At 36.1% G+C, this 72089-nt stretch overlaps 2 protein-coding genes across 2 annotated transcripts; one reads left to right on the forward strand and one right to left on the reverse strand.

The window, feature by feature from the left end:
* The first annotated feature begins 16047 nt into the window (after nucleotides 1-16047).
* LOC114180529 (uncharacterized) lies at nucleotides 16048-16724 on the forward strand. The gene is made up of 2 exons (XM_028066842.1): nucleotides 16048-16239; nucleotides 16332-16724. Exons 1-2 carry the CDS (start codon nucleotides 16048-16050, stop codon nucleotides 16722-16724), a joined length of 585 nt encoding a protein of 194 aa, XP_027922643.1.
* A 5998-nt stretch (nucleotides 16725-22722) lies between these two features.
* Nucleotides 22723-32928, reverse strand: AUG6 (HAUS augmin-like complex subunit). Its single transcript, XM_028069088.2, has 13 exons — nucleotides 32487-32928; nucleotides 32343-32399; nucleotides 32163-32257; nucleotides 31295-31445; nucleotides 30778-30903; nucleotides 30473-30629; nucleotides 29994-30054; nucleotides 29650-29911; nucleotides 25534-25659; nucleotides 24572-24730; nucleotides 24223-24469; nucleotides 23398-23871; nucleotides 22723-23007 (listed from the first exon to the last, which is right to left on the reverse strand). Exons 1-13 carry the CDS (start codon nucleotides 32700-32702, stop codon nucleotides 22967-22969), a joined length of 2172 nt encoding a protein of 723 aa, XP_027924889.1. The 5' UTR covers nucleotides 32703-32928; the 3' UTR covers nucleotides 22723-22966.
* Between the last annotated feature and the right edge of the window lie 39161 nt (nucleotides 32929-72089).

Consider the following 72089-nt stretch of genomic DNA (forward strand, 5'->3'; position numbering starts at 1 on the left):
ACTATAAATGAGAACCGCCTACACTTGTATCTGGTTACTCTTGAATGGTAATTGCATTGATGTTGAGAGCACTCCACACAATTGCCTTGAGAGTCATGCTAGCTAGGAATCTCCTTAGAACTCCTCCAGCCTCCTTCCTCTAGGATAGGTTCTCCTTCCTAGAACTTCCTTTCCACCAAGTTATATCATTGCTCAAGGGCCTTCAACCTTGTTCCATTACTATTTCGCTGCCACATGGAGCTTATCATCTCACAAGCTGTGAAAGGAGCTTCATCACCTAAACTGCAAGATCCCACTAGTCGGCCTAGAATAAGAAAAGGAAACACTTAGAAGCACAAGAACAACCAAATTTGAGTGATGGCTTTTCCTAGCCAACCAATAATATGTTCTTCAAGCTTCAACACAAGCAAAACTTGGCTCCAAGATTCATAGATCTTCAATCATGAGTTGTTGATAATTGGCATTATTATGTTTTTCTTTTAGTTTATTTATATGTTTATTATTATTTAGTTTTTGGGTTGTATTTGATATTTCATGTTTTATTCAATAAAAGTACAAAAGATAAATGTGTTGATTATGTTTTACAAATTAGTGGAAATCTTAGAGATTTGGGAAGATTATCAACAGAATGAATAGAATATTGAATAGTCAAAGATTATTAATAGTACCAGATATCCACAAAGTTGGTTATTCAAATTACAAGTCAGTATAATTCAAGAATAATTCAAAGATATGGAATCTCCAAAGATTAAAAGATGTATATCAAGGATTATCTCTTACAATTTATTCAAGAACCAAATCAAGTCCAAATTTTAGGCCTAGTCCAATTATGAAAGTTTATAAATTGAGGGTCTAGCATAAGTCAAAAACACACACTCGGAGAGCAAGAAACTTGATATCTCTACACTTAAAGGTGAAAAGGCATTCTAAAGGCTATAAGCATTCATTTTCAACATTAGTCTTGTATTTTGTATGTCTAGGAGTAGCTAACTCCCTCTTTCACGGGGGTAGGTGTAATGCATTCTTAGTTCTATGTGAATTCCCTATTCAATATATTTTTTTTCGTTACTCTTGTGTTCTATTCTTGTTTTAACTACATGATAATTATTGATTGCATATTTGTTGATTTCTACCTATTGGACACAATATTAGAACCTAGACTAGAGTAGACAACTAATTGATTGTGTATCTAAACATAGAGTACATCATTGGTCATTCATAACATTAGAATTTTTATCATTAATGTGAAGTCTTAGTAAATAAAGGTCTAAGACATTAGGGTTCTTATTAAAGTTTAGACTTGTTGCTAAGACATTAGGGCTTGTTACAAAAGGTGTGAATGCTAGAGTAAGAATTAGAACAATATTGTTTGGTGTTTTTGCTTTGAATTGGATCATGAAACCCAATCTCGGTAAAGATTTTATCTTATATTTTTCTCAATCAAGTTATTTGTTTCCATTGTGTCAAAATTTTTTTATATTTTACATCTTAATTCTTCATTTATTTTCCTTTAAACCACAATTTTTTTGGTACTCTCATCCTTTATCAATAACAAATCAATTAATTTAAACATTAGTTCTTGTGGGATACGGTATATAGACTTGTCCACTATATTACTTATATGATTTCGTACACTTGCCAAACACATAACAGATGAACATTGTGTAATTAGAGAAAGAGAGAGAGGGAGTTTTTCATATTCATTTCATTGTTTTTCGCGCTCAAAAATCCCAAATCTTTCTCCACTCTCTAAAAACCAGCTAAAATATAGCTTAGTCATAAATGAATTCAACAAGCTGATGCGTTTGTACAATTTGTTGATTTCACTTGATTTAAGTGAAATCAATCAATTGAATAACAATTCAACTGATTAAATACATTTATACGAGAATTATATGCAACAAGCCTTTTAACATGTTAAAAACCTTTTTAACATATTGAAAATGGCACACACAAGACAAATGGACATTTATACTATGTCATATAGTCTACGAATACAATTCAAACTTCAAGCTTTGTGGATCTCCAAGTCAATTGCATTTTTAACGGACCCCTAACCTGATCATCAATGAAACTCATGAATTCTTCATCATCACACATGATCTCATGCAATTGGTTCATCAAATTCATGCACCAAGGTCACTTGTGCTAACAAGAGTTTGTAATTTTGGATGTTTTTCATGACATGGACATATATGATTCAAGTATATTTTCTTCATAATAAAGTTTTGGATATTTAAACTTTGATTTTATCATAGTTTGATCTTACTAAGGTTTAAGGAGAACCTAATGGAATTAGGCATGTTAAGATCACATTACATGAAAATTTCATACTACACATTTAAATCATGATTTATGTTATTCATTTGTGTCAACATATGTAACTATTGATGGATTTAGCTATGACAAATGAAGCAAAGACCACTTTGATCCTGTGTTGATATGATAATTAGACTAAATTGACGAAAAATACATTTGGTAAAATATATAATTATAAGGTTACAGATATAGTCCAAGTGGGAGATCTTGGGATCTTTAATCCAACATTACTATTAAAGATTTTAAGAAGACCGATTATTACTATTGTACTAAATTAAAATTACTATTGTGACAAATTAAAAGTAATCAAATGGTGTTAAAGTATTTTGGCAGTTATATATATATATATATATATATATATATATATATATATATATATATATATATATATATATATATATATATATACACATATATACATGTATATATATACACATATATATACATATATATATACATATATATACATATATATATATACATATATATATATAAAGGTTATGGAATCTTTAATTTGTGGTAATTAAAGTACAATTCTACTTTGCAATAGAGAAATAGAAATATCAAATGGAAATCTCATATGTCCATAAATAAGTTAGGTCTCTATGTCACATTATGCTATTTTTTATTCTGACATTCCATTATTAGTAAGAAACATAGAGATAGTTAAAGGCTTCTCTCTGAAGAGTATGTGTTGATCTAGAAGGCCAAACCACTTCGGTCTCTATTATCATTATGAATTCAAGTATGATTCCACTTTTAATTCTAATGATTAAGATGATAGATTAAGTTTTCTATAAATGAAAGTTTTCCATCAAAGGTTTAAGTTTAGTTCTAACATGATGATGATAGTTGAGGCAATAAGAAGCAAACAATGTTTTAGTAGTCGTGAATAACCAAGAGAGAAGAGTCCATGCAGAGAAGGTGAGATAGGAAGAGCGACAACTAACCGTAACAACCACAAACAAGCAACGAAAAACCACAAATAGCAAAAATGACATTAGATAAAGAATTACAACATTCAAAGAGTAAGATGACAACAAGAGAAGAATTTGGTGAAATGTTATGATAATAGTCAATTACATGAAAGCACAAAAATAAATCCTAAAATAGTGAGGCTTAAATAATAGAACAAGCTTTGGATGAAATTGAAAAGGAAGTGAAAAAAAAATATGTTTTTGATGAATGAAAATGAAAATTAGAGGTTTCAATTTGACCTATCCCAAAGGACTTGGCACTGACCAACGTGAGTTAGAGCAAAAAAAAAAGCCCACAATGCCAAAAAGGCCCACATTAACAAAGCCCACAAGGCCAAAATGCCAACAAATGTCTTGTCGGTTAGGGCCAGCATTAGGGCCTTCAGCTCAAGTCGACGTATCTCGACCTTTTGTTGGGGTTGACACCTCTCGACCTTTTTCTAGGGCAGACTTGTCTCAACCTTCAACTCAAACCCATTTGTCTCAACCTTCAGCTTAAACCCATTTGTCTCAACCCTTGGCCTAGACTGGCCAATATCAACCCATGGCCTAGACTGGCTTGTCTCAACCTTCACTCAAATTGGTAAATCTTAACCTTCAGTCCACGAAGCTCTAGGAAGGTCCCTCTCAAACTTTGGACTAAGTCAACTCATCTCGACATTCAATCTGAATCACATGTCTTAACCTTTAGACCATAACAAACTATCTTGACTTTCAACCCAGGACGAGTCTCTCAACTTTCAATAAGGGTGGACCCATCTCGACCTTCGGCTTAGGTCAATATGTCTCTACCTTAGGCTTATCTCGACCTTTGACCCATCTCAACCATCAACTTAGGTTTGATCGTCCAAACCTTTGAACTTAACTGGCACATCTCGACATTCGGCCTAGGTCAGCCCAAGGTGACCCATCTTTACTTACATTTATAGAAGTTAATTTTGAAGATGGAAGTGATTTTTTGATTTTATGTATTTTGGGAGTTAATTTTTTTTTTCTTTTGGAAAAAATTATATTCAAAGTGTCTAACCTAAAATGTATTTTTGATTATGCAATTTGAATATGACTTCTACATTTTAAATTCTTTATATTACACAATCCAAAAATTATTCTAAAAATTTATTCCAAAATACACAATTTGAAAGTTGTTTTCTTTAAAAAAATAACTTTCAAATTATGTAATCCAGAATAGTCTTCTAAATTTGGGAGTCTATTCTAAATTGCAAAATCCAAAAGAAATGCTTTTTTTAAAAAACACATTTTCAAATTCTACAATATGAATAATTTCCAAATCACATAATCTAGAAGAAATAACAGCCGATGTTCAAGATTAAATTTTTCTTTTACACACTCAAAGGAGTGGGGAATAGTTTTTTCTACCAACACCTTCATACTTTCTAAAATTGTAATTATACCCATGTTGAAATTAATAGAAAAGGATGATGTAAGATTTTTTTTTTCGTTTTAATTAAAGTTTCAGATTGTATAATGTGTACATATTTTAGATTGTATAATTTGTAATGCAAATTTAAATTTTGGATTATGTAATTCGTAATGCAAATTTGTAAGACAATCTAGAATGCAAATGACATTCAAGATTGTAAAATCATTGATGCCAATTTACATTTCAGATTGTACAATTGGTAATGCAAAATTGGAAGACAATCTAGAATACAAATTAGATTCCAGATTGTACAATACATAATGCAAATTTACATTCCTGATTGTACAATCCATAATATAAATTTGAAAAACAATCAGAAATATAAATTATATTTCAGATTATACAATCCATTATACACGTTTAGAAGATAAGCTAGAATGTAGATTATATTATGGATTGTTCCGTAATGTTAATTTACATTGTAGATTTTCCAATCCGTAATGCAAATTTGGAAGACAATCTAGAATGAAAAATACATTCCGAATTGTATAATCCGTAATGAAAATTTGTATTCTGGATTACACAATTCGTAATAAAAATTTGAAAGTCAATCCAAAATCCAAACGAATTGTACAATGCATAATGAAAATTTACATTCTGAATTGTACAATCTGGAACGTAGATTACATTATGGATTGTACATTTTTTTAATCTAATTATATATTCTGAATTGTACAATCTGTAATGCAAATTTGGAAGGTAATCCAAAATGAAACATATATTTCGAATTGTACAATTTGTAATGAAAATATACATTTTGGATTACACAATATGTAATATAAATTTGAAAGGCAATCCAGAATGCAAAATACATTTTGGATTATACAATGCATAATGCAAATTTACATTCTAAATTGTACAATATGTAATGCAAATTTTAAAAAATAACATAGGATGTAAATTTTTTAATAAAAGATAATATGTGGGTGTATGAAGAAATTTAGTATGTGATGGTGATTTTTTCGATGTAGGTGTTGTGCTCACACTCTTGATTTGATAGTTCAAGATGGTTTATAGGTGATTGCTAAAGAAGTTAATAGTATTAGAGAGTGTGTTGAGTATGTTAAATCATCAGATGGAAGAACTATCAAATTCAAAGAATGTCTTAGTGATGTTGGCATAAATATGAGCATAGGTTTGAGATTAGATGGGACTACAAGATGGAATTCGACTTGAAAGTGCAATCAAATATAGGAAAGCTTTTGGAATTCTCAAAGTGGTTGATAGAAATTAAAAAAAAAAATGTCCATCTTCTAAGGAATGGAATAAGGGAGAGAAAATTTGTCAATTCTTAAAACCATTTTATGAGATTACAAACATGATTTCTGGTTCATCTTATCCCACTTCAAACTTGTATTTTGTGCAAATTTGGAAATTTTAACTTATCATTGAAGAGAATTTGTTGAATGAAGATGTCACCTTAAAGGAAATGGCTTGGAATATGAAAGAGAAGTTTCAAAAGTATTGGAAAAAGTATAGTATTGGGTAGCTTTTGGAGCTATTCTTGACCCACAACTAAAGGTTGATTTTATAATGTATGTAAGAAATTGGGTCCTCTAACCTATGGAGAGAAAACAAAGAAACGGTTAGAGAAGTTCAAGAGGCTTTTTAAAGAATATGTAAAGAACTTGTTTATCCCTAGTGTTTCTCTTTCCTAGTCACCTACTAAATTCATCTCGATATCTCAATCTAGTGTGGAAGGGAGAAAGTTGAAGAGACGAAGGATTATTTCGGTAAGAATTTTATACATAGTGTTCATTATTTTCATTTTCTTTTCTTATTTTCTAGTTTGTTTGATAACTAATATGCAATGGATTGTAGGATTTTAAAATATATCAGAATGAATCAAAATCTATTGTTGGCAAGAACAAGATAGGTGCTTACTTATATGAATCAACAATAGATGATGATGAAGATAGCGAAATTTTTATGTGCTCAAATATTGGAAGACTAATGAGAAAATTTTTCTTATATTGTCTATAATGGCTTGAGATGTGCCTAGTATTCTCATTACTATAGTGACATTATAGTCATCTTTTAGCAAAGGTGGACATGTACTTTCTAAAATTAAAAGCTCTATTCTTCTCCATAATGTGCAAATGTTGATTTTTACTCAAAATTGGTTACATGAATTTTCTGAAAATCCTAGTGGTAAGTTTATTTGTTAGTTTTAAAATTACTATACATTAAATAACTAACTGATGAAGGATTATCTTGTTTCTTTTTAGATTATTGAATATGGTGTGAGTTGATTAAGAAAGCTAAGTGAAATCCCCACTGGACATTAAGATAACAAGCTATCTAGATGTGAAGGTTCCTTTCACAAAGCTCAAGAGAAGAAGATGATGGATTGATTCAAAACAAAAAGGAAATGGAAATCACATAAACCATAGAAAACCAAGAACAATTAAAGGAAGAAGAAAACATAAAATGGAAAGGAAAGAAATGGTAAAAATGTGAGAAGCACGCCACTACAAGGCTAGGCTAGAAGCCATGGCAACCTTGGAGATGAGTGGATGTGTGCCGCCACTTGCTATGCAAGATAAGGCTTAAAATTATTCACTCCCAATGGAGGAAACTCTCATAAATGGTTGAGACACAAGAGTGTTTTTACTTCAAAATGTTCAACCCTTTTACAAGTCTAGGAGCACCCCTTATATAGAGGAGTTTAGGGGCCTCTAAGCAAATAAAAGATACCTAAGGATGTCTCTACAAAAACCTAACCCTAGATTCTAGAAACTAGGCCAAATAAGGTTACAAAAATGAGAGACAAAAGAGCCAACTATGGTGTGTGCAAGGCTAATTTCGTTCTAGCACAAAAGGAGACAAAGAATGTGTCTCATATGTCTCCAAAAAGTGGCCAAAGTGTGCTAAAAACAAAGGAGACCAAAGGTACATAGGTACACTTGTTTTATGCCTTTTACTTTATGCTTTATGCCTTTGCTTTACTCTCTCGTCCACATCATTTATGCTCCCCAATCACCATGCGCCACCTAGCATTGCTTTCTTACTCCTAATTAACCTACAAATCAAATAAACATAGATTAGCATGTTGGCTTAAGTCAAGTCAACTATAGTCAACAAGTCAAGCCTAGTCAAAGGTCAACAAGTCAACTAAAGTTGATTCAACTAAGTCAACTTAGGGAATCAAAAATAACAAACACAAATGAAAGGGATGAAGGTTTAGTGAACTTCCTTTCTAAACATGCTTAGTCTTCTTAAGCATGTGCCTTCATCCTTGGTTGGGGTCAATCCTTCATCATCCTCCCCTTCTTTGAGAGAATTTGACCACAAATTCTTTAAGCCTTTGTAGATGGAGCTTGACTTGATTTGGGGAAGGATTTGTGCCTCCCTTTTATGAGCTCTTGTTCCATCCTTTCTAAGGATATTTCCCCTAGCTTTGGTTAGGCCATCCCTCTTTTCTAGACCACTCTTCCTCTCATGCTTGCGCATTGGGTCTTCCTTTTTAGCCTTGCAAGAGAAGGAAGAAGGTGATGTCCATCTTGCTTTGGAAATCTTCTTTTGGAGGCAAGTAACACTTTGGAGGTAACTTGCTCTTTTTCTTTTTCATTTTTATCTTTTCTTATTATATTTCTATCCTTATTAACTTCTTGAGGTGATAGAGGTTGTAAAGTGATCTTTTTCCCATTTATGAAGAAAATGTATTGGTTGGTATGACCATCATGTAAAGTTTGTTTATCAAATTGCCATGGCCTACCTAGTAAGATATGTAAGACTTCCATGGGAACAACATCACATAACACCTCATCTTTGTAGCTTCCTATAGAGAAGTTAATTAGGACTTGTTTATTTACATCTATTTCTCCCTCTTTACTTATCCAAGCAAGCTTGTAGGGCTTAGCATGAGGAATGGTCTCTAAGCTAAGCTTTTCCACCAACCTTGTGCTAGCTACATTGGAACTACTTCCTCCATCAATAATTAGAGAGCAAACCCATTTGTTAATTTTGCATCTAGATTGAAAAAGTTTTCTCTTTGAGTTGGTTCAAGCTCACTTTGATCTGACCTATCATACACCTTAATAACATAGGGTCTTTCTCAAAAATTTTATTTTTACTAGAGGAAGAAGATTCTTTTGAAAGAGAATGGGTAGATGAGTGTTCACTTTCAACATCATTACTCTTCTTTAAGATCATGGTCCTTTTGGTTGGGCAATTTAAAGCAATGTGATTATAACCCAAACATTTAAAACATTTAATGGAACTTGATCTTGGAGAAGTGGAATGGTGAATGTGATCACTTGGTGACATACTTTTACTTGGTGGTTCTTGATGAGAGTTAGAAGGGAACTTATCATGTTTCTTTTTATCCTTTCCCTTCCATGAGTGACTAAAGTAGTGGTTGGGTGAGTAACTCTTATTTGCCCTTATTTTTTTTTTCAATTGAATTTCAATCCCAAGGGCAAGTGTGAAAACATTTTCAAGAGTGGAGTACTCATACAACTCTACTTGGTCTTGTATGTCTCTCCTAAGACCACTCACAAATCTTTTTATTTTCTCTTTGTTAGTTTCTTTTATTTCAACCCTACGCATTTGAGACTCTAATTCTTTAAAGTACTCACTCACACTCATAGAACCTTGGTGAAGCCTTTGGAGCTTCAAAAGAAGTTCCTTCCTATAGGAGGGAGGAACAAATCTAGCGCGCATAAGAGTTTTAATGTCCATCCAAGAAGCTGCGGGTGGCCCTTGGTCATAATTCTTACAAACTTTATGCCACCAAGTATTGGCATACTCCAAAAATCCTAAAACAACTGGATCAACTTGTGCTTGATCCTTTACATGATTTTCAATGAAAATTTGATCAACTTTAGCTTCCCAATCAAGGAAGACTTTGGGATCACTTCCACCATAGAACTTAGGAATCTTTGGAGTTTGCTGCTCTTGTGATGGGTTGCGCCTAGAATGCCCTCTTTTCCTAGCCTCTCTTTCTTGCTCTTTAGCTTCAAGCCTTTCAATGTGCTCTTGGATTCTTAGGTCACTTTGCTTCTTGTCTTTTCTCAATTGTTCAAAGGCCTCCTTCCTAGACAACTCCAAATCCCGAAGTAATCTCATCAATGTATTGTTTTTGTTTGGTGTAGGTGCATTTGATGAACTTGCCATGATTCCAACAACAAAAACACTCAAATCCGAGACAAAATAAATGGATTAGAGGTTAGACAACATGAAAACCGAGACCAAATTCAACCCAAAATGTAACCCAAGTGTTTAGATCACTCTCCCAAAGTAACAAGGCAAGGCTAGCACTCAAAATCCATCAAAGGAGTGAATCAAACACTTTTAAAAACTTGTTCAAAACCTTTCAAATGAAATACAAGTGATTCGGCCACAACATCCCAAGAGTTTCAAGAAAAGAAAACTACTAAGACAAAACAAAGAACACCTAGTGACAAGCAAGAAAAGCTCAAAAAAACAAGAAAGTTTAACTTCTAAGGAAACTTGTTTTTAAAGACAAAACTTGAACAAGACTAAAGCAATGAAAAGCACTTTCAAAGACTCTATGCAAAGCATTTGAACAAGCCAAGATTATACCTCAAATTATGCATACACCAAGAAAAATCATAACCAAGTTAAAGCATGGAACTAATTTGCCAATATCACCCAAAATCCAAGTATAAAATTTGGTAGCATAACACCTAGTAAAAATGGCCAAATGGATTCACCAAGCAACACATTAGCTCTCGGCCAAACTGTTTTTGGTCATGAAAATAATTTTTCTTTTCAAAACTAGGTACTTAAGATGATGAGAAGGATATTTTAGGGTGTCTTGAACACTTAGTTCCCAAAAAAATTAGGTCAAAATCAATTTCAAGGAGCATACAACAACATAAGGCATACATCTCATGCAATAGCTCAAATACTTAGAAACAAGAACAAGAAAACTCAAAGAAGCATATGACAAGAGACTCAAGCAAAAGTTAGACACATTTAAAGACTCAACATGACATACACAAAGACACAAACATGTAGCTATCATGCATTTAAACTCATGGATTTGAGTGTCAAAGACTAAGCATCCAACCACATTTAGGAGTAAGAAGAGTAACAAAAACAGTAGCCAAAACTGCCCAACATAACCTGAAAAACGTTGATTCGCGGTGATCTCGGCAGTTCTGACCTTTGCTCACTATTTCAATCATAACTCTCCCCACAAAACTCCAAATGCATTGGTTCTTTTTTTGTTAAAAACTAGACTAACAGAGCTTTCTTTTAACATCAAGAACGTAATTTTTGGACCACTGAGCAGGTGCAGTTTAAACTTTTAAAATAGTGAACAGTTTCTGCCAGCATTGTTTTTATGTGGACCATTCAAAGATAGCTACACAAGACAAGGTTAGAACATGAAAACACCATATTCAAGATAACCTAGGCTCTAGATACCAAATGATGAAGGATTAGCTTGTTTCTTTTTAGATTATTGAATATGGTGTGAGTTGATTAAGAAAGTTAAGTGAAATTCCCACTGGACATTAAGATAGCAAGCTATCTAGATGTGAAGGTTCCTTTCACAAAGCTCAAGAGAAGAAGATGATGGATTGATTCAAAACAAAAAGGAAATGGAAATCACATAAACCATAGAAAACCAAGAACAATTAAAGGAAGAAGAAAACATAAAATAGAAAGGAAAGAGATGGTAAAAATGTGAGAAGCACGCCACTACAAGGCTAGGCTATAAGCCATGGCAACCTTGAAGATGAGTGGATGTGTGCCGCCACTTGCTATGCAAGATAAGGCTTAAAAGTATTCACTCCCAAGGGAGGAAACTCTCACAAATGGTTGAGACACAAGAGTGTTTTTACTTCAAAATGTTCAACCCTTTTACAAGTCTAGGAGCACCCCTTATATAGAGGAGTTTAGGGGCCTCTAAGCAAATAAAAGATACCTAAGGATGTCTCTACAAAAACCTAACCCTAGATTCTAGAAACTAGGCCAAATAAGGTTACAAAAATGAGAGACAAAAGAGCCAACTATGGTGTGTGCAAGGCTAATTTCGTTCTAGCACAAAAGGAGACAAAGAATGTGTCTCATATGTCTCCAAAAGGTGGCCAAAGTGTGCTAAAAACAAAGGAGACCAAAGGTACATAGGTACACTTGTTTTGTGCCTTTTACTTTATGCTTTATGCCTTTGCTTTACTCTCTCATCCACATCATTTATGCTCCCCAATCACCATGCGCCACCTAGCATTGCTTTCTTACTCCTAATTAACCTACAAAGCAAATAAACATAGATTAGCATGTTGGCTTAAGTCAAGTCAACTATAGTCAACAAGTCAAGCCTAGTCAAAGGTCAACAAGTCAACTAAAGTTGATTCAACTAAGTCAACTTAGGGAATCAAAAATAACAAACATAAATGAAATGGATGAAGGATTAGTGAACTTCCTTTCTAAACATGCTTAGTCTTCTTAAGCATGTGCCTTCATTCTTGGTTGGGATCAATCCTTCATCACTAACTCTAAACCAGTGGTTTGATGATATTTCAATTAGTTATGTGTAGATGAAATTGTTGAAGATATTTTTAGCCATAAAGGAATCATTGATGAGTCTAAACTTCTTGCAGATGTTACAAGTCACCAACAATGACACTTCTTATGGTTTTGTTATAAGCTTAGTTCATTATCTAAATATATTTGGTGTTTAATTCTTTGAGATAAACTTATTTATTTATATGCATTGATATGAAGTAACAGAACTAAAGTATTTCCATATATATGTTAAATGTCTCTAATATTTGGCATAAAATTGCCTCTTTTTTAGATTGCCATCATTGATGTAAGGACCAGTTTTATTTCTGCCGTACTGTTTAAGGGTTGGCCTTAATCTGTTGGGCCTAAGGGCTGGCCCATAGGGTGTTAAGGCCCTAAAGCTGCTAGGGTTTCCAATTCTGATTCATTCTTGCAAAACAGAACCCTAAGCGTTGCCCCTTTCCTTTCAGAACACTTTGTTAGGGCTTGACTCCGATATTGGCCAAAGATTTCTCGAGCTTAGTTCTGTTTTTCGCTCCATGTAAGTGTTTCTCAAGCTCGTACCTGTACTCCTTGAAGCTTATTTTCGTGTTCTACCTTTTTGGCTTCCATAGTAACTTTGTTCTTTCACTGCCCCGCTGTTCTTCCCGTTTCTGAGACTACTTCTCGAACTGTTGCACTCCGTAGTTGGTGTCGAGATCTCGTATAAGCCCTTTCCAGGTAAGGGAAGCTAGGGTCCGTGTGTCTAATCGTTATTAGCTTGCTCTAATATTCTTGTATGATTCTTTGGACTGCATGCTACTGTGATTTGATAAAAATATCGTTGTAGCCTTTAGGTGTGATGTTTGCATGACTGTTGTGTGAATGAACAGTAGCGGGCACTGGTTTTCTCGCCCAAGCGAGCATGCCTCGCCTAGGCGAGACTAATAGAGGCTCGCCCAAGCATTTTTGTGCGAACGGTTGCTCAGGCGACCTAGTTTCTTTTTTTTAGCGAGATGCAGTCTCGCTTAAGCGAGAAGGGGCTCGCCAGAGTGAGACATCGCAAAACCCACTATTTCTCTGTCGCGCTCTCGCCTAGGCGAGAAGGGTTTCGCTTGAGCGAGAGGGCCTCTCTCGCCTGAGCGAGGCCTGTTAGCTTGAGCGAGACTGCGGGCAGGTTTTGGTGCTATTGTTGATTGGTTCATTGAGGTGTGGCTTCCTTGTCTTATCTAAATGCTTTACTAAAAGGTTACGGGATGATGCCACGATGAATATATGAGTTTAAGATGGAAATGGTATGTTATCTTATTCGGTATGGATTTGGAAAGAATGAGTTGTATGATTTGTTGCTTATACATGATATTAGTGTTATGGGGACTTCCTGATTTGGTGGGTGGAACATGTAGAAAGTTTGGGTAGGGCGTAATTTCATGACTCTTGTAGTGAGAGCTCTTGGTGGCGCCTCATCTGTTGGACGTAATTCCATGGACCTTCTTAAGGGGAGTCCCTGGTGGTGCCTCAACATAAGGACGTAATTCCACGCGAGTATCGTGGTGGTGCCTCAAGGGCAGGACGTAATTCCGCGAAGGCCTCGTGGTGACGCCTCATTGCTAGGACATAATTCCACTGTCGTGTGGTGGTGCCTCATTATGCGTATCCGAATAGTCAAGTCTTGGGGGTCTTAAATGATTTTGGTAATCCACGTGTGAATGTCTGTTATTCATGTTTGACTCTGAGATTGCATGTTGACTATTGTGATATAAGATTTCTTTACACTAGCTTACCATGTTTGCTTGTTTGGTTATCTTGTATGTGGCTCTTCTCTTATTGCGATGATCATCAATTTTATTAATGTGAGCAGATAGGAGAACATCTGACAGTGGTAATGATGATAGGAATGATACAGCTTCATGGACTGGACGGGTATTTGGGCCCACTATGGGGCCCATCGCTGAAGAATTTATTTGCTATGCTTTTTTTATCTGTACAAGACCTAATACTATTAGTTCACTAGTGTATTTTGTTTTAGGCCGTGTGGGGCCTCTTTTATGTTTTATGGATATGTTGGGGTACGGAGTACTTCATATCCCAAATCTGCGTACCCTCTGGATATTATGTATGTGGCGTTTTTATTAAAATGGGCTTTATCTATTTATTTGGGGCGTTACATTTATGGTATCAGAGCAGTCGTTCCTTAGGTCTGTGGACTTTGGTGTCCACTTAGTTTTCTCTGTGTCTTTCTGTGTGTTCTTAGCTAAATCATGTCTTATCGAGCCTAACCAAGTGATTTCCTGTGTGCCAGTGAACTATGGCACCATCTCGTAGGACTCTGCAATCTTCCCAAGGCGATGTGCCAGATATCGCCAGAGCGATTGAGGCAACGGTAGCTGCTATGACGCAGCAAAGTACGACAATGATGCAATAACATGAAGAATTAATGCAGCGACAGGCGGTAGCACTTGAACAGCAACAGCTGGTGACACTAACACAAAAAAGTCTTATAACGTCACCCATATAACGTCTGTCTAGAAAAAATCCCACATTAAAAATGACCGGTGGCATTTTTGTAAATTATTTGACTTTTTTAACTTCTGCCCATTCCAACACAGACGTAATTTAACGTCTGACCCACAGTACCCCAACGTTATGTAAAAATTAACGTCTGAGCTCTCTGCCCCCGACTTAATTTAACGTCTGACCCACTCTGCCCCGACTTAATTTAACGTTTGACCCCCTCTGCACCGACGTTAAGTAACGTCTGACCACGCAGCCCCGACGTCAATTTTTGGGTTTTCTCTATGCGAAACGCATAAACCCTAATTGTTTCGTCGTGCCACCAATTTTTTGCGAAGCTTCTTCATCGGCAACCACCATTCCGAGCACCTCCAGGTAATTTTTGAACGTTTTTCACCACCAAACTTGTTGGGATTTGATTATGGATTGATTTTAGGCGTTTTGAACCGAATATTTTCTGTTTTCATCCTCATTTGCAGTGTTTCGCGATCCTTCTCGTCGGTGACCATTATTCCGACCTCCTCTAGGTGAGTTTCGAACATTTTTCACCACCAAACTAGTTGGTATTTGATTGTGGATTGATTTTAGGCGTTTTCAACCGAATATTATACGTTTTCATCCCCATTTGCATCGTTTTGAGACTATTTTGCTTGTTATCTCTTTTTCATTGTATATTACTTGTATTTTTTTATTTGCAATTATAATTTTTATCTTAGACTATTTTTTTTAGTTTTTTTGGCCTATTTCTTTTTTTAATTGAATTTTTATAATAATATTTGTAAAATTACGAAATAAAATTATATTTATTGTTATTTGTAAAATTGGACTAATTGTATTTGATTTTTTAATATTATTGTTGCATTAATTTTTATTTTATGTATGTAGATTTATTATAGATTCATTGTGGACCAAGGTCGATCTACCGTATATGGATTCATTGAACCTCAAACCATTCAACCTTCGGGAAACTCACATGACCACATCAAACTTTATTTGCAAACATGGATGGTTGAGTCAAATAGAGAGATCTACTTTGCGCCATACATTGATGCGTGTGTTTTTTTTCTAGTAATATTTTATGAAGTATTATTAATTATTTCTGCTGAGTACTTGTGATTGACGGTAGGTATCATTGACAACTATGTGTCATCATTCTAAGATAATGCACGGTTGTATGGTTTTATTTATGCAATAGGAAGATTCCATCTGCTTTGAAAAACATGTTACAAGAGTAAGTATTAATTTTTTTCAATGATGCGACCTCCAATACAGACTCCTGCGCATAACCAGCAGAGGCACAAAGGCAATAGGCCTTAAGCGACTGGTAGAGTGTACGCCATGACCAGGGCGGAGGCAGAAGGTTCAGGTAACCTCGTTATAGGCCATTGTATGATAGTTGGAAAAGCTTGTTGTGTGCTATATGACTCTGGAGCGACACACTCATTTGTGTTAGATGCATGTGTGAAAAAGTTGAGTTTGTCGATGTGTGTGAGTTGCAGTGTAAACTTGTGGTGTCTACTCCGGCATCGGGTTTGGTCAGGACATCGTCCTTGTGTGCTAGGTGTCCAATGGAGGTAGAAGGACGCAGGTATAAAGTAAATCTGATTTGTTTACCTCTGCAGGAGTTAGAGCTGATCTTGGGAATGGATTGGCTCTCTACCAATTGCATTCTTATAGATTGTCGAGAGAAGAAGCTGCTTTTCCCCATCTCAGAGGAACCTGAGTTGTTAACATCTCAGGGGGTTATGAAGGAACTACAAGGGGGTGCACAATGTTACATAATCTTCACACATCTGGAGGTAGAGAAAGAGGAGGGGACGTCAGTTATACCTGTCGTGCATGAATTTGAAGATGTATTCCCGACGGAAGTGCCAGGTTTACCTCCCAATAGAGAAGTGGAATTCTCTATTGACCTGGTACCGGGAACCGGCCCGGTGTCGATGGCCCCATATCGGATGGCGCCGACGGAGTTGGTGGAACTCAAGAGTCAGATTGAGGAGCTTTTGGGGAAATAGTTTATACGACCTAGTACGTCACCTTGGGGAGCACCAGTGTTGTTGGTAAAGAAAAAGGATGGGAGTTCACGCATGTGTGTGGACTACAGGCAGTTAAACAAAACGACGATTAAAACAAGTATCCCCTCCCGAGAATAGACGACCTGATGGATCAATTGCATGGGTCATTGGTATTCTCAAAGATTGACTTGCAGTCGGGTTATCACCAAATATTGGTGAAGGCGGATGATGTGCAGAAGACGGCCTTCAGGTCCCAGTACAGACACTATGAGTATGTGGTTATGCCTTTTGGTGTGACCAATGCTCCAGCGGTGTTCATGGACTACATGAACCGGATATTCAAACCGTTCCTGGATAAGTTTGTCGTAGTCTCCATAGATGACATTCTTATTTATTCCAAGACTCAAGAGGAGCATGTCGAGCACCTGAGGGTAGTGCTTGGTATTTTGAGGGAGAAACAGTTGTATGCTAAACTGTCCAAGTGTGAGTTCTGGATGGACGAAGTGCAATTCTTGGGACATGTGATATCTGCCCAGGGGATAGCAGTGGACCCAGCAAAGGTAGAGGCAATGGTGAAGTGGGAAAGTCCCAAATCAGGGACGAAGATAAGGAGCTTCGTGGGTTTAGCAGGGTACTATAGAAGGTTTATTGAGGGATTTTCCAAGATAGTGGTGCCCTTGACGCAACTTACACGGAAGGACCAACCTTTCACTTAGACGGACAAGTGTGAGGAAAGTTTCCAAGAGCTTAAGAGGAGGTTGACGAGTGCTCCAATCCTAGTGATCCCTGATATTGGAAAACCTTTTGAGGTCTATTGTGATGCCTCTCATCTAGGGTTGGGCTATGTGTTAATGCAGGAGAAGAAGGCGGTGTGGCCTACGCTTCGAGGCAACTCAAGGTGCATGAGAGAAACTACCCCACTCATGACTTGGAGTTGGCGACTATCGTGTTTGCCTTAAAAATCTGGAGGCACTACCTCTACGGTGCTCAATTCCCGGTATTCAGTGATCACAAGAGTCTGAATTACATATTTGATCAGAAGGAGTTAAACATGAGACAGAGAAGGTGGATGGAATTCTTAAAGGATTATGATTTTGAGCTTTTGTACCATCCAAGGAAGGCAAACGTAGTAGCCGATGCTCTAAGTAGGAAGATGGTGCACACCGCTCACCTCATGATCAGAGAGGTGGAACTGTTGGAGAAATTCAGAGACATGAAACTACAGGTGGAGTTGGAATCAGGATTCATTAGATGTAGTAACCTGACCATATCTAGTGACTTCCTGAACTCGGTTAGAGAAAGACAGTTATTGGATGCTAGTCTGAACAAGATTAGAGAGCAATTGGGGTCGGAAGAGGCAAAGGACTTTGCTTTGGGTAATGACGGCATAGTGAGATTCCAAGGCAGAGTGTATGTGCCTGATGATGTTGAGGTGAAAAGGCTAATCCTTGAGGAAGGGCACAAGAGTCGCCTTAGCTTACATCCGGGCATGACTAAAATGTACCAGGACCTCAAGGAAAATTTCTGGTGGCAAGGTATGAAGAAAGAATTAGCACAGTTCGTGTCGACCTATCTGACCTGTCAGAAGGCAAAGGTGGAGAATCAGAGACCTGGTGGGATTATGCAACCCTTAGAGATACTAGTGTGGAAATGGGATAGCATCTCGATGGACTTTGTGACCCATCTGCCACGAACTTTTAAAGGACATGACACCATCTGGGTCATAGTGGACCGACTGACCAAGAGTGCGCATTTCATTGCAATGAACCTGAGGATGTCTATGGTTAAGTTGGCTCAGTTGTACATCAAGGAGGTTGTGAGGTTGCATGGGGTGCCTTCGAGCATTGTATCAGACAGAGATCCATGGTTCACATCACGGTTTTGGCAAATCTTGCAGGGTGCTTTAGGAAGCAAACTCACGATGAGTTCAGCCTATCATCCTCAGACAGATGGTCAGTCTGAGAGGACGATCCAATCACTTGAGGACTTGTTGCGGACATGCATATTGGATCACTTGGGTGCTTGGGATGAAGTGTTATCATTGATTGAGTTCACCTACAACAATAGTTTCCATGCAAGCATTGGGATGGCACCATATGAGGCTTTTTATGGTCAGAAGTGCAGGACTCCCTTGTGTTGGTATCAAGATGGGGAGGTTGTGTTAGTTGGGCCAGAATTGTTGGAGCAGACCACCGAGAAGGTGAGATTGGTGAGGAATAGAATGCAGGCTTCACAGAGCAGACAAAAGGCTTATGCAGACCGTAGGAGGAGGCCCTTGGAATTCGAGGCTGGAGGTCACATTTTCTCCTAAGCTCCTTGGTCCTTATCAAATCTCGAGAAGGATTAGACTAGTAGCGTATGAGATAGCTTTGCCTCCTCAGTTGGCAAATCTTCACCCGGTGTTCCACATGTCGCAGTTGAGGAAGTATATGTTTGATCTGGCTCATGTGTTGGAAGCTGAGGATATACAGATCACGGAGGACCTCACTATGGAAGTATCACCCATTGCTCTGGAGGATAGTAAGGTTGAGGAACACAGAGGAAAAACAGTCAGATTGGACAAGGTCATCTGGGATCAGAGGGCAGGTGACTCCACATGGGAGTTAGAGGAGGACATGAGAAATCACACCCGCACCTCTTCACCTAGTAAGTTTTCATTTTCGAGGTCAAAAATTTTGTTGTTGGGGAGAATGTAAGGCCCAATTTTATTTCTGTCCTAATGTTTAAGGGTTGGCCTTAGCACCCTAAGGGCTGGCCCATAGGGTGCTAAGGCCCTAAAGCTGCTAGGGTTTCCAATTCTGATTCATTCTTGCAAAACAGAACCCTAAGCGTTGCCCCATTCCTTTCAAAACACTCTGCTAGGGCTTGACTCCGATCTTGGCCAAAGATTTCTCGAGCTCAGTTCTGTTTTTCGCTCCATGTAAGTGTTTCTCAAGCTCGTACCTGTACTCCTTGAAGCTTATTTTCGTGTTCTTCCTTTTTGGGTTCCATAGTAACTTTTTTCTTTCACTGCCCCGCTGTTCTTCTAGTTTCTGAGACTACTTCTCGAACTGTTGTACTCTGCAGTTGGTGTCGAGGTCTCGTATAAGCCCTTTTCCAGGTAAGGGAAGCTAGGGTCCGTGTGTCTAGTCGTTCTTAGCTTGCTCTAAAATTATTGTATGATTTTGTGGACTTCATGCTACTGTGATTTGATAAAATGTCGTTGTAGCCTTTGGGTGTGATGTTTGCATGACTGTTGTGTGAATGAACAGTGGCGGGCACTGGTTTTCTCGCCCAAGTGAGCATGCCTCGCCTAGGCGAGACTAACAGAGGCTCGCCCAAACATTTCTGTGCGAACGGTCGCTCAGGCGACCTGGTTTCTTTTTTTGAGTGAGATGCAGTCTCGCTTAGGCGAGAAGGGGCTCGCCTAAGCGAGACATCGCAGAACCCATTGTTTCCCTATCGCGCTCTCGCCTAGGCGAGAAGGGTTTCGCCTGAGCAAGAGGGCCTCTCTCGCCTGAGCGAGGCCTGTTAGCTTGAGCGAGACTGCGGACAGGTTTTGGTGCTATTGTTGAATGGTTCATTGAGGTGTGGCTTGCTTGTCTTATCTAAATGCTTTACTAAAAGGGTTACGGGATGATGCCATGATGAATATATGAGTTTGAGATGGAAATGGTATGTTACCTTATTGGGTATAGATTTGGAAAGCATGAGTTGTATGATTTGTTGCTTATACATGATATTAGTGTTATGGGGACTTCCTGATTTGGTGGGTGGAACATGTAGAAAGTGTGGGTAGGACGTAATTTCATGACTCTTGTAGTGAGAGCTCTTGGTGGCGCCTCATCTGTTGGACGTAATTCCATGGACCTTCTTAAGGGGAGTCCCTGGTGGTGCCTCAACATAAGGACGTAATTCCACCGAGTATCGTGATGGTGCCTCAAGGCCAGGACGTAATTCCACGAAGGCCACGTGGTGGTGCCTCTTGAAGGGTATAATTCCGCGAAGGCCTCGTGGTGACGCCTCATTGCTAGGACATAATTCCACTGCCGCGTGGTGGTGCCTCATTATGGGTATCCGGATAGTCAAGTCTTGGGGGTCTTAAATGATTTTGGTAATCCACATGTGAATGTCTGTTATTCATGTTTGACTCTGAGATTGCATGTTGACTATTGTGATATAAGATTTCTTTACACTAGCTTACCCTGTTTGCTTGTTTGGTTGTCCTGTATGTGGCTCTTCTCTTATTTCGATGATCATCAATTCTATTGATGTGAGCAGATAGGAGAAAATCTGGCAGTGGTAATGATGATAGGAATGATACAGCTTGATGGACTGGATGGGTATTTGGGCCCACCATGGGGCCCATTGCTGAAGAATTTATCTGCTATGCTTTTCTTATCTGTACAAGACCTAGTACTATTAGTTCACTAGTGTATTTTGTTTTAGACCGTGTGGGACCTTTTTTATGTTTTATGGATATGTTGTGGTACGAAGTACTTCATATCCCAAATCTTCGTATCCTCTGGATATTATATATGTGGCGTTTTTATTAAATGGGCCTTATCTATTTATTTGGGACGTTACAGTTGAATTCCTTAACAAGTTTACAAAAACATTGAAGCTAAATTGGAAGCGGTGGATAAATTATGTCTTTTATACTATTTCTCAATTACTCTGAATCTCAGTTAGTCTTTGTTTTTGTTAAATATACAAACTATAATGATAATAGTTTACTTGGAGGATTTCTCGTTCCTGGAAATTTAAACATTAATCGGGTGTTTTAGTTTCTTTTTCTTTTCCTTTTCCATTTCCTTTTCCTTTTCCTTTTCCTTTTCCTTTTCCATAGAGTTATGTATATGAGTTGGAACCATGTGTGTCTTAATTTTGTGTTAATTATGATAGATACCACAAGCCAAACTCATGAACATTTCTAAGATATTACTAACAATATACCATATAAAACTGCAAAGTCTTCTATTTCTCATGTTGCTTAAAATTATCTATAGGAGTCTCTGAAGAAAAATTTGTATCTTGATTGATTAGCTTAGTTCTGCTGAAATTTTACTTGATAGAATGCTCTCTTCTCTATAAATTGCCAGAGGCAAAAAATCTTTTTGTTTTTTAATGTTCAAAGATATCATCAATCATAACTGCTTAGTTCCATTGGGTAAGGAAAATAAATATATCTAAAACATATTTGATGATTGATTGCGGCTTTAGTTATTTATTTTCTTTTGTCCTTCTGAAGGACTATTATTTGGGTTACTAATATGTTTTCTAAATGTTTAAACCACAGTGATGGTAAATTGGAAGAAGTGGATAAATTGTCTTTTATGTTGCTTCTCAGTTACACTTAATCTTAGTTAGTCTTGGTTTTTGTTAAATATACAAAAGTTAATAGTTTATTATATTTTCTTCATACTAAAAAGGAAGGTCCATGAATCGGCCTTAACCCATAAGATTTTATGGATATTTTGGTCTTGGTCTTGTGAACTTTTCCAATGAAAAATATTTTGGTGTACCAGTGTATTAAGAAATTAACAATTTTAACCACATATTTGATAACTAATTTTAAATGAAAAAAATACTTTCTCAAAACTATTTCTTTAGATTTATCAGACGATATAATAATTCTTTTTTGTATTGCTAATTCATAATATTTAAATCAATCGCCATTCGTTATTACAAATTCTTCAATTTTGTATATATTTAAACGTTAATTTTTAAATAAAATAGAAAAAGTATTACACCATTAAAACATAAAGATAACAAATAATGACTTAAAAACACTATAGAAAAAGTAGAGTAAATATCCATTTTAAAACTTAAAAAATTGCGTCCATCTATTTCCCCATTATCTTAGTGTTTTTTAATTATTTATCCACATAAATTTTGGAAACTAAAAAGAAATAAAGACGGGGTCAAGCCCGTAAGTAGTTTGGTCACTAGATCACCATGATTCCATAGCAAGATATGTATATGAATAACAAAACAGGCCAAACAGTGGATGAAAATGTTAACGTAAATTCAAGTGTTGGTTGAAGAGAACTTAACCCTTCAACCGAACTAGCATTTTGGAATTTCATACCAATGAAGAACACGGGTCACTCATGGTTTCAACAGTAAACAGATGGTTAAAATATGCCAAACAAAGAATAAAGTCATACAAGTAGCGTGTTATACTACAAGGTGAATGGAGTGTACATCCCAACAAAAGAATACCAATCCACCGCATCCATTATGGTCTTCAATTTAGTTTTTCAGTGGTCTATCAAGGCCGTTTCGGTCTCCGACAGGGGAGCTGCAATGCAACAACAAATTCCTATCTCAATAACCAACATACGAGAGGTCAAGTACATGTTGCATGAAGGAGGGGCAAGTACATGTTCGTCCCTTTACCCAAACAACCAAACAAAATCAAAATATATCCTTATTAAAAAAGAAGTGTATGCTGAAAATATATATATATATATATATATATATATAGGCAAATGTAATTTCTTCTGTAAAAGATGGAGCATAGAAAACCTTTTTTTATGGAGGAAGAATAACGAAACAAAAAAATGTCCTTAAAAATCACTCCTCCCTCAACCCCCAAAGTTTACTTCCTGTTCTGTATTTCAGAGTAGCAGAGCATTTTTAAAAAATCAGATGCTAAGAACCAAAACAGTGCGTGAAAAATTCAACATACCCAGAAGGTCTTCAAATGAATCTGTCAAAAGTGATGAATCCATTAAGAGTGGTGGTGAGAAGACTTGATCCTGTGTATCCTCAAAGTCAAAAATTGACCGCTGAGCATCAGATGTTGCATTTGACCCAGTATACGAGAGAAACCCATTTACATTGTCATAATCGGAGAGCCTCTCCAAATCATTCAACATATCTGGAAGTTCATCAAACTTGGTCACCCCATGCCCACCGGATGAATGACTCTCAAGCAAGGAATCATCCATTTGTGATACAAATAATCTTTTGCTCCTCAATGAAGCTCCCCTTTTTTCGGCATCTAAATGAGAAAAGTTGGTTTCTGAAAGGGGTACAAAGAAGTGCTCAGAACTTCCATCAGATTGACTATCCCGTGATGAATCTGAATTACATGACCGCAACGACAGCGCTGCTTCCCTTACCGACCTCTTCAAATTCTGGACATACAAACTGTCACTATCTACAAAACAAAGCCATTATCAGCCACTTTGTCTAACAGAACGATGAAATACCCTTGAAAAGAATATCATAAGCTTCAATAAAAATTTAAGCTCTTAACATAGCTCAAGCAAGAGTTCTTTAAGGATAAGCATGGACGGTGCACAAACTCACTTTCCTTTGTGCTGAAGCTTAATTGAATTACAAAGAATGGGAATCATGGAGCCAAGGGTTGAATTCTGAACCACTTGGTCATAGAGGCTTTTGATACGATGCCAAGCACCAACTCTCCTAAAAGCATAAATTGGGTGGAGGCTCAAGGATGTTTTATGACAAAACATTTAGACAAAACTCTTGGGACGACGAAGCATACCTTCAGCTGAACTCGCTACTTCATTATTTGAAGGAGGATCCAGAGATTTGCTGTCAGAGAGGTTCTCAGTCTGGCTGGTTTGAGGGGCAATACTCTGGCGCCTTTGGACATTTCCAGCTTTTCCAGAAGATGGGGTCAAGCTAAACAATTGAGGAAGCTTTAAAGTGGGAGGACTAATAGAAACCTTGTCAAGCTGAATATTAGATAATCTTGAAGTCACCTCACTAACATCATCAGTGCTATTGTCCTAAACAATGTAAAGTGATACGGAAACAATAGGGGCAAAATCAGACACGGTATTGTGAAGGGACTAAACCAACAATCACATTATACTAAAATAGAAGAATACCATCCTCCCACTACTCTGTGACTGGATAGGTGACGTTGACCGACCATTGTGTCTGCTCATTGGAGGTAGATTTGCGGCTATACAGTTAACCTTTTCTGTACACTCTGATATGGACCTCTGTATGGTTGGAGCAACGTCCTTGAGTTGGTTAATAAGGACCTGCAAATTAAACATGCAACTGTGTGAAATTCCTAGAAGAATCTTTCTTGTATAGGAACAACATTTAAGGATCAACTCTACACAACATACTCAACTCCTGCAAAAAAGATGACAAGATAGAGCAAAGTAGGCTTAAAATATACATCAATGTTTAAGTGTAAAACCAGCAGCTAACTAAAAGGGAATGCAATGCCTCCATGACCAGCGCCATATGCTGAATAATAAAGCTAACTTATTTTACTCATCTATTTGCATCAATACATTGGCCACAGACACAGCAATAATTATGAACAAGAAAGCAAACAAGGAAAATAAAGTTCTGTTTTCATCTTAAAGATACAGTTCACCAACTAAAAAAAATGTAAGAATTTAATATAAATCTAATCCCTCTTACATAAAGGGCATGCTAAAAACATCTGATTAAAACTTTTTGTCCACTTTTATAAACAATACATTCACAAGCAAAGTAAATTTTCCGTCCACCAAATAAAAAATGTAAGAATTTATATATAAATCTAATCCGTCGTACACAAAGGGCATGCTAAAAAGATCTCAACAAAACTTTTTGTCCACTTTTGTAAGCAGTACATTCCTAAGTAAAGTAAATTTTCCGGTAAATAAATATAACTTAATGCACAATAAAAGTCCCGAAAAGGAAAATTAACTAAGTAGTAAAAAATATCAAGGACAAGGACATCATTTCTCTTTCTACATATAAACATCAAATTGGTATAAACTGCATTAGAAAGAAATCCAACCTTGGTAGAATCTAGCTTAAATTAAAACATGGTTCAATGCATTACCTGGAAACTAGCTAAATGTTGCTGATGCTCTGCAAGGGTTGCTGCTAAAGACTCAGCATGGCCACTTGAACCCTCTTCCTGTCCACTGCGCAATATATCTGGACCCTCTCCATCATTTGCTTTTGCCTACAGATCATGGTATGGTTTAGATGTTTCTCTAAGCAATAAATAAGATAACCAAATATGACATGAATCAACTTACTACTTGTCAATATTTTTATCAACTGAATAATAAAGAAAATAATTATGGTCGAGAGAAAGGAGAATTAGAATTAATTAATGCACAATAAATAATAATCACCAAGTATTTGGAGCAAAAAAGCCTGATTATCTTAATTTTCAAAGTCTGGACTGTAAAAGCAAAAACTATATTATTGCACACTAAAATGGTTCGGGACAACTTACTCACTAACAAAACGGCAATGTTAAGAAAAGAACCTTTATCTTGATTAAAGAGTACAATATTTTTCCTAAGGTATTATTATGTGTTATAATTATAATTATAGAAATAAGCGAGATATATTTCATAATCATGCACAATTAGGACATTCTCACTAGACAAAAATGCAGAAGACCATGCCAAGTTTAAATATTTGTCAAGTATGATTTGTGAGCGTTGTCAATTAGATAAACATATTTGTCGGTCTTTTTCTAATAGTTTTAGTAAACAAGTTTTGTCTTTTCTTTAGTTCACTTTGATATTTATGATATTTCTCCTATAGTTACTCCTTTTGGTTTTTTAAATATTTTGTTACATCCACATATGATTATTCTAGATATACCTAGATTTGGTTAATGAAAAGTCTATCATATGTGTTTTCTATTTTTTAAATTTATCTAATGATGTTAAAACACAATTTGGTAGATCCATACATGTTTTTCGAAATGACAAAACCTGTGAATATTTATCTAACCAATTTGTGTAGTTCATGGTATCCGATGGTATTCTTCATTAAACTTTGCCTTCATACTCCTCAATTAAATGGAGCAGTGGAACATAAAAATAGATATCTCTTCTCAACCTGTAGTTATAACTTTTTCCTTTGTTGTTCAAATGTCTTCGTGGGTATCATCAATCTCAAAGAGTATCAATGTTTTTTCTCCTGATTTTAATCAATATTGCATTTGTTGAAGTCTCTTTTCTAGGGTACCACATATTTGTACCAGGTTGAGATAAAATTTCTCCTCAATCGTTCATGTATGCCTTCTTGGATATCATCATTCTCAAAAGGGCTATCAATATTTTTCTCCTAATCTTAATCATTATTTGTTTGTTGATGTCACTTTGAGTCCCATATTACATGCTCGATCCTTCCTATCAAAACATTTGCAGTCATTTTCCCACCTCTATGAATCTTATTCCATCACTAACAAATGATTTTGCCATGCCTCAAGATGCTTCCCAGCACCTCTTTAGGTGTATATCAACGTCATCCATGGCCCATTGACATTCTTGTTCAAGACCCATATTCAACAAATAATGATATAGTGAAGGTCTTCTCATAATGCTTGTTCCTACCATGCCACTATCTCCCACTCCGAATCTAGTCATCTCCTCTGAAAAATGATTAGCCTATTGCTATTCAAAAGGATATATGTTATACTTGCACCCCTTTCACCTACTATACTAACTTAAGTTATCATAATTTTGCCCTATACACTTTACTTGTTTGTCTTCATTATCTTTTATTCCTATTTCTAAATCTCTAGGTAAAGTTTTATCTCACCCAGAGCACTGATAAATAATGATTGATGTGTGTCCTTCAATGTAGTGGTACTAAGGTGTTAGTTCCCCTTGCAGCTAACAAATTAGCCGTTAGATGTGATGCTTTTAAAATTTTTAAAAATGGACTTGATGGAAAAACTAATTGTTAAAGCTCACCTGGTTGCCAAACGATACACACAAATTTACGGCCAAGATTACGTTCACACTTCCTCATGTAACTAGAATGACATTTATCCAACTTCTCTTCTTCACTATAGCCATTTTAAATTGCACTATATTAGCTTGACATGAAGAATGTGTTTCTACATGATCTTGACAAAGAAGTCTAAAAGGAGCAAACTCCTCAATTTTGTTGTTAAGGGGGAGTCATTTGTTATAGTATGTTGTCTTCACATGTCCTTGTATCGCCTTAAGAAATCACCCTGTGCATTTTTGAACTATGATCCATGAGTTTGGGATGATGTCATGTGATGTTGGTCAGCTTTTGTTTCAGCATCATTCTCTCCAAGTATCAGTGTTATTCATATCGAATAACGGAAAATATCAAAGACTCAAAAAATCTTTTATAAAGTTATAACAGAAACCATAACAAATTATGGTGGAAACATTGTGGTCAAAAGAAATATAATGTACACATTTAAAAAAAACAAAAAAACAAATAAAATTGTAATGCAAAATAGGTATATTATGTGGGATGTTCTTGATTCTAGTGTTAATCAATTTAATTTATTAATATTTTCACAGTAATCAGTCACCGAGACAGAATCATAATTGGAACCAAAGACTCTACTTTCCAACTCATACTAGGTACAAATATCTTGCTTCAGAGAGCATGTATGATGAAGATTGTTCCATAGTTGCCTAGTGGTGGAAAAGGGCCCATAGTTCCAGATATCATGGTACCCCATAACCATGTCATAATGAGAGAGTCTTCATCTTTCCATGACTCAAACTGAAGATCCAATTCATTCGGAGCATTCCCTTCAATATGATTCAACCTCTTTTTACCCTTCAATTTCCTACGAATAAATTGTGCCAGCACAAGATAATTTTGACCATTGAGCCAAATAGCTATTAGTAGCACAAGAAGATCATTAGACGTCAGGGGTAGTAAAGGGGTGGACCTGGCTACTAGCTACTCACGGAAATTTTTTCTCCAACCATCATCAAATACACACTCATGAAAGAGCACATGGAAGGTTGGGTTTGCCTAGGGTTAAACCTCAACACTCGTGCCTACCTTGAAACAGAGAGGAGAGGTCAACAAGTCCAGGGGTGGTAGTCTCGTCAAGTTCCAACTTTGGTAGGGCAACCCGTGGCTTACAAATGCTAAAAATGCTGACACACAATGGCACATATGACCGCAATTTAGGGCTCAGGTCTTTCAAGGATACATCAATTAAGGGCCATCGATTCACCTAGTATGGATGCTGGGAAAAAAATCCAGCAATGAATAGTGACGGAATGAAAAGAAGGGGTCAAAATGAAGACTGTTGAAAAATGAGAAAAGTGAAAAATCAAAGCTCCCAAGATTGGGAACTCTAATGCCGACTTGAAAAGGAGAGGAATAATCTCAATATGTTGTGATAATAATCTCAATGTACAAGGTTCCTATTTATATCGCTATGACAATAAATTCATTCCCTGAATTAGGGATTCGATCTCCAGAATCATGGATTCAATCTTTCATGATTATCTAATATACTAATTAACAATAATAGGGAATAGATAAGGAAACAAAAAAAAAAAATTGTAATATTTAACATCAATAAACTTCCTATCTTTCAATGTTGGAATCTCAATGTAATATTTTTTACAGGGTTTTGTGCTCAAAAGGTTTAAATTTACTAATGATTCCCTATTTATAAAAGTTGTTCATTAAACTATTTTTTACCCATATCACTAATAAGCATATAAGTGTCTCTTATTACACATACAGCTATAATAGCCAAAATTTGACCAGGTACTTCAAACTTGACATTTAAACCTCACCTCGTTTTCTCCAAATGGATCAAAAAATGAAGATACAAAAGAAGAGGACAAAAGAGATAAAAAACATTGTCATCCACCATGTTAGAATGACACCCAAAGCAGTAAAGAGGAACCCAGATTCCCTGCCTCAAAGCATGCAAGACATGGGTTCTTCAGGCTAACCAGTAGATGACTCTCGCAGCCAGCAATTTTAGTAAAGAACATTTGTTCATTTTATTTTACCCCTTATTTTCTCGCATTCATTCAACAGCTTCAGATTTTAAGGATCATCTAGGTGTCATCTGAGTGAAAATAATACACTTGGAGAGTGAACTTTGACAGTCTAGCTGAATGTCAAGTCAAACCCAAGGTCGAAGCTATCCTATCAAGCTTGAAAGAAAGGAATTATAAGAGCATACCAGATGAAGAGATTGTTTGTGGATACGCTGCAAGGCATGGGTCCATCGCCGTATAACCTCTGCCACATCAACAGTTTGGTGGACTCTTCCAGTTCTGTCATCCACAATCGTTAATGTCTCATTGCTAAAATGTGATCCATCACTTTCTTCTTTGTTATCAATAGCAGACAAATCCCCAGGCTGACCAGATAATACATCTGAATATGGAGCTTGAGAACTCTGATCCATTGCTGCAAGCAAAGATGATCCAGAAATTCGATACCTGAAATTTTTGCATCAAAAAGTAAGCTGGTAATTTGGAATACATGTATAGAAAGGCAAGGAAGGCTACATCACAACATTACCTGTGTTCTCGATGAGCAATCAGGTCCTCAATAGGACCAGATGCAAGGACTTCATGTTGACCTGTATCAAAAGCTCAATATCATCATAAGCTATTCTCTTTTATAAAACAGTCAAAAAATGATATAAAAAAGAGGATTCTAGGTCATGGAGAGACAAAGTATGGAATCTTAATATCATAATTGAAAGGATACCAATACCAATTGTTTATCATCAACACTCATCATGGAAAATGTAATGGGGATATCAGAAATGATAAAGTAAAAATAAAAACTTCAAATATTTACGATTTTGTATAGCTAAACCACAAAAATGGCAGAATCACGTTAGAATACACTCAGAAGAGCAAAAACTTACTATTACTTGATTCATAAATACGAAATACAATTGTAAAGATATAATATCAGAAATCAAACTCACTAGAATAACATGATCCATTAGACATGGAAAGTGCAAGAGCAGTATTAATAATTGCACTTACTTTTACGGGCTAATAAAGACTCCCATAATCGAGTGGCCTTAGAAACTAAATGGGAATTCTGACTTGAACTGGAGACAAGATCGTCCCAGAGCTCTCCTTCCAACTTCACTTTATTCCTCAAGTCATGGAGTTTTTCCAATTCTTGTTGCAAATAAGCCTGAATTCAGATTTTATATTGTAATTGCATAAGTAACAAATACATAAGGAATATTCCTGACGGGAAAGAGGATATGAACTATATACGCATACACAATACATAACTATGCAAGACGGATTTGGTACAAAGCATTTAGTAATCGGTATACCTCTTCAGCACATAAACCTCGAAATTCGGCTGTCATTTCATGAGCCAAGTTTGACCACATAGCCTGACGTTGTACAGCCATCTCTGCGTTCTTAAGAAACTTTCTTCTTTCAAGGGCTATTCTTGCCTGTTTAAGACCAAAGACTCAATTGAGTAACTTAAAGACCAAGAAAATCAACATAGAATTAAAACTCTTCTTTCCCATTTTCATCAGTATTTGCATATGAAAATAAGTCATAGGAAACACACAAAGACAACATATTATTGATACTTTGTACGACTTCAATCTAGAAAAACGAATTAACGTATTATTGATACTTTGTATGACTTCAATTTAGAAAAACAATTACACAAAAAGGACAAAAAAATCTTCAAAACAGTCAGAATGACCCTTTGGCATTATATAGAAAACATGCCAAACTAATCATATAATGGCATCAATTACAACAACACATGCACAGATTCCACATAACAATAGTCACTTCATTCTTAACATTTTTAAGAAATACCACCATTACCTTTGTAACTGGAAGTAGAGTAGCTGCATGTGAGAAGGCTACATCAGTCAATGGTGCGGGCAATGGATTAGAAGATATGTCAGCAGTAAATGTCCTTCGATGAACCTCTCGTAAAGCATGCAAAGAAAGTTGCCATAGAAGCTCAACAAACCTACATCAGAATGTAGACTTAAATAACTTTAGAACTGTCATTAACAAAATCCAAACAATGAACTTCAATTACCAACTTACCATATGCGACTACTATTACAACATAGCAAAAGCTTTAACTTACAAGGTTGGCTCCGACAGAATAAACCAAGTCTTTAAGATCAGTCCGTTTTAATTCAATTAATTTTTCTTGATCTCTCTTTACCTGTCTTCCACCATATCAGTTATTCGTATTATGGCTTTATATTAGTCTTCTCCTCATATGACCAAACAATTTTAGGCCATATTCTATTTGTACCATCTCAAATGCATTAACTACCAATCCTGTCTTGCATGTTCACTAATCTACAACACTTAGCTTATGCTCGTTTTAGGTCTTTACCGACCAGCATTCAGTATCATAAACCAAGGATTTTACCGTTAATAGTACAGTAAGTATTATCTAGGGCAAAGGTCTCGTACACTCTATACCTCTAGCTACTTTGTTCAGTTCAGCAATTCTTCAAATAATTCTTAAACTGTTAGCAGATTACAAATTGTCCAAGATTTCACTGATTACATCGATATCTATCCATCAACAATGCACCAAATTGCTAAAAAGACAAGACCCTTAAATCAAACTCATTTTACCCCTACTCAGAGGGATCAAGACAGCCAACTACACGCAAATACAAATCAGCATAGCATCACGCAACCAATCACAAGCAAACACACTAACCTAGGTCCACAGCACGTAGCAAGTGAAGAAACCCTCGAATTACTCCTCGGTAACGCTCCCTGCGACTCAAGCTCGCTGATAATCCCTTGCACAACCTGTTCCATCGCCATCCAAACACATTCACTCAAATTACATAAAAAATAGAAAAAAAACAAAAAAAAAAAAACAAAATCGATATACCTTGCGAAAATCACGCGACTGCGCGGAATCGAAAATCGGCCAGACCTTGTCGAAATCCTGGGAGATCGAGAAAACGCGGGTTAGAGTTAGAGCGAGAGATCATATAGGAAACGACACTAGTAGCGAAAGTGGATTGAGACATACTTTGGCGGATTGAATTGGACCTCTGAGAGATGAAAGGATGAAGTAGAGAAGCTGTTCCCCCAATTTAGGGTTGGAGTGACGGAAATGCCCGACCCGAGGAGTCGCGTTGGATGCTCCGACTCCGATAATCGCCGGATCCAGTCCCAACAACAAGCAATTCGTGTACATTGCACTCTCCAGCTCTATCTCTCTCTCCTTCTCTCTGTCCATCGTCATCACCTTCTCTCACACACACTCTCTCTCTTTATCTCTCTCTCTATTTATATTCTTCTTCTTCTTCTTCGGTGTTCTCTGTGTGTGTTTCGGTTGCTTCGTTTTCTTCCTCCGATCCTGGTCTATCGTGATGTGTAATTGTGTTTTCGATTTTTGATTTTTGTTGTTTTATATTTTCAGGGTTGAGGTCCCTGGTAACGTGCGAAATTGCGGAGCAGTACCGTAATTTGAAAAGCAGGGCTGGGTTTGGAATTTCGGGAAGTTTGGGTTTTGTAAATTGGTTGCTATTACACCGCTTTGGGAAATGAGATACGACGTCGTTCGATGCCGGCCCAATTCTATCGTTGCACGTCTTGTCGTTTCGGGTTACGTGAGGTGGAGTGTTTCGTCGTGCTTGGAACGCTCAGACTAGTTCTTCGAATTTGAATACAGAAAAATAAATGCTTGTTAAAAAATTATACCAGTTTTGACGGAAAAAGAAAATTTTCCCAATTAATGATGTTGTATAATTGGATTTTTATTGGTTAATTATGTTTTACGTAACATAAATCATTATAAATTAATGTTATATAATTGGATTTTGATTGGTTAATTGGGTTTTACGTGAAATAAATCATTGTAAATTAATGTTATATAATTGGATTTTTATTGATTAGTTGTGGTATAAGACAGGTAAGGAGGAAGATTTTGTTGGGTGGCTTTATAAACTTTATTGTAAAAAAATTACTTTCACGCAATGATTCACGTCAGAAATAGGCTTTAATTTAAAGCTCCAGAACGAAGTTCTTTTATCCTGAATTTTAAGTCTTTTGAGGAGAATTTTAAAAAATTAATAACTGGATAGGTTTCAAAAACTATGATATATGACTAAATTATATTTTAAAACACGATTTTATTTTTTTAATAATGTTAATTGCATTTTAAAATATTATTCTTTTTAAAAATGTAAAATCTCCCTTCAAAACAAGATTTTAAGTCGTATTTTAAAATATAATTTTTGTAAAACCTTCATTTTATTTATGTCTTAATTTAAAAAGGTTGGCCCATAAAGAACCAAAAATCCTAAGTTTGTTCTACCACACTCATTCTACTCGCTTTCAGAATTAACCCCTTTTTCCTTAGAGCTGCAGCCGTCCCCTTCTGCTAGGGTTTGGTACCACCTTGGTCAAGCAAGTTCGAACCAGTTCATTTCTTCTCCACGTAAGTGTTTCATCATCCGTGCTTGCATTTTCTGCTACTGTTATTCTGGGTAACTTATGTCCCCATTGTTCCTTTAAATTTTTCCAGCTCCTTAAGTTGTTTCGTGAGTTGCCATGCCCACTGCTTAGAGTCGAGGTCCTGTTCTAACTATTTTCAGGTAAGGGAAGCTAGATCCTTTTGTATATTCCGTGAGATCTACTTGTTGTACGTTTATTTCATGATTAAATAGACTGTGTGTGAATATGAGTTGCTGGAATACATGTTTGAACTGTTTGGAGCGTGTTTGGGTGATTGTTGCACGAGAGAACAATGGTGAGTGTTGGTTTTCTCGCCCAAGCGAGCATGTCTCGCCTAGGCGAGATTAAGAAAGGCTCGCCCAGGCCATTTCATGCGAGTTGTCGCTCAGGCGACTAACCACGCTTTGAGCGAGCGAGTGTCTCGCTCAGGCGAGGGAAGTCTCGCCTAAGCGAGAAGGAGCTGAAGACCATTGTTCTTGATGTCGAGCTCTCGCCTAGGCGAAAAGAGCTCGCCTAAGCGAGAGTCCCTCTCACCTAAGCGAGGCCTTTCTGCCTGAGCGAGAAGCTGTGCGAGAATGCGGCCTATTTGGTTGTTTCTTTGTTCTGAATTGTTGGCTCTATGTTTGTGTTGATCTTGCTCTTAAAATATGAATTGGGTGATTATGTATGAATGAGATAATCTATAGTCTGTAATGGATGAGTTCAATATGATTTGGGCATGTTACATGTATGGTTGGTTTCATGTATTGAATATGATGAGTTGGATATGGATTTGATATGAGATATGGAAAGATTCATGGATAAGAAAGGATGACTCTTGACATGGTATCGGCATGAGGTACAATTCTATATTCGTGGTTTGGGAAGGATGAGTTATTATTGATTCAACATGGAATATGGATGAGGAATGGGTACAAAGGTTGGCATGAGATTTAAATGCATGATTAATATTATTTGGTTGTTTGAATATATGTGGTATGTGGTCAGTACATAAATCTATAAGTCTCTAGGTGAGACTTTCTAGTCGTACTTCAGTGGTCGGGACGTAATTCCATGACTCCTGTTAGTGGGAGTTCATGGTGGTGCCCCATCTGATGGCTTCTTCTTGTCTTCATTGAAGCTTGCATGAAGAATGAAGGCTCCATGGATGGTGTTGGATGCGGAAGCATGAAGGAAAGAAGCTTAAGGTGTTTGGTTTGGTGTAGGTGAAAGGATTCTTAAGAGAGGTGAGGCCAACTCCTAAGGAAGAAGACTAGAGTAAACTAGAGAAGAGTTTACTCTAAGGTGAGCTCAAAAGAGATTTGTGCACAAATTTGGGCAGCAATTCATTACTCAATTTCAAGCTGAAAAATACATCTCCTAAGCCTTCTATTTATAGGCTAAAATGAGACCAAGGGGTCTCCAAAAAGTGGAGGGAAAAAGGAGTCTAGAAAGTTGAATTTTGGAGCCAAAAAGGAACATGTGGGAGGTGTGACTTGCCACCTAAGCAAGTCACACTTGTCTTGCCATGGGAAGCTAACTCTCATCCTTGAAGAGCAAGTTTGAGAAGCTTCTAGGCTTTTCTAGAGTAGACACACTACTCTTGGCCCATTTGGCCCAATTCCCATTTTGGTCCAAAATTACTTCTAAAGCCCAATTTCCTCTAAGGCCCAATACATGGCCCAAAGAAAATCCTATTCTACTGGGCCCAAAATACAAAGCCCAAAATAAAATCCTAATCTAGTATTTACAAGCAAAATGTCCTAGGCTAGGTCTTCACATCTTCCTTGGCCCATGTGAAGTTCATCTTGGGCCTTGCATGCGCATTTAAGGCTCATTCCTATTGTATTCTCCTAGCCATGGCTCTTGTTGTAGGTCCCTTGGCTCGAGGCTTCTCATCATCCCCTCCCTCTTGAGAAGGATTTGCCCTCAAATCTGTAGTCTCTGCCTCATCATCTATACCACCTGCAAAAGGTATTAAGTCAGCAACATTAAAGGTGGCATGCACATCATAGCCTTCAGGCAACTCTAGCCTATACGCATTATCATTTACTCTTTTCAGCACTTTAAAGGGACCATCACCTCGAGGACTAAGTTTAGACTTCCTTTGCTTAGGAAATCTATCTTGTCTAAGGTGTAGCCACACCCAATCCCCTTCTTCAAAAATCATTTCCCTCTTCCCCTTATTGTTGTACTTAGCATACCTCTCTGTTTGTTGCTGGATTTGGCTTTTAATCTTTTCATGCATTTTTTTAACAAAATCAGATTTTGCCACCCCTTCTTTATGAATAAAATCAAAAGATGTAGGAAGTGGTAGCAAGTCCATGGGAGTGAGAGGATTAAAGCCATAAACAGCTTCAAATGGAGAGATTTTAGTAGTCCTATGAACTACTCTATTGTAGGCAAACTCAATATGGGGAAGGCATTCATCCCAAGATTTGTGGTTCCCTTTCAAAATTGCCCTTAACATAGTAGACAGAGACCTATTAACAACTTCAGTTTGCCCATCAGTTTGTGGGTGACATGAAGTAGAGAAATTAAGCTTACTTCCTAACCTTGACCAAAGTGTTTTCCAAAAGTGGCTAAGGAACTTGGTGTCTCTATCAGAAACTATGGTGCGGGGTATACCATGAAGCTTGACCACATCTCTAAAGAAAAGCCTAGCAATGTTGCTAGCATCATCCACTTTGTGGCAGGGTATAAAGTGTGTCATTTTGCTAAAACGATCTACCACCACAAAAATGGAATCAAAACCCCTTTGTGTTCTTGGGAGTCCTAAGACAAAATCCATACTTATATCTTCCCAAGGGGTTGAAGCAACAGGCAAGGGGGTGTATAATCCATGAGGCATTATTTTAGACTTAGATTGTAAGCATGAAATACATCTATTACAATGCCTTTGGACATCCTTCCTCATATGGGGCCAAAAGAATTTCTCTTTTAAAAGACCTAGGGTTTTTTCTACCCCAAAATGGCTCATTAATCCCCCTTCATGTGTTTCTTGAACAAGGAGTTTTCTTTGTGAACATTGGGGAATACAAATTTTTCCTTCTTTAAACAAATACCCCTCGTTCACATAGAAACCTCCTTGAGGTCTTTCCATACATTCAGCATAAGTAGAGGAAAACTCAGAATCTTGATTATACATTTCTGGAATGTGATCAAATCCAAGAATTTGGGCTCCCAATTTTGAAAACAAGGTGTGCCTTCTAGACAAGGCATCAGCCACCACATTACTTTTGCCCTTCTTGTACTTTATCACATAAGGAAATTGTTCCAAGAATTCCATCCACTTAGCATGTCTTTTATTCAGCTTATGTTGGCCCTTCAAATATTTTAGCGACTCATGGTCACTATGAATGACAAACTCTTTGGACACAAGGTAGTGTTCCCAAGTTTGAAGGGCCCTAACTAAGGCATACAATTCCTTATCATAGGTGGGATAGTTGAGGGAGACACCATGAAGTTTTTCACTGAAATAAGCAATTGGGTGCCCTCCTTGCAACAACACAGCACCTATTCCTACACCGAATGCATCACACTCTAGCTCAAAGGTTTTTGAAAAGTTTGGTAAAGCTAGAATGGGTGCATTGGTGAGATTTTCCTTGAGTTGTTGAAAAGCAGACTCTTGTTTTTCACCCCAATTAAAAGATACATCTTTCTTGACAAGTTCATTGAGGGGTGAAGCCAAAGTAGAGAAGTTAGGAACAAACCTCCTATAAAAGCTTGCCAAACCATGGAAGCTCCTAACCTCTCCAACATTTTTAGGAGTAGGCCATTCTTGGATGGCCTTTATTTTTGTAGGGTCAACATGGACCCCATTTTTGTTCACAACAAAACCTAAGAAAACTACACTATCTACACAGAAAGTACATTTCTCTTTATTAGCAAACAAACTATTTACCCTAAGGATGGTAAGGATAGACCTCAGATGGTCTATGTGCTCATGCAAGCTCTTGCTATAAATCAAGATATCATCAAAATAGACAACCACAAACTTTCCTATGCACTCTCTAAGGACATGGTTCATTAGCCTCATGAATGTGCTAGGTGCATTAGTAAGCCCAAAGGGCATCACTAACCACTCATATAGTCCAAATTTGGTCTTAAAAGCGGTTTTCCACTCATCACCTTCTTTGTTTCTTATTTGGTGATAACCACTCTTTAGATCAATTTTAGAAAACATGAGGGACCCATGCAACTCATCAAGCATGTCATCAAGCCTAGGGATTGGATGCCTATATTTAATGGTGATGTTATTTATGGCTCTACAATCACAGCACATTCTCCATTTCCCATCCTTTTTAGGTACTAACAAAACAGGCACAACACAAGGACTAAGGCTCTTTTGAACCCAACCCTTCTCCAACAACTCTTGGACTTAAGACTCTATCTCCTTTGTTTCTTGAGGATTTGTCCTATAGGCTGGTCTATTTGGTAGACTAGCCCCAAGCACTAAATCTATTTGATGTTCAATTCCTTTAAAGGGAGGAAGCCCAATAGGCCCTTCCTTAGGGAATATATCCTCAAACTCTTTCAAAAGATTTTCAATTTTAGGAGGTAGATTCTTACGTTCAAGAGTTGTGGCAGTACATGTGAGTGTTCCTTTACACAACAAGAGGCATGAAGGTTGTTCATCATTGAGAACTTGGTTCAAAGATTTTATAGTCAAAATGTTCTCATGTTGAATGACCTTGGGAGAAGGAACACCAATCTCTCCCACCTCAGATTCATCTTTAGTTACTTTTTTTGGGAGAGAGGGAGGACTTTTTTTTTTATCCTCTTTTCTCTCCTTTTCCAACTTCTTTCTCATTTGGATTTGATCCTCTACCACTTGGGATGGTGATAAAGGATGCAAGACAAATTTTCTATCCTTGTGAGTGAAGGTGATTTCATTGGTAAGACCATTATGCATGGTTTTCTTGTCAAATTGCCAAGGTCTTCCCAATAAAACATGGCAAGCTTCCATAGGTACTACATCACATAGCAAACTATCTTCATATTTCCCTATGGATAACTTGACCTTCACTTGATGTTGGACTGTCAAATCCCCACTTTCATTAAGCCAATGCAATTTGTAAGGTTTTGGATGGGGAATGATAGTCAAAGCCAACTTATCAACCAACCTTGTACTACAACAATTGCAACATGAACCACTATCAACAATGAGAGAACAAGTGTTTTCTAAAATTTTACATCTTGTATGAAAGATGTTCTCTCTTTGTGTTGGCTCTTTTGGAATGGGTTGGTTGCTAAGAAGTCTTCTAATCATTAGAAGGTCTCTTTCACAAGGATAGGCAATTTCCTTAGCCTCATCATTAGACTCCTCATTAGAAGTCTCACTCTCATTTTCTTGCTCATCTTGGCTACTATAGTGGTCAACACCCCTTAAGATCATGGTCTTTTTGGTGGGGCATTGAGATGCAACATGACCTCTACCAAGACACTTGAAACATTTGATTTCACTAGTGCGAGTGTGTGAAGATGTGCCTTCCCTTGGTTTGTCCTTTTCCTTGAAACTTTTGGAGGGTTCCTCTTTGACTTGTTTACCCTCCCTCTTGAATTCTTTCTTGGTATAAGAGTTAGAGTAGTCATTTCGAAAATTTTTCCTTAGAATTTGTTGCTCTACCTTTATGCAAAGTTGAACCAAGTCATTTAAGTCTTGGTAGGGCAACAATTCTACTCTATCTCTTATCTCAAGACTTAAACCACTAAGAAACCTTGCAATGGTGGTATCCTCGGACTCCCTAATCCCAGCCCTCATCATATATAACTCCATCTTTTGTCTATATTCTTCCACTTTCATTTTATTTTGATGGAGTCTTTGGAGCTTATCCATTAGCTCTCTATGATAATAGGAGGGAATATGTCTTCTCCTAAGGGCTCCTTTGAGGTCATTCCAATATTTGACCTCGGGACTTTGATTGATTCTCCTATCTCTTTCGAGGGCAGTCCACCAATACATAGCATTGCCTTGGAAGCTAAGGGTAGCTAAGGGTACTTTCCTCTCCTCACTTATTTGATGGCAAGCAAAGAGTTGCTCAACCTTCATTTCCCAATCAAGATAAGCTTCAACATCATCTTTCCCATAAAAGTGAGGGAGGTCTATTCTAATGGCTCTTGGTTCCCTAGGCTCTCTTCTTTCTCTTCTTAGAGGAGGAGGAGGTTGATAGAAGTTGTCAACTAGTCTACTATCTTCTTCATAGTGTGTGACTAGTGTTGGAGTGTGGGAGTACAAATGTTGACTCCTATTACTCATCCTCTCATGCAACCTTTCCATATTTCTTGTTCCCCTCCTCTCTTCATCTAAAAGTTGATGAAATCTATCTCTTTCTTGTTTTTCCCTTTCCCTTGCAATTATTTCATCTTCCTTCCAACGTAGTAGTGCTCTCAAATCAAAGGCAATTTGTTTCAAACTTATTTCTTCTTCATTTGAAGCACTCATACATTGAGAAGGAGGTTGAGACATTTTTTTTTTTTTAAGATTTTGGTCTTTAAAAGAAAATTTCAAAGAAGAAGTAGATAGCAAAAGCTTTTAGTTCTCCTCCAGGAAAGAGAGGTGAATCACTTGGATTGCTTACATACCAAGTCTTTCCTAGCCAAGGGAACTTGAAACTTTTGTACAAAACTTCTTAAATGAAATTAATTCAAAGACTAAGTTGACACACACTAAACTATCAAACAAGAAAATTAAAAACAAGAAAGATTATAAGCTATATGCGGCCTAAGTTTTGGTAGAAGTAGAAGGCACTTGGAACCTTCAAACTTCACCACTAAAAGCGCTTCACTAATGTATAGAAGAGGTTCTAGTTAGGAGATGGAATTGAGTACCTAAGACTCCCCCAAGACACCTAACTAGGCCATGAACACAAGAAGGAAAGCATTACAATTTTACAACTCAATTTGAATACAATCAAAGTGCGCAAAATGTAAAAGGTCTTCTTGGCTTTGTCTTCTTGGCTTGGTCCTCACAAGTGTTTCACTTTTGCACTTCCTCTTGATCTCACCAAAGAGGATTCTCTTTCGGGACTAGGTACTCCACCTCCTAGGATGCTACCTTAGGAAAGTTAGATCACCTCCAAAAAGAAGTATGCACCAAATATAGAAACCAAACCAAAAGAGGTCAAGAAATAAAGCAAGAAAAGCACAAAATTATAATTGCTAAACCAAAAGTGAATAATGCCATGACAAACTCAAAGGATTACCAAAGAAATGACAAACTAGAAATAAGGTAAAGAAACAAGATAAGCACTCAAATGAATTACCTAATGAATGGCACTAGAATGAATGAAAAACAACCAAAATAAGCTAGAAAACTGCACTGAAATTTGATTTTTCACTCACTGCCAGTCCAAAAACGTGAATTCAGGCCTCTGCTTCAGATATTTTTCATTTTTTCATTTCTCAACATTTTTCAATGATTCTTTTTTTCACTTTTTCGTCTATGTCTTAGCTAAAAGAGGCAAAAATTAGATTTGGATTTGCACCGGCCAATTTTTTATGATAAATCAAATACAAACAGTGTGCAGTCAGACAGAAACTGGAACAGCAGTAAAATGCAACAAAATAATGCTCTCAAACTCAAGTGATGGTAGTGATTCTAGTGTACTTCTTTTGCCACTTTCTTTTGATCTTTTCTTTTGATTCTTTTTGGCACTTGCTTGTATTCTTTTTGTGCTCTTTTTCTTTCTTTTTATAGCTCTTACAGCAGCTAATTTCCACCACAAAACAGAATCACCACCACACTATGCTTGATCATTTGCATTTTAATGGAAACAAAAAGCACAAAGGAGAAGGAAACTTAAAGGAATCAAAAGAAGATCATGAAACACAATGAAACACAATGGAAATTGACTCTAAGACATTGCTAAGATCTAAATAGCAATCTGAACTCAAAAACAGAAATGAAAAAGCACCAAAGCACAATTAATTGAAAGGAAATTTAGTGTGGTTTATGGTGATTTTAAGCAAGCACAAGGAAAATTCCCACTGGACATTAAGATAACTAAGGTTATCTAGATGTGAAGGTTCATTTCCAAGGCTCAAAGAGAGAAGAGAGTGTTAATTTTGAAGGATTAAAAACTGCACTCAAATCTGAAAAAAAATTCAGCAACACATCACCAACAAATTCAAAGAAAATTAAAAGCTAAACAAGGAATTAATGATATGTATGGACTAAACATGACTCTAGACAAAACATATGGATCTTAAAATCAAAATAAACTCAAGAATCAAGAGAATGAACTGAACAAAAAAACAAATACTCAATTAAAATGAAAAGTAAATGGTAGAAACCAAATAGAACACCTAAAGCACACAAGGATGGTTCAAGATGAAGCAAATGAAGATGAACCAAAGTAAAAAGACATTAATACTCAAAATAAAATGAACAAAAACAGCAAGACAAGTAGGAGAAGGGATGAACAACACGGAATTGAAAAAAAAATGGAGAAGAAGCACTTAACTCACTAAAACCAAGGCTCATGATACCACATGATGGCTTCTTCTTGTCTCCATTGAAGCTTGCATGAAGAATGAAGGCTCCATGGATGGTGTTGGATGCGGAAGCATGAAGGAAAGAAGCTTAAGGTGTTTGGTTTGGTGTAGGTGAAAGGATTCTTAAGAGAGGTGAGGCCAACTCCTAAGGAAGAAGACTAGAGTAAACTAGAGAAGAGTTTACTCTAAGGTGAGCTCAAAAGAGATTTGTGCACAAATTTGGGCAGCAATTCATTACTCAATTTCAAGCTGAAAAATACATCTCCTAAGCCTTCTATTTATAGGCTAAAATGAGACCAAGGGGTCTCCAAAAAGTGGAGGGAAAAAGGAGTCTAGAAAGTTGAATTTTGGAGTCAAAAAGGAGCATGTGGGAGGTGTGACTTGCCACCTAAGCAAGTCACACTTGTCTTGCCATGGGAAGCTAACTCTCATCCTTGGAGAGCAAGTTTGAGAAGCTTCTAGGCTTTTCTAGAGTAGACACACTACTCTTGGCCCATTTGGCCCAATTCCCATTTTGGTCCAAAATTACTTCTAAAGCCCAATTTCCTCTAAGGCCCAATACATGGCCCAAAGAAAATCCTATTCTACTGGGCCCAAAATACAAAGCCCAAAATAAAATCCTAATCTAGTATTTACAAGCAAAATGTCCTAGGCTAGGTCTTCACATCTTCCTTGGCCCATGTGAAGTTCATCTTGAGCCTTGCATGCACATTTAAGGCCCATTCCTCTTGTATTCTCCTAGCCATGGCTCTTGTTGTAGGTCCCTTGGCTCGAGGCTTCTCATCACCATCTATATAATTTTGTAAGGATTCATGGTAAGGTTGCATCCTGACACTCTAAGGAGTCAGTTAGTCTCACTTAGAGCGGACTGACTCTTGTGGTGAGAGTAGCAGGAGGCCTGAAACTCATTAAGGGCTAACCTTGTGTGTGGGGGATTGAATCATTGTAACACTTGTAACACATAGCTCGGGGGTGAGCAACTCGGGGGTGAGCAGGGTAATCCACCACAAGTGCAAGCATCCGCTGAATCCGACCAGATTATATGTATCCGGATGAGTCGTGTCGAGTCTTAGTGTATTGTGTGGAAGGTCATAACATGTTTGGACGATGTATGTATAGTTGACTGTGAAAGAGTATATGATTGCATGATAACATTATTTTTTCGGCTCTAAGCTTACCCTTGCTTGTTTGATTATTTTGTATGTTATTCTTCTACTTTTGCGATGATCATCAATTTATTAATGGGAGCAAATGCGAGAGGTACTCGAGGTCAACAAGGAATGGATGGTTCCGCTGCATAGTCTACCTGGGCTGGACTTCATGTTTTTTTAGGCTTTTCTTTAGGGTTATGGCCCATGTACTACTTTGTTCTTTAGTACTCTATTAACTATTGTGAAGTCCTTGGATTTCGTTTGTATCCGACATCGTGGTGTGTCTTGATTTCTCCTAGCATCCTCTGGATATTGTCAGGAGTAGCGTTTATACTCCAGGACTTGTCACTAAATTTCTATCTGTGTGGCATTTCATTTAAATTAAAGTTATTATTTAAATGGGGTGTTACAATTTTAATTTTTTAAAATAAAGTTGGGTATGTAAACAGAATTATCATTGTGAAAAGTAAAAATAAAATCAATTTAATATTTTAGTTCGTAGATTTTTTTTCCTATTTAATTCGTCGTATTTTGAACTGAGATTAGATAAATTCTTGTGTGAGTATACAAGTTGCCAATGCTAAGTTGCTTTGTCCAAATTGCAAGTTCAATTCAAGAAGTGAAGATAAGCCATAAATTCAAAAGACAATGAAATAGAGAAAGATATTACCGGTGTGTATGTTACTTCACAGATTTTTTTTTCTTTATAATATTTAATAGAAAAAACTATAATATAAGCATGACTTATATATATATATATATATATATATATATATTTTAAAAATGAATTGAATTGATTAATTTATTAATTGTTTTAAATAATGTATCATTCCATTTTACACCCTTTCTTTTGGCATTCAAGGAGGACAAATGATATTTTAACAAAGAAGTTTTGACAAATTTTTGTCAATGTACATGTGACATGCGATTTTATTCTTTTTTTAATTTGTATATTCCTGCATTATGTTATTTTTGAAGTAGTGTTTTGTGTCTTTTGGTTATAGGGTTTTCGTAACCCTATTTTTAATTTCGAAAATGATATTTCGACAAAATATTTTGACAAGTTTTTGACAATACTAACGTGATAAAGGAGTTTTTAATTTTTTCTTGCAAATGCTTTAATTAAAGCAATCGTTACACGTGCGGGGAAGATTGCTTTTGCAAATTGAAAGAGAGAGAGAGAGAGAGAGAGAGAGAGAGAAAAGGCAGAGAAAGTTTTGAGCAGTGCGGTGATAAAGTGAAATAAAGAGAGAGAGAGAGAGCGAAATACAAAGAAAATTTCGAGCAGTGGTGGAGCCAGAAAGAGAGAGATAGCGGCCACCCACCCCGAGTTCTCACCGACAACCATTTGATAGTCCACACCGGAGGCCACTTCCACTATTCCCAGTGAATATCATTCATCCTGACCGTTGCATTTATAGCTCGGTGTGATTTTCCAGCGGTCTGTGTGGGTTTGCGGAGACTACGATGACTTTCAAACGTTGATTGGAAGGATTTCGTCATCCACAGCGTTGCATTGTAAATTTGTTGTGCTTCCATTAGACACGTGCCTACGTATTCGATGATGATGAACTTTTTTTTTGGTAAAGTTTTAAGCTTTGGTGGAAAAAAGTTGTTTTTTTTTTGTTTTTGATGGAAGTTTGCAAAACTGATTTGGTGGTGTTGTCGTCACTGTTTTGTGCATTTGTAGTGCCCATTGGTATAGTTCGTTTTTATGTGTTCTAGAGTTGTGGCTCTTTGCAATTTTTGAAGAAAGCACATTTGGGAAATTTTGTATTTGGGTGCTTGTGTGCTGTTGTTTGGATTTTTTTCATTTTCTATTTCAATGTGATGTATGCAGTAACATTTGTATTATTTGTTTGGCAGGAAGAACTACAACAAATAAGACAACAATACATTTAGGATTGGATTCTAGATGTTGACAACATCCACAGGCATGACATCCCTCAATACTACGACGTCTTTGTTAAAAGTTAGTTGTTATTGAAGTTCTTTGATGATATTGTAAAGCACTTCCAAGAGCAAAATTCTGAATTGAACACGAATGAAATGAAGTGCATGCAGTGGTCTCAATTAATTTGAGTGGAGTGTGATATTTTGGTAAAGTTATTTGTTTTGTTGACTAAAAACATATGGTTGATCCCTTGATTTTTTGTAATGGGTGCCCACATGAAGGACATATGTGTTGTTGAAGTTCGGCTGAATATTAATTTTGAACTTTGTTGTTCATTTATATGTTGACAGTTTTTATATATCTGCAACTGCAGTGTAGAAATTGCAACAATACTCCCTACATTTGAATGCTTTGAGTCCCCACTTATTTTGATGTAATTTATAATTTTGAAGGACCAAAACCATCCACGTTAGTCAATATACAATGTTCAGGTTATGAAAATTGTATGATGTAGAATGTGTGTAAGTGAATGCATTGTGTGATCACAAAACCATATTGAAATTTTTTTTAAAGATGCAATTGCAGTTCAGAATTTACAACACTAGTCCATAGATAATAATTATTAACTCCCCACTTACTGATGAGTTGAGGATTTTAACAACTTTCAAGCAACATAAGCAGGGACTATGGTGGATATGCAGTGTTTTGTTTATTGAAATTGTATGAAGGACAATGTATGTTATGATATTTTAATTTTTTAACCACCTAGAAGAGCAATTAGGAATGTGCAACACTGCTCCCTACATATCAATAGTTGACTCCCCACTTACGGGTTGAGTTGATAATTTTGACAATTGTCAAGTAAGACAAGCACCGACGTTAGTAAATGGAAATTAGATGATGGAAAATTTCTTAAAGTGTGTGAATTGTGTGATCCCAATACCATATTTAACTTACTTTTAAAAAAATCTGCAACCTTGGAACATAATGTCCAACTTAACTCCCCACATATTAATGCTTGACTCCCCACTTACGCATGACATGAGTACTTTGGTAGTTGTCATGTAAGACAACCAACCACCCACTTAAGTGAATGGAGATTAGATGGAAAATTTGTTTAAGTGGCTGAATTGTGTGATCCCAATACGATATTTAAATTAATTTTAAAAATATCTACAACCTGGAAACATAATGTTCAACTTAACTCCCCACATATTAATTTCTAACTCCCCACTTTAGTATGACTTGAGTATTTTGTCAATTGTCAAGTAAGAAAGCACTGACGCCAATGAATGGAGATTGGATGATGGAACATTTGTTTAAGTGGGTGAATTGTGTGATCCCAATATGATATTTAAATTAGTTTTAAAAATATATGCAACCTAGAAACATAATGTTCAACTTAACTCCACACATATTAATTCTTGACTCCCCACTTAAGTATAACTTGAGTATTTTGTCAATTGTCAAGTAAGAAAACACCGACACCAGTGAATGGATATTGGATGGTGGAACATTTGTTTAAATGAGTGAATTGTGTGATCCCAATACGATATTTAAATTACTTTTAAAAATATATGCAACCTGGATACATAATATTCAACTTAACTCCCCACATATTAATTCCTGACTCCCCAATCACGTATGACTTGAGTATTTTGTCAATTGCCAAGTAAGAAAGCACCCACGTCATTGAAATTGGAAGATGGAAAATTTGTTTAAGTGGGTGAATTGTGTGATCCCAATACGATATTTAAATTAGTTTTAAAAATATCTGCAACTGGGAAACATAATGTTCAACTTAACTCCCCATATAGTAATTCCTGACTCCCCAGTTACGTACATGTTGAGTATTTTGTCAATTGTCAAGTAATAAAGCACCCGTGTCAGTCAATGGAAATTGGAAAATAGAAAATTTGTTTAAGTGAGTGAATAATGTGAACCCAATACCATATTTAAATTAGTTTTAAAAAAATTTGCAACCTCGAAACATAATATCCAACTTCACTCCCCAGATATTAATGCTTGACTCCATACTTACAGATGACATGCCAATTTTGATAATTTCAAACATTCAACAAAGACCAAGGATCAATGTTTAGTGTTTTGGTCATGCATTTTGGTAGATAGAAAATTTGTGATAGTTATTGTGTTGCTTCATGAATTATGAATTTTGTACCTTTTTAAATATCTACGACCTCAGAACATAATTTCCAACTTCACTCCCCACATATTAATGTTTCACTCCCCACTTACAGATGACTTGGGGATTTTGATAATTTAAAAAAACCACAAATATCCACCATGGTCAATATTCAGTGTTTTGGTGACTGCATGGTGTCATCAAATTACCCCAATTATATTTCTTTACAACCTGCATGTGCAGTCCACATTTTCTACTAGTACTCTCCACATGTTAATGCTTTACTCCCCAAATATGGAAGATTTGACGACTTGAACAATTTGAAAGAGCCACAAACACCCACGACGGTGAATATTCAGTGTTTATTAAATGAACATTGAAGAGTGCAAAATTTGTGTAAGTGACTGCATTATGTTATCACATATCCATATTTCAGTTCTTATAAATTCTGCAACTTTGGTCCACAATTTGTAACTTGACTGCCCACATATGTAGTCTTTACTCCCCACTTACGGATGACATGACACATATAACAATTTGAAACTGCCACAGACACCCAGTTTACTCAACAACCAATTTAAATATTAAATGGCATACAATAGCAATAAACTCCTTCTGTTGTAGACTTAATTTATCATTCAGAGCACTGAAAAATGTAACCTTTAGGTTAAATAAATGAAAATTTTCAACCTTTATGTTCAATGTCATCAAAAACAAATTTTTGCATGTTCAATTTTTGGCTACTCTGTTCCATAAAATTAAACAAACAAAACAAGGGTTTTGGAGGGAGGAACACCTTTCGACAAATACGCAAGGGGGAAAGAGGTGTAATGGACTCACAGAACGGTTGAATGGTACGATGGGGACGATGAAATGGTTGTCGTCGACGACTTCCGGTACCCGCTGTCTGCAGTAACCCACACACACAGATGCAATGCTTCACTTCTCTCTCTCTCGCTGTCTGCAATGGTGCTTCCTTTCCATAACTTTGCAGCACTCCTTCTCTCAATCTCCACCACTTCTGAAACTCTCTCTGTCTTTCGCTCTCTCTCTCTCTTTCACTTTGCAAAACCAATCCTCCCGCACGTGTAAGCAAACGTTTCATTAAAGCATTTGCAAGAAAAAATTAAAAGCTCCCTTACCACATCAATATTGTCAAAAACTTGTCAAAATATTTTGTCGAAATATCATTTTCGTTTTAATTTGAATTCATTTACAAGGTGAAGATATTTGCATTGTTGCATAAAGGAAGTAAAAGGAATAATAGGGGTAAGTATAAATGATCAAAATATATTTTAAATTCTTTCTCCATTCCTTCAAATACTCGTAAAGGGCATAGATGTAAAACTCAAAGAAGCATGAAGCAATATAAACCTACACAAAATCATCTTCCTCGTTATCGTACTACAGTCATTTAATTAACTTAATGTTGCTTCCGAAGAAGAACCCCAAAAGCAATGATAGAGTAGGTTGAAACTTAATATTTATTAACCTTTTGTTTGAAAAGTAATGATTGTTGATTGATCCTTTAATTATTCATGCTTGTTCTTTTTTACAAGTGAAACCCACCTATTATTAGCATTCCATGAGAAAGAAAGTGGAAATTTGTGTTTTTCATGAATGAGAAATTATTGAAGAAGTAAAAGAAAACTTTATCATATAAGATAATTTTGTAAAGTAATTCCTTTCATTACTAGTAATCATACAGAATTTTGATGCATGGTCGTTATCTAGTACAATGGTTTTTTCTTGGAGGATCTGGAATCATATGTTTGTTGGTTAGTAATTAATTTGATGTACTTGCACCGGAGGTTGTATAGATACTGAAATTTTCTTTGCATTCTAAACTGGTTTCCTTGTGAAATGTGTGTTCATTAACTTGCAGCCTTTTGTCCCTCGTTTAATTTTATTAGGAGGCGAACAATGTTTGGAATTACTATTGTTCCATTTGTCCTGTTAGCACTTGGGATGTTTATTTCTCCATAATGTCCTTGATGACTTTTTCAGGTTGTCAATACACATTTGTAAGTAGATTGATACTTATGTTTGATGTGGGTTTTCTTTCTTAACCATATTGGATGCTCTTATGACTTCACCTATTGACATGTAGGAACACCTACAAGAAATAAAGGAGCAATACAATTGTGACTAAATTATGAATGAAGATAATATCCACAAAGACTTTGTACTCAAGCATTTTACTTTTAAGAGTCCTAGTGATGTGATCCCAATAAGGCTTATAGCTTGGTCAACACCTAGGTCTCATTCCTTTTATTTTCTTTATTTTTAATTAAATAAATGTTAATCTAATTTGGTTTGTTTTGTTAATTATAGCTCGTTTTCCAAGCTGCCAATTATTGAAGTATTGGCATTGGGCCTACGGCCAAATTCTTGTCCACACCAAGTGTAGCACCTGCCACTACATTTTTGTTCAGCATCTTCTTATTTGGGTTGAAGCTTCACGTCTTCACCTGCGACCCAATTTACTCATGCGTGCCATGCTCTTTCATCTGCACACCTCCGCGCGTCTGCAAAGTGATTCAGCCTCATGATTCAGTGTCATTGGGCTTAAGCCCAATCTACAGCAACCTACATGCTTCCAGCACACAACCCTTTGAAGCCAACATTTCAACTAGGGTTCACGCGTCTTCCACCTTTGTTTCTCTCACGTTGGGAGCACTGTTAGGGTTCAAACCGTGATAGGGTTTCCTTTCTTCCATTCATGCGCTCACATTCTTTCTCACTTCACGACAGTATTGTCGTCAATTAATTGTTTCCTTTTCTTCTGTTTGCTTTCTCATGATTTCCATTCATTTTATAAAATGGCAAGCCATTTCGTTGTAAAAGTTAGCTTAGATGAATAATATTGATGTTTAATCCCTTTATTTGTCAGCTCACCTTCCTAGCAGAGGATTTCTCCTCCTAGGGTTACCGGAATCATGAGAGTTCATGAGTTCCCCATTGGAACTCTGTTCGAGAGTGAATTAGTCTCCTACTATGAGATCAATCAAGTCTTTCACTGCAATTTTCAGTTGATTTCAACGAACAATCGACACCTGGAGGTCGTTCTGATCATTGCCCGTCGAATGGAGCAAGTTTCCGCCGATTCATGGCGTCGACAACCTCATCACCTAGCTAATGATGTAAATAGTCCGTAGTATCTAGTAGTCTTGTGTTTGAATCAGATGTGTAGGTTTAGTGCAACACATGTTTTTGTTTGTTATTTGTAGTCTGCAATACATTATGGAGGATGAAATTTGATAGAGTTGTTGCAATTGAATATTATTGTATATGAATTTTGTGGGAAAATATTGACTTCTACAAAGTAGTTAAATTGGATATAGTGTTCTACATTATTTATATTTGATAGAGTGAATACAAAGTTTCACCCACCCAAAATATAATGTGTATAAGAATTTTTTTGACCTTGTGTGCGAAAACTCTTACAACATTTGCCCCTTAATTACATTATGTTTGGTACATAGTTATTGGAAAGATTTTAGAGTCTTTTGTGCACATCATCTTTATCATGGGAAACTCACACCCCACAACCTTGATTGAATTCCGCATGCAATTGACACCCACCCCAAATACAGAGTCAAATACGTTATGAACAAAAATTTGTTGGACTTTGGGTGCAAACACTCTTACATCGTCTGCCAATTAATTACATTGTGTTTGATACATATTTATTGAAAATATTTATGAGTTTTTTTTGCCCTTTATTTTAATTTCAAGTGAATAAAAAACCCACACACAACAACCTCTGATGAATTCCCCATGGACTTCTCACCCACCCCAAATACTAAGTCAAATGTGTTGTCATGAATGATGCTTTACCTGTTGTGCAATAACTCTTACAACATTTTTCACTTAATTACATTGTGTTTGGTACATAGTTATTAGAAATATTTTTTAATCTTTTTTCCCTTTATTTTAATATCAAGTGAATAAAAAACCCACACCCCACAACCTCTGATGAATTCCACATTCACTTCTCACACCTCAAATACAAAGTCAAATGTGTTGTCATGAATAATCTATTTTACTTGTTGTGTAAAATCTCTTACAACGTTTTTCACTTAATTATATTGTGTTCGGTACATAGTTATTGGAAATATTTCTAAATCTTTTTTGCCCTTTATTTTAATTTCATGTGAATAAAAAATGCATAACCTCTGATGAATTCCACATGGTGTTCTCACTCACCCCAAATAGAGAGTTAAATAGTATGTCATGAATAATATGTTTTATCTGTTTTGTAAAAACTCTTACAACATTTGCCACTTAATTACATGTTGTGATTGTGATGTTTCTATGTGTAGATAGAGCATAATGTATGGTTGGAAGTAGTTGTTGGCACAAGCAAACTTGAAGGAAAGATTTGATAAAGTCAAGTTCATGAAGATCACATGTGTTTGATAAAGATTGATGAAGATCCGGTTGAAGATCATGTTTCAATTGTATTAAATCTATAATTGATGTGCTAGATGTAATGATTACATGTTATATCATGTTGGTAGGCTATATAACATAGGTTAGATGTCTTGTTAGTCTTAGTGTGTCCTTTTTAATCTGTTAAAATGGGTTTTAACAGGTTAAAATGCTTGCTATATATAGTTTTTTGTATGAATGTATTCAATCAGTTGAATTGTTTTTCAATCAACTGATTTCACTTAAGTCAAGTGAAATCAACAAATTGTACGGAAAATTCAACTGACTGATTTCACTTAAACCAGACTATATAAGCTATGTTTTCAAGAGCAAAGGCACGATTATGAGTTTTTCAGCGCGAAAACTTGTCATTCATCACTGGAAAATTCTCTCTCTCTTTGTAATACACAACTACAAGATGAAGATTGAAGATATTGGTTGATCTTGGAGGCACTTTAGCTTGGGAATAGCTTGAAGAACTCGTGTATGGTTGGCTAGGGAGAGCCACCACCAGGTTTAGTAGTTCTTGTGATTTTAGGTCTGCGAGTGTAATTCTTGTAGGGTGTTAGTCTAGATTTTTGTGTGAGTCAAAAGTGTAATCTTGGTGTGTGATTTGTAAAACTTTTGAATATAATGGAAACCAGACTCAAGTTGTCTAGGTAAACTAGATGTAGCTCTATGATTGAGTGAACCAGTATAAAAACAATTGTGCCATTCTCTTCCCTTCATCTCACTCACTTTAAATCACTTTAAAAACTCAATAAAACCAAGTAATTCATTCTTTGTTATGCTTTAATGCGTTGTTGTGTAATATGATGTTGCATACCTGTTAGAAATAATGATTGGAACAAGTCTTATGTGTAAAAGTTTGTTGTTTGAGTTAAGTCTACAATTTTGCATTCTGCATAAATTCCTAAGATTTTAGCTGATTGATTTGAAATTTTAATCAAGTGTTTCATAGACTTAAGAACAAATTAGTTTATTGTTTTATTTTTTGATTGATTGAATGTGTATTGTTCTGCAACTTTTGCATTCGAATTTCACAGTCTATTTGATTCAATCAAAAGGGGTTTTATGCTCTTGAAAAAATTTAAGCAGCCAATTCAACCCCCCCTTCTTGGCTTAAATCACCATTTCAAAGTAACAGTAGTTTGAAGTTCTTGAAGTTGTTGGGGGTCTTGTGAGCTGCTTGGTCAAGTAAGGGAAGCTGGGTTTTTTGGTTGAATTTTAGTATGAATTTATCATCTTGGTAGTGAATGTGATGTTGTATGTTGAATTTGATGAAATTTATGTTGAGCTACTAGTTATTTGATTTGATGAAAAGGTTAAATATGTGTTTTGAGCAATTGGGTGTCATCCTGAACTCTTTAAGCCATTTGGAATCAAAAACTACAAGAAAGATACCCAATTAGTCAATTTCTCATGTTCTCCATTGTGACACTAACTTGGGGTCGCGGGCGGCACTTTTGGACAGCCAGGGGCATAGTGGGTTCCTAGCGTCGTAGCATTGGGTGAAACTTTTCCAGTGTTAGGCATTATCCTATTTTTGTAGTCTACATCATCTTGGGAAAAATAGGATTACCACTTCGTTAACCGTTGAATTGGGCTGAAATTGTAGCAGTTGGTCCTAGACATATAAATCTTAATTTTGATTAGTGGGATCCTTGATTAAGGGTTTATTAGAGTATGCTTAGGTTTTGGGTTAAGGGTGGTTGGACCTAAAATTAATTTGAGTGAGGGTGTTGTAGATAGTGAGTGTAGGAAACACTTTGATGATGAAAACATGGATGTCAAAATCGTTTATGAATTCTTATCGCAACATAATGAAGAATTAATTTTAGATGATTTTTGTAGATTATAGGTTTTGATAGGTGTTTATGAGTTTTTGGTACCAAGTCGTAGTGGTATAGTTTTTTCAATATTGTTCAACATTGTTGATGACCTTAGAAGTTGTGGAAAATATAATTGGGGGTAATGTCGTGTATGAGTACTTGGTTAGGAGAGTAACCATTGATTGCATGTCGGTTGTTGGGCCAAATTTTAATTGACTTGAGGAACAATCGACAAAAAGCCATTAGTGTTGCTGAGTTAAAAAGTAACCAAGACCATGATTCATCCTCTGTGAAAACCGAAAAGGAAGATACTAAGGCAAAGTCCAAACATCCAAATGCTAAAAAACGTAAAAAATAATGAATGACCAAATTCTTTGAAATCAATCAACGAAGGGGTGAAATTTGAATCCCCTTTCAAAACCAATAACCAACTGCACAATGCAAGGCAAGGGGATCAACCAAATAAACCAAATCATGGGTGCACACATAATACATAAGCTAAAATGGAGAAAAAGTTCACCTTTTTCAACAACGGGATAACTTCAAAGTTTAGCCCCTAGAAGAAGATGAATATGAGAACCCCCAATGCCACGCGAGAACCACAGAAAAATACTTCACACAAATATGGAGGGGTTGCCAACGAAAGGTGAAGGGAAAACAAATTAAAACCTCCTCAGACGCGCACAATCAGTGGAAGCCTTCGTAGGTGCAAAGGAATGGGGTTGGGGTTCTTCAATGGTAGCTTTCGGGGTCCTTCAATGGAAGCTTTTGGGGTTTGACAATGGCAATTTTTTAGACTACAAGGAAAGGGTTTTATTTACGTGGTTCGAGGTAAAAGAATGACACGACAATGAGGCTCGACAATGGCATGAAAATGGGGTTCCAAATTAGGGTTCAAGAATGGGAGAATGGTTTCAAAAATGGGATTCGAGAGTTCGAAATTGGGGTTGTAAAATGGGGATTTGTTTCAAAACTTTGAGGTTCGAGAATGAGGTTCGTATGCTGCGAACGTTCTACGTTGGGAGTTTAAAGGGGTTTGAAATTGTGGCAGCTTCCACAATGGGATTCGAGAATGGGAAATTTTGGCCCTTAACATGCCCACGCGCGAATGCCACTTTCAATCTCCTCTGTCAACGTGGACAACTTAAACTTAAATTAAAAATCATATTTAAAATGTCACATATACATGCCACGTTAAGTAGTAAAAAAAAATGATAACTTTAAGTAGTCAAATTATCATTTTCCTAACTGAGTCACAAAAAAAGTGAGTGTGAAAAAAAAAGTCAGTGGACACACACGTGTTACACATTGGGTTAAATGGTAACTAATTTTTTTCTCAAATTTACAGTAATTTTTTTTTGTGACAAATATAACATGCACTATATTAAATAAACTCAAAATTCAATTTATTACATTAATTTTGTTGGTGAAAAATCAAATTCATAAATAAATATCAATAAATATCAATTACATCGATGTCGTTACTTTGCAAAATTACTTCAAATTTATAACAATACGGTCTAATTCAAAATGCCTTATGAATAAAATTAAATATCAAATAACATTTATTTATCTCGTTATTTATTATTAACAACGACCATACTTTTTTCATTAAATATTATTACATAATAATTTAATTATTTAGTTATTCCTTTTTATAATTAAAAAGTTCATTTTAATAACATACTTGTATACTATATAATTATAACATTTACATATACATGTACTAAACTTATTTTATAAAAATGTATTCATTTTCAAATATATTATTATTAGTGTTAAATATGTTTTTATCTCTTAACTTTAGGTGAAAATTAAAATTAGTTCATTTTTCGAAACTTTGACTCAATTTAGTTTCTGAACTTTAGAACTACGTGAATTTAGTTCTTTTAACTAATTTTTTAAGCAAACTTATTTAACGTTTTAAACACATTTCATGATATCATTTGAATTATTTATACCGTTTGATACATTTTTTTCCTTTGACGTTAGCTAAGAAAATATCATGAAACGCGTTTGAGATGTCAAATAAACTTAAAAAAATTTTGTTAAAAGGACTAAATTCATGTAATTCTAAAATTAAGAAACTAAATTAAATCAAAATTTTATAATTGAACTAATTTCAAATTTCACTTAAAACTGAGAGATAAAAACATATTTAACCCTTATTATTAACAAAAACACATAAAAAAAACAATAAGACCGTATGCACGGGTCAAGAGACTAATTACAAAGTAAAAATGAAGCATGTGTTTTCAGTGATGATATAAAGAGAAAGTATAATATTATCATACGTATAGACATTAAAATAAAATAAAAATTAAAAGAAATGACATATTTAAAAGTAAAAAATGAAATATATTTTTTTGGTTTATCGATAAACCTTTAATCGAAACACACGGCCCAAGACATAAAAAACACCCTAATTGGCACAATCAAATTTTTCTACCATAAACATTCACGAGTCATCTTCCATTTATTTTACCGTACTTTTCTTCTACTAATTAGTTTCAATGGAGCACTTAGGTAAGTCCAGTTTTTCATCATTTCTTCATTACTTTCTATTGTATAATTTATTTAGTAGGTTGTATGTAATATTTTAGTTTTGTGTGCAGTACAAAATCCCGATAAAAAGGACAAAACAAAAAAGCCATAGGTAAATTGCTGGAGTCTCTAATGACTGATAGAATAAATCAACATGAGGGAGAACTTGCCAAAACCTTTCTCGCAGACTAAAAATAATAGGGTTAAATATATATTTTTTAACTAAAAATAATAAGGTTAAATATGTTTTTTATTTTTTTATTTTCAGTAAATTTTGAAATTAGTTTATTTTGAAATTTTAGATCAATTTAATTTTTTATCTTTCAAAATACGTAAATTTAGTTCTTTTAATTAAATTTTGTTAAATTTATTTAATATTTTAAAAGCATTTCATAATAATATTTGAGTTAACGTTAAAGCAAAAATGTGTCAAATAATATAAACAACTCAAATATAATTCTCGTATAAAACATCAAATAAACTTAACAAAATTTAATTAAAATAACTATATTTACGTAAAGTTAAAATACCAAACCATATTTAACCCAAAATAATAATGGAGATTCTGAAAATATTTGAAGAAAAAATATCAGATGTATTTTGATTGTTTGTTGAATCAGGTATAAAAATATTTTGATTGTTTGTTGGGTTAGATATTTTGTTTTTTATTGTGTGTTCTTTTAACTATTTAGATAATGGTTCTGTTTTTTTATTGTTTGTTGTTTTAACAAACTAAGATATATAGAAAGTATCAAAATAAGTCTCAAGCGTTACAGTGAAAGAGTAGTACAAGCTTCATTTTAAACCATTATTGAAAACACAATGTATTTATTTGGAGCCATTATTATGTGAGAAGGTGAAATTGTGTCGCTCAAAATTATGAACAAGGTTGTTGAAGAAGATCTTGGTTAATGTTGTCTTACCAACCCGAAATCCTTACATCGTTGGATTTTAAGTCTAGCAGGTTTTTCAACATTTCAACTCCGTCATCGAGATCTACTGTGAATGGAGCCACATTTAGTGGTGTATTCCTCGGCAGCTGATGTAACACTCCATTTAATTGATAAATATAACTAAAAGAAGCGTCACATACAAAGCACGAGTACCTCTCGCATCTGCTTCCACCAATGAATTGATGATCATCGCAAAAGTAGAAGAACAACATACAAAGCAATCAAACAAACAAAGGGTAAGCTAGAGCCAAAAGTAGTTTTATCATGCAATCATATATACTTTCAACGGATTCATCCTGATACATATAATCTGGTCGGATTCAACGGATGCTTGCACTTGTGGTGGATATCCTTGCTCACCCTCGAGATGCTCACCCCCGAGATGCTCACCCCCGAGATGCTCACCCCCGAGATGCTCACCCCCGAGATGCTCACCCCCGAGATGCTCACCCCCGAGATGCTCACCCCCGAGATGCTCACCCCCGAGATGCTCACCCCCGAGATGTGTGTTACAAGTGTTACAATGTTTTCAATCCCCCACACACAAGTTAGCCCTTAATGAGTTTCAGGCCTCCTGCTACTCTCATCACAAGAGTCTGCTCTAAATGAGACTGCTCTAAATGAGACTGCTCTAAATGAGACTGCTCTAAATGAGACTGCTCTAAATGAGACTGCTCTAAATGAGACTGCTCTAAATGAGACTGCTCTAAATGAGACTGCTCTAAATGAGACTGCTCTAAATGAGACTGCTCTAAATGAGACTGCTCTAAATGAGACTGCTCTAAATGAGACTGCTCTAAATGAGACTGCTCTAAATGAGACTGCTCTAAATGAGACTGCTCTAAATGAGACTGCTCTAAATGAGACTAACTGACTCCTTCAGGATGCAACCTTACCTTGAATCCTTACCAACCTTACCTTGAATCCTTACCAGAGCTCTCCGCCTGAGCGAGAGTTCGTGAAACCCCTAGTTTGCTCATACAACACCCAACAGACTCTAATCCAGCCAAAAATCATTCAAAACCCAAAACCCTAGAAAAGGGTCAGCAAGGACCTTGTCGGCACAACAACGAGCACATCAGTTCTAGGAACGTACTAAAGAGCTGAAATAAAAAGTGGAACAGAACCAAGAAACGGGGTTAATATGAAACCCTAACTGAAAATACGAAGGATGATTAATGGGGACCAATATGAGCTAGGAAGAGATACTTACAGGAAATGGACTTGAGCTAGCTCGAAGAGGACTTAGGGCTAAACCCTAGCAGAGCGTTTTGTGAGAAGAGAAGAGGGCGTGAGGGAACTATTTTCGCAAGAATGGCGGAAGTGAGGGGTTTTGGCTGCCTTAGGGGCCTTATATGCCTCATAGGCCAGCTCTTAGACCCATTAGATTGAGACAACCCTTAAAATTTAAGACAACAGACAAACTGAGCCTTATAGCTGCTTCATAAGATTTTGCACCAAAATCTGACTCAGTTCATCACCCTTGTCACGGTCACTAAGCAAGAAATTTCAAAAGAAAATGGAGGAATCACATTGTTCAAAACCATCACACGCCGGTAAAATAAAAGAAAAAGAAAGAAAAAACACAATAAAACTCGAAGACGCGGAACATGCGTATGCTTGGTTTGAGAAAGGACGCTTTTTCATGCACCCCACATTGTTCTTATGCACCTCCAAACTTTTCTTTTTTCCCATTTTACCCTCTTAATAATAAGAAACCGGATAACATACTTCAGGAGAACTAACCAGATCAAGAAATCCGGTTAATTATTTTGACGGATTTCAAAATCAGATTTTAGAATCTGATGTACTACTCCAAATAAGGGGAAAGCATACCAAATTCATAAATTTGGTGGCTACGTACAATTTCACTTAATCGGATTTCAAAATTCGATAAATTTTTGACTTCACATAATCGAATTTCAAAATTTGGTACACACAAATGAAATTGAACTTCAAAAATTAATAGATATATAAAATTTTACATAACTGAATTTCAGTACACACAAATAGAATTGAATTTAAAAATCTGATAAACACGCCATTTTAAAATCTGATGAACACACAAAAATAAAATCGGAATGCAAAATCTGATGTCCACACACACAAATACAACCAGATTTCAAAATCTGATATTTAAAAAAGCCTCCACCAAAATGGGGATCTGGTATGTGTGTGGGAAATTTTTCAAATTTCTCTTTATGTGTGTGGAAATCCAGTATTTAACTTTAATCCCCTTCCTCTAATTTCTCCAAAAACCCTTATCTTCAGAAATAGGGGCACACAAATTTTCTTTTGATATTTCCAACCTCTTGGAACATGTGCTTTGACGGTGATTTGATGAAAATTTGATGACTGAAGATCTCATGCTTTCATTGTATTTATGTTGTAATCCTTAGGCTTAGGGTTTGAGTAAGATCTTGAAATCTCATATTTAAAAATGATTTCAAATTGTTTAAATTTATTTTAATGAATGTCAAGTGATTTCAACCTGTTAAAATTTTAATCACTTGAAATGTTCATAGCTTTATTACGAGAACCCATGCTAAAACATTTTAATCGATTGAAACATGATTTCAAAATCCTGGAACATTCATGAGATATCACTTTCACTCTATTGCAACTTATTGAAATCATTAAAAAAAACCATACTAAGTGACTTTAATCGATTAAAATGAAAATCAATTGATTATATTTGTCTTTTTGAAACTTAAATATGTTATGTTTTAATTGATTAGTTTTATTTCGACTTGTTGATTGCACTGGTTTAGTATATATATATATATATATATATATATTATTTTAACCGATTTTATATAAATTCAAAAGCTTCAACAAAATTAAATATATATAAATTTAGAAGAGTAAATTTGATTTCTCTAAGATAAGAACACTTCTCAGAACTCATTTTGAAAAATCATTGTCAAGATCAAGATTCAAGAACTATTCTACTCATCTTTGTGGTGAAGATAACTTGTATTACTCTTAGTGGGTGTTGGCTTATGTGCACTGGCTTGTGGAAGGATTTTACAAGTGTGTAATGATCTTATATGGTTCAAGATCAAGTGTTTGTATTACTTTTCTTATTTTTCTTCTAAAGTGCATGTAAAACTTGAATTAGTAGATTAATTTGACGAGGGTAATTAGACAACTCGACGTAACTTATATGGTTCAAGGTCAAGTGTTTTTGATACACATGTTAAATACATCCAGAAAATATTAGAGGTGGTAATTCTAGTATGTTATTTTTTTTGTTTTTTTTTTCAAAAAGAGATTTTCCATGTTAAAATATCTTGTACTCCATAATTTAAACAGTAATAATTTTTGCTTCAAAGTTTATAAAACACTGTAATAATTGATGATTGGAATTCAAGTTTTTAATGATATTATGTACGGTACGATTTGTTCACGATGAAACTGGTAGGGTTTTCACTCTTTTTTTTTGTAATAATGTTTAAGTAATGATTGAAATTATTCAACCACTCATTTCCTTTCCATGATGGTGTTATATGTGTATGAAAAATTATTAGAAAGTAACATTTAACAGTTTTTCATTAGATGGTTGGAAACGATGGAGAAAATGTTATCTTGGTTCAGCCTTAAAATTTTGACTAGTTTTTTAATAATAAAACGTCATTATCATGATAAGAAATTATTAACCAAAATATGGCTTATCCCCATCACATCCTAAAGTATGTTCATCGCACTTCAAAGTTTGAGTAAGACAATCCAAATTATCTTATGATCTTCATAGCCAATGGAATGGGACCCACCATTTGTCAGCTCACTAATGGATGCCCATGATGGTCAAGTGATAAAGTTTAATTTTGGTGTAGCAAGAGTTTTGAAGATTTTTTATACTCAATAAAAAATATGAATGTTATCAAATTTTGGGAAAATGAAAATAATATAAAATATTATATTCTAATTTTGCTGCTTTTTGAAATATATATAGAATAAAAATAGAATAATAGGTAGTACATTTTCACACGTGAATATATTAACATTTTATCAACTTTTATAATGAAACAAGTAATATAGGAAGCCGACAAAAAAAGGAGACACTCTTTTTATTAGATTTGTCAACGGGTACATCTAAGTTTATTATTCTTAAATAGTTTCTACGGAAAGGGTTTCAAGATTATAAAGATTTTCTTGGATTTTGTACATGTAATTAGTTGTCTGGGATTTTGAGACGAAATAGAGTTAAGTTTATGCACAAGATTTGTTTTTAGCATGAAGTTAGATTAGTCAGAACATTTTAAAGTATTCTCTTCTCTTCACCTTTTAAAGCTTTTTTTTATGTATTTTCTTATTCTTCAAATTCCTTCCGTCTTTATTATTTATTAAACTCTTCATTTAATTTGTGTTATTTGGCAAATCCTGAACGATTAATTAAATAATTAATCTTTAACCATTAATTTTACTATATCAGTACTTAATCTAACACTCAATTGTTTTTGGGCCTAACACCACACAACCCTCTTAACCTTAGTATTATAGAGTGTAAGGCTAAAAATTTTTAAACGAACTATCTATCCACAATCAACCATCCTAAAAGGTCGTCTATATTTTTATTAAGTGCCTTGAAAAGTCGCTAAGGAAGAATTCCTTGGAAGATTGTCCTTAAGTGTTTTAAGAGGTCGTCCAATTTTCTTTAGGTGCATTGAATGTTCACCAATGGAGAACTCCTTGAAATGTTGTCTTCAAGCGTCTTTAGGTCACCCAAATTTTTTTTGAGTGGAGAACGTCATGGAAGGTCATCCTTAGATGCCTTAAGGTCGTCCAAATTCTTTTGAGTGGAGAACGCCTTGGAAGGTCGTTCTTAGGCACCTTAAGAGGTTATCCCAAATTTTTGTTTAGTAACTTGAGTGGTCACTTTATTTCTTGATGGGAGTCTTGATAGATAGTCTTTACTTCTTTATAGATGTCTTGAAAGGTCACTTTTTTAAATTGGCTTCTTCAGCCCCCAAGTTGGATATCAATTTAATATGACTGTAATATCAAAGTTAGAAACCCATCCAACATTATATATATAACTAAAAATATACATCGAAAGAGTAAAAGAATTTGCAGTGTTCCCTCTTCATAATGAAATAGACCCCTTGTCTTTAATTGTTTTTCGAAAGCAATATCTTATGCCCTTGTTTGCCCTTGTAGGTAAGAAAAAAATACATTAGAGTACTTGTAATCAATGGCAGTCCTTTGTTATGACTAAGGAGATCATGGTCCCCCAATTTTTTTTATTTTTATATAATTTAATATATAATTTTAAATATATTTTTTGAAATTTAATATTTTTAATATATTTTATACATTTGATATTCTAAATTTTTTTAATAAATTTATATCTATATATAAGGAAAAGTCTTTTTTTTTCACACCTATTTTTTAATTTTACCTTTTAAATATTTTTTAAATAAAATTAATTATTTTATTAATATTATCTTTTAAGTGATCATTAATTTAACCTTTTTTTATTTGATTATTTTTTTGTATTTACTTAATCATTATAAATGAAAATTAATTATAGTAAAATTATAAAAATTATTTATATTTAATTTTATAATTATAATTATAACAATAATTATAATTTTTTATTTTTTATTATCATAAAAAAGTAAATACAATGTTTTTACTAGTTTATATAAAAATTATGGGATTACGCTTTTAGTTCTTATTTTTGTTCAAAAATATCAAGTTCTAATTTTTTTTAGTCTCAATTTGATCTAGATTTTTTTTTTGAAAAAATGATGCAATTTGTTTTTTTTTTCTTGTTAAATTTCTTGAATCAGATCAAGTTTTTTCATCAAAATTGAAGTTGTGAATAAGGATGGTTTTCTTTGTCGGTCTAATTGACATAATCGTAGTGTCAATTTTGATGAAAAATATTTGTTACACTCCACGAAATTTAACGAAAAAAATCAAATTGCATCAAATTTTAAAAAATCGAGAGCAAATTGAACTTAAAAAAAAACTAGAAGTTCAATTTGATATTTTTGGATGAAAAAATATATTCAAAGGATAATTCAACTAAAATTTTAGTATCCTAAAATATTGACCGAAGACCCGTCACTCTTTGTAATATCAATAAAACAATTGACTATAAATCACCAAAGATCAAGGTTGTAGACTTGAAAATGCCTTAATATGATGGTCATGAACGAGAGAATTTTCCTTTATTTTTTTTTACATTGGATTGTAAGCTCGCATACAAAATCATTGTTTTCTACTTTTTGTGCTTGTGTTTAATTATTTATTTTCTTCTGGGAAATACAGGGACTTTGTATTAGACATGATCAAAGTCAGCAAAGAAAAATAGATTGATTTGATCTTAAACATTATGCCAATTCGAAAACTAACAGAAATGTTTTCTTGATCGGATAAATGCACCATTTTAATCAGGATAAAGGCACAACAAAATCTATTTGAATGATTTAAAAGTTAGATTTATGAAGAGATATTCATTCACATACAAAACTATAATTATTATCTTTTGACCATAATTCATTCAAATTGCGAAAATTACTTAGAAAGAGATTTTCTAACCAAAGATATAGAAATTATATAGATGATGTAAGGTCCAATTTATTTTCTGCCCAATGTTTAAGGGCTACTCTAATTTGTTGGGCCTCGGGTTGATCCATAGGGTGTCCAAAACCCCTAAACCAACCTAACCCTCTCATTTAAGCTCACTTTGCAAAACCAATACCTTGCTCATGTTCATTTTCTCTCAACAGTATTCTGCTAGGGTTTGAGTGAGAGCCCATTTTTCTCCAAGTTTGTAGTGTGTTTCCCTCATGTAAGTTAGACTTCACTCTTCTCCTCTCTTTTCCTTTGCCAATTGCATTGTTATGTCTTGAGTCATCCTTATAGACTCATTCTTGCTCCTGTGTCCGTGCTTCCAGCTTACGAAGCTGTTCTTGGAGCTGTAGTACCATTTTGCTTACTTAAACCCCCTCACAGTAGCTCTTAATAAGGTAAGGAAAGCTTGAGTTCACGTGCTTTTTACTATATCTTGTCTGTTTTGACCTTATTTCGTGTCCATATGAGTTGTATGCTGTTTTGGTGGTATGGAATGCTTGGAAAATATTGTTTGGAATGGAAAGTCTGTTGATGCATCTTTGAACAATGGCGAGATCTGCTGCTTTCGCCCAAGCGAGCTTGTCTTGCCTAGGAAAGAATAGCAGAAATTGGCCTAAGTTCTTGCTCAAGCTCTCGCTCAAGCGGAGAGCTTTCGTTTTGAGCAAGGTGTCATCTCGCTCAAGAGAGAGGGGCTTGCCTAAGCGAGAACTCGTGAGAGCTTGTTTGTGTTTCACTTAGTTGTAGCTTAGACGAGGGACCTCCACTTTGGGCGAGGAGTGGTCTTGCTCAAGCGAGGAGGGCTCGCCCAAGCGAGAACTCGCGAATCCTGTAGGGCTCTCTGTTGGTAGTCTCGCCTAAGCGAGGGCCTGTAGCTTGAGCGAAAGACCTCTTTCGCTTGAGTGAGGGTCTATAGCTTGAGCGAGACTGGTTAAGGAACTTGTGTTCTTTTCTCTATTTTTGGTTCTTGGTTGTATGATTGGTTGGAAATCGACCACACTTACCCTTTTGCACTCCTGGGCAAAATTAAAAAGTAAAGCAAAGCAAGAACATCACATACATAACAAGAGAGACAAAAAGAGACAGAAGACAAACAAACTCGAAACAGAAAAATGGAGACACATCCAACACAGAAGGAGAATTGAGAGCATGTCAAGTATCCATGCAGTTCAACTCATCCATGGACATCATCCAAGCAATTCAAAACATGCCAAGTACCCAGTTCAACTCAAAGAGAGAATTGAAAGCAACATAACCTCACAAAATATGCACTGTATCACTCAAATCTTTAGGCTACTGTTTACTCTCAAAGCACCCTTGAAAAACAAACATCAAACAGACTTGGAAAGTCTCTAGAACCAACAACCAAACCAAAACACATGCAGGTCAAGATTAGAAGGGCTTTTCAAGGTTGTAATGGGGCTGAGGACAAGGTGTGGAACATATGGATAAGTAGCTAAGCAACAAAAGAAACAAAGGAGAAATAGGGAATAAGTCACAATCAAGCATGAAAGTAATCCCAAACACCAATACTTCCAAATTCGGTTCCCACACAATGCTTAAATCCAAACTCCTTTTATTTCTTTTCTTTGTTTTCTTTTCTTTTGTTTTCTCTCTTCTTTTTTTTTCTATACAAAGAACATGCAGAGAAACAACAATTTTGAAATCCCACATGGGTATACAAATGAGCAATTCTAAGAACCAATAACAAGTGCGCGCACAACCACACTTGTTGTGCGCGACCACACTTAATTGAGGACCCATTCCCAAAATAATTCCAAAGCTCCAAAATTTCCTAAGGTAGGAATAATCATGGTTTTTCAGGCTAAGGGCTTGTAATGAGCTGTAGAACAATGAAAGGGTATGTAGGCTAAAAAAAGGGTATCAACGGAAACAATTTAAGGTAGGCTCATCTAGTTGTAGGCTCATAAAACAGAATTGCCTAAATCATATCCCAACATGCATGTGAATCAGAAAAGAATCACAAAGAGTCAAGCCAAGTCCACTGTGCAAGAATTCAAGGGGCATATATCACACAACAAAGAACAGAAAGTGGCTCGAATTCTCACACAAGGTCAAATAATTCAAAAGTAACTTGACATGCAAGGAGAAAATAAAGATATCAGCCCACAAAATAACTAACAACTCATCCTCCAAAAGTGAATTGAGTGTCCAAAACAGAAAACAAAAACATAACACAAATTAACAAAAAGGAAACAACAACAGACAGACCTAGATAAGTGCAATAAAAGTAAGGAAGGAGAAAGAAAACTCCCTGAATCATGGTGAAACAGAAGTGGGGTGAAGCAAGGAAGTCTCATCTACAACAGTATCCATCAAGGCTGGATTGCTAAGGAATGGCTTCAAACGATGCCCATTCACTTTGAAGCTCTTATCGATGGACTGGCTTTTGATTTCAACTGCACCATAAGGATAAACATTAGTGACAACAAAAGGACCAATCCACTTTGACCGCAACTTACCACCCATGAGTCCAAGTCTGGAGTTATACAATAACACTTGCTGACCAACAACAAACTCCTTTCTAGCTATGGAGCTATCATAGAATCTCTTGGTCTTCTCTTTGTAGAAGATAGAGTTCTGATATGCCTCTAGACGGATCTCATCTAACTTTCTAGCTATGGAGCTATCATAGAATCTCTTGGTCTTCTCTTTGTAGAAGATAGAGTTCTGATATGCCTCTAGACGGATCTCATCTAACTCATTCAACTGCAACTTCCTTTCCTCAAGTGAGAAGTTGCATGACTTGACAGCCTAGTAGGCTCGGTGCTCTATCTCCACTGGAAAGTGGCATGGCTTACCAAAGATAACCCGATAAGGAGACATCCCTATAGGTGCCTTGTAAGTAGTCCTATGAGCCCAAAGAGCGTCCTCAAGTCTGTTGCTCCAATCCTTCCTATTCGACTACACAATCTTCTCCAAGATCCGCTTAGTCTCCGTGTTTGAGATATCGGTTTGCATGTTAGTCTGGGGGTGATATGGTATAGAAATCTTGTGCATAACCCCATACTTTCGAAGCAAAGCCCCCATGGACCTATTGTAGAAATGGGTGCCCTGGTCATTAACGATAGCTCTAAGAATTCCAAACTTGCAAAATATGTTAGACCTAACAAATTCTATAACAACTCGAGCATCGTTAGTCCTGGTGGCTTTAGTTTCCACCCATTTTGAAACATAATCAACAACAAGCAAGATGTAAGTGAAACCAAAAGAGCCAGGGAAAGGGCCCATGAAATCTATACCCCAAAAATGGCTTCTCCTACTCATTGGCATTGCTCACACGTGCTACAAATCCTCCACACATCCTTGAAGATGGTGGGCCAATAGAATTCGCAATATAGCACCTTGCGAGTTATCCTCTGTGTGCCAAGATGACCATCAGGTGCAGATGAATGACAAAATTGAAGGACCAAGTCAATCTCATGGTCCAAAAGGCATTTCCTGGTAACCTGATCACTACACATTTTCCACAAATAGGGGTCATCCCGAATATAATACCTAGCATCGCTCTTGAGTTTATCACATTGAGCTTTGGATGCTAGGGGAGGAAAAACAGAAGCAACAAGATAATTCACAATGTTAGCAAACCAAGGTGAGGGAGAATCAGAGAATGTCAACACACTTTCATCGAGAAAGTCATCCCAAATCGGTAAAGCATCATCAGCAGACCTCTCAATCCTACTCAGGTGGTCTACAACCAAGTTTTGTGCTCCGCTCTTATCACAGATCTCCAAATCAAATTCCTAGAGCCAGAGCATCCATCTTATCAGCCGAGGCTTGGGTTCTGCCTTCTTCAACAGGTACTTAAGAGCTGCTTGGTCAGTAAACACAACAACAGGAGAACCAAGCAAATAAGATCCAAAATTTTCAAGCACAAAAACAACTACAAGAAGCTCCTTCTTTGTTGTGGTGTAGTTTGCTTGGGCAGCATCCAATGTCCTAGAGGCGTAGTAGATTATCCTCGTCTGCTTGTCAATCCTTTTAGCTAGAACAACCCCCAATGCATAATTGGATGCATCGCACATCAGCTCGAACGGGGCTGTCCAATCGGGCGCCTGAATGATCGGAGTGGTGGTCAGGGCCTTCTTGAGGCAATCGAAAGCCTATTTGCATTCGTTATTGAAGATGAACTCAACATCTTTTTACAGTAAGTTAGACAGTGGAAGGGCCTTCTTACTGAAGTCCTGGATGAAGCGTCTGTAAAACCCTACATGGCCAAGAAAAGAACGAACCTCTCGTACAAAAGAGGGGTAAGGCAATTTTGAAATAATTGAAATCTTGGCAGGGTCAACTTCAATGCCCTTACTTGAAATTATGTGCCCCAATACTATGCCTTGTTCTACCATGAAATGAAATTTTTCAAAATTGAGAACAAGGTTAGATTGGATGCACCTATTCAAAACTTTATCCAGACTGTCTAAACATGCATCAAAGGAGGATCCATACACAGTAAAATCATCCATAAACACCTCTATGCATTTTTCAAGAAAATCACTGAAAATGCTAAGCATGCACCGCTGGAATGTGCTAGGGGCATTGCATAGGCCAAATGATATCCTCCTATAGGCAAAAGTGCCAAAGGGACAGGTGAATGTGGTTTTCTCTTGGTCCTCAGGTGCAATATGAATTTGAAAGTAACCAGAAAAACCATCAAGAAAGCAATAGTGGGACTTACCTGCCAAGCGCTCAAGCATCTGATCAATAAAAGGCAGGGGAAAGTGGTCTTTCCTGGTTTCTTGATTTAGCCTTCTATAGTCGATGCAAACCCTCTAACTGTTTTGCACCCTTGTTGAAATAAGCTCTTCTTTTTCATTCTTGACTACAGTGAGGTCTGTCTTTTTGGGAACAACATGGATGAGGCTGACCCACTGACTGTCTGAAATGGGGTAGATGATCCCAGCTTGTAGAAGCTTGGTCACCTCTTTCTTGACAACATCTAAGATGATAGGGTTGAGTCGCCTTTGTGGTTGTCTCACTGGCTTTGCTCCATCTTCCAATAATATTCTGTGCATGTATGTTGATGGGCTAATACCAGGAATGTCAGCCAATGTCCATCCAATTGCCTTCTTGTGCTTTTTAAGAACATGCAACAACCTCTACTCTTGTTCAATAATGAGGGAGGTGGAAATGATGACAAGCAGTTTGTCCTCCTCCTCTAAGTAGACATACTTGAGGTTGTTTGGCAGGGGTTTCAACTCTGGAGTACTGGATGTTGACTGAATATTAGGAACCAGAGGGGAGGGAGAAATGGGTTCCTCAGCCTATACCGAAACATAACAATCAGATGCATATGTACTTCCTGTAACATGGCTAGTGTAATCTGATTGTATAACATCAAAGTCAATAGGTACAACACCCAGAGAGTCAAACTCAGCAGATTCGACATTATCAACATCATATTCAGTATCAAAATCAGAATCAGAATCAAGAACATCAATGCATGCAAACTTAGATAAGTCAGACACAAATAAATATTTTAATGCATGCAAATAGTGGAAATCAGAAATGTGTCCATTAACAACATGATTGATGATATCAACGTGAAAAACAGAATGATCCTCAGAAGGATGTTTCATGGCATCCAAAATATTAAAACGCACGATAATGTCATCAAACTCCATGGATAAAGTGCCAGCATGGACATCAATCTTGGTTAAGGTTGTCTGTAAAAATGGTCTCCCCAAAATGAGTGGGGCAGAACCACGGGAAAATCCCTCTTCCATATCAAGAATGTAAAAATCAACAGGAAATATTAGTTCACCAACACGAACCAAGATATCCTCAATGAAACCGATATGGTGGGCAACACTTCTATTTGCCAATTGAATGACCACACTCGTCGATTGCAATGGTCCAAGAGATAGAGAATTGAAAATAGACAGAGGCATGACATTAATCGAAGCACCCAGATCAAGCATAGCATTCTCAAACTTATATTACCAATAATGCAGGGAACACAGAATGTGCCTAGGTATTTACACTTTTCAGGGATTTGAGGAATATATTTACCTATCAGTGTAGACATATTTCTCCCTATGCTGATCCTCTCATTGCCCTTCAGTCTCCTCTTGTGCGTGGATAACTCCATCAAGAACTTTGCATATCTAGGGATCTGTTTAATGGCGTCCAAAAGAGGTATGCTCACCTCCACCTTCCTAAATGTTTCTAGGATCTCCCTGTCAACCTCTTCCATCTTCTTGCTTGGAATAGCTCTCGGAGGGAAGGGAAGAGGTGCGGGAGGTGCAACAAAAATAGAAGGTATACTGGGGGAAGGTACAATAGATGTGGAAGGACGGGCTACATGAGCATCATTATGCTTTCTCTGATGTGTAGCAACAAGGTCAACTTCCTTTTGAGGTGTAGGCTCAGTAATGGGAACTTCAATGTTCTTCCTAGATCTCAATGTGATGGCACTCACATTTCTCGGATTCTCCACAGTTTATGATGGCAACTTATTAGAATTTTGAGCCTGTGCTTGATTAAGTTGCGTAGCCATCTGCCCCATTTGATTTGTCAAAGTCTGGATTGAGGCTCTAGTCTCCAATTGGAATTGCATATTCTGAAGTGTCATCATTCTGACCAAGTCTTCCAATGAAGTAGAAGAGGAAGGTGTAGGTGCAGCAGGAGCTGGTGTGGGTACAAGTGGAACATGAGCAGCTTGTGTAGGCGCAACTCTTTGTTGAGGAGGTGGCTGCGCATTTTGAAACTGTTGGTTTTGTTGCTGCTGGTTGCCCTGGTTTCCCCATCTCAAATTAGGGTGATTCCTCCATCTTGGATTGTATCTGTTTGTTGACAAATCATGGTTTTGTTGTTGGTGTTGGGGCCTATTGTTGTTGAAAATATTAGTTGAATACGCCTAAGGAGTATCCACTAGTGTAGAGGAAGTAACAATCTATTGTTGTAATGTTGTGCAAGAGTCTGTAAAATGATCAACAGATGTACAAAGGCCACAAACTCTTGCAGCTGGAGCTCTCTGATTGGAAGCAAGTTGATTAAGCAGTGTGGTAAGGGCATCAATCTTATTCTCCAACTTCTTGGTGTATTTGACATCACCTACATTATGAACTCCTCTACCAACTATGACATCACTCCTTGTTCCAAATTGCTGAGAATTGGAAGCCATGTTCTCGATTAGTTGCTTAGCAGCAGCTACGGTCATGTTACCAAGAGCGCCACCACTTGCGACATCAATCATGTTTCTATCCATGTGGTGCAGACCTTCATAAAAATACTGTAGAAGGAGATGTTCAGAGATTTGATGGTGGGGGCAGTTTGAACAAAGATTCTTGAATCTCTCCTAGTACTCATAGAGGGTCTTCCCAGATTGTTGCTTGATGCCAAAAATTTCCTTCCTTATGGCTGTTGTCCTTGAAGCTGGGAAGAATTTGGCAAGGAACAATCTCTTCAGGTCATCCTAGCTCGTGATGGATCTGAGTGCAAGGTAGTACAACCAGTCTTTTGCATTGCTGTCTAAGGAATGAGGAAAGGCCTTCAAGTAGACATGGTCTTCTTGTACATCTGCGGGTTTCATGGTGGAACACACGACATGAAACTACTTCAAGTGTTTGCATGGCTCCTCACCTACAAGGCCATGAAACATTGGCAACAAGTGTATTAATCTAGTTTTTAAGACATACAGAACTTCCTCCTTAGGATATTGAATGCATAAACTGTCATAAGTGAACTCTAGTGCAGTGAACTCACTTATGGTCCTCTCATGAGGTGGAGGAGGTTGAGCCATATTATTAGTATGAAAATCAAAATGATCAGAATAAACAGTTTGCTCAGAATGCAAGGAATGCACATAATGAGGAGTGTTAGGAGAATTAGAAGAATCATGAAAAGTCACAGAATAATCAGCATGCAAAGATGGATTCCTAAGATGCCTACATCCTCTGTGGAAGGTCCTATCAATCTCAGGGTCAATGGGTCGTAATTCACTTGGGTTTCCCCTAGTCATGCACCAAAATACATTAATTCTAGTGGTATTGGCATAACATAGGGTATAACTACAAGTATACTCAAACGAACTCCAAATGACTTGAAAATTGGTAGGATTGTCTTTTGAGTTCTCAAACAGTACCACACAACAAATCAGCTCAAAAATCAAAGTGAAAGTTTTTTTAAATTTTTTTCAAAAGTGA

The sequence above is a fragment of the Vigna unguiculata genome, chromosome 4 (genome assembly GCF_037176805.1).
Source record: "Vigna unguiculata cultivar grain cowpea cultivar isolate G323 ecotype 2 chromosome 4, ASM3717680v1, whole genome shotgun sequence".
Lineage (NCBI taxonomy): Eukaryota > Viridiplantae > Streptophyta > Magnoliopsida > Fabales > Fabaceae > Vigna > Vigna unguiculata.

Coding starts and splice junctions, on each gene's coding strand:
- LOC114180529 (XM_028066842.1), top strand. CDS start 16,048: ATGACCAGGGCGGAGGCAGAAGGTTCAGGTAACCTCGTTATAGGCCAT. Junction 16,240..16,331: donor GGTGTCTACTCCGGCATCGG/GTTTGGTCAGGA, acceptor TTACCTCTGCAG/GAGTTAGAGCTGATCTTGGG.
- AUG6 (XM_028069088.2), bottom strand. CDS start 32,702: ATGACGATGGACAGAGAGAAGGAGAGAGAGATAGAGCTGGAGAGTGCA. Junction 32,400..32,486: donor GTCCAATTCAATCCGCCAAA/GTATGTCTCAAT, acceptor TCGATCTCCCAG/GATTTCGACAAGGTCTGGCC. Junction 24,731..25,533: donor AACATTTAGCTAGTTTCCAG/GTAATGCATTGA, acceptor TTTAATTTGCAG/GTCCTTATTAACCAACTCAA.